The following is a 72,089-nucleotide window of genomic DNA, read 5'->3' as shown; positions in this document are numbered from 1 at the left end:
CGAAGTTGCTAGTGGCAAGTTTGTACCTGTTAGCCATCGTATGAAAAACATCTTAATTGATCTGAATGGAAATCAGTTCCACGAGGAGCTATTGCCTATCGAACTTAACGGTTTTGACATCGTTTTGGGAATGGATTGGCTTAGCGCCAATGATGCCGAAATTTTATGCAAGAAGAAAATAGTGAAAGTGAATCCACCTGGGAAGGAATCGTTTATGGTGTACGGAGATAAACGCAGAGTAAACTCTGGAATCATTTCTCTAATGAAAGCCAGAAAATGTTTGACCAAGGGGTGTACATCATACTTAGCATTTGTGATCGACGGCAAGAAGGAAAAGAAGGTGATGCAAAATATTCCTGTTGTGTGTGATTATCCGGAAGTATTTCCCGAAGATCTTCCTGGATTACCGCCCGATCGACAAGTAGAATTTCGTATCGACTTGTTGCTTGGAACAACGCCAATTGCAAAAGCACCTTATCGATTAGCACCGACGGAGATGAAGGAGCTAATGATGCAACTTCAGGAGTTATTGGACAAAGGTTTCATTAGACCTAGTTCATCACCCTGGGGAGCTCCGGTGTTATTCGTAAAGAAGAAAGATGGAAGCATGAGGATGTGCATTGATTACCGAGAGCTGAATAAGGCAACAATAAAGAATAGATATCCGTTGCCAAGGATTGATGACCTATTCGATCAACTACAAGGTTCAAGTTATTTTTCAAAGATCGACCTAAGGTCAGGATATCATCAGTTAAAGGTAAGAGAGCAGGATATAGAGAAGACCGCATTCAGAACGCGATATGGACACTATGAGTTCTTGGTTATGTCGTTTGGACTAACCAATGCTCCAGCAGCATTCATGGATTTGATGAATAGGGTCTGCAATCCTTTTCTTGATAAATCCGTGATAGTGTTCATAGATGACATTCTGATTTATTCGAAAAGCCAAGAGCAGCATGGCAGACACTTGCGAGAAGTGTTGGAAGTCTTGAAGAAGGAGAAGTTGTATGCGAAGTTCTCCAAATGTGATTTCTGGATTCGTGAAGTCCAATTCTTGGGTCACGTGGTCAACCAAGAAGGGATAATGGTTGATCCAGCAAAGATCGAAGCTGTGATGAAGTGGGAACAACCGAAAAGTCCCACGGAGATCCGAAGCTTTTTAGGATTAGCCGGATATTACCGAAGGTTTATCCAAGGCTTTTCTTCGATTGCTAGTCCATTAACATCTTTGACCCACAAAGGAGCTACTTATGCTTGGAGTGATAAGCATAAAGAAGCATTCGAAAAGCTAAAGAAGAAACTATGCGAGGCACCGATACTTTCTCTACCCGATGGGGTTGAAGACTTCGCTGTTTATAGCGATGCGTCTGGGGTTGGATTGGGTTGCGTTTTGACCCAAAGAGATAAGGTGATCGCATATGCGTCTCGACAGCTAAAAGAGCACGAAAAGAACTACCCGACTCATGATTTGGAGTTGGCAGCGGTAGTTTTCGCACTGAAAATATGGAGGCATTACCTCTATGGCACGAAGTGCAAACTTTTCACTGATCATAAGAGTCTCCAATATCTCTTTAGTCAGAAAGAATTGAATATGAGGCAACGACGCTGGCTGGAATTACTTAAGGACTACGACTGCGAGATACTTTACCACCCCGGTAAGGCCAATATTGTTGCTGATGCTCTCAGTCGGAAGGTCAATATTGAAAAGAAAAGGCCAAGAGCGTTGAGAATTGAAGTTGTCTCGACTATTTTGGAAAGTATAAAGAAAGCTCAAAGCGAAGCTTCTGAGAAGAATGACCGAAAGGAGGAACGTTTGGGCAAAACGTTGGTGTTCGGTGTAAACAGTCACGGACTGAAGGTGTTCCAAGATCGGATTTGGATACCTAAGACAGGAGGAGTCAGAGATCTTCTGATGGAAGAAGCTCACAAAACCATGTACTCGATTCATCCCGGTAGCACAAAAATGTATAAGGACCTGAAACCCTATTATTGGTGGCCGACGATGAAGCTCGACATTGCGAAGTATGTGGCCGAGTGTGTGACTTGTGCAAGAGTCAAGGCACAACATCAGAAACCATACGGGAGTTTAGAACCATTACCTGTGCCTATGGGTAAGTGGGAAGACATTGCTATGGATTTTGTCACTAAACTACCCAGAACAAAAAGTGGTCACGACATGATTTGGGTGGTCGTTGATCGATTCACTAAGAGTGCGCATTTCATAGCAGCCAACGAGAAATGGTCTATGGAAAAGCTTGCGAATTCTTATGTGAAGGAAATTGTGAGGCTTCACGGTGTTCCGTTAACGATTGTGTCGGATCGTGACAGTCGTTTCACCTCACGATTTTGGAAAAGTCTACAAGAGGAATTGGGTACCAAGTTGTGTTTAAGTACAGCTTACCATCCGCAGACTGATGGTCAGAGCGAACGGACGATACAAACACTGGAAGATATGCTGAGAGCGTGTACCTTGGAATTCCTAGGTAATTGGGATGAACATTTACCTATGGTAGAATTTTCCTATAATAATAGTTTTCACTCGAGCATAAAGATGGCACCTTATCAAGCATTGTATGGACAGAAGTGTCGTACGCCGTCTTGTTGGCTTGAGGCTGGGGAAAAGCAGTTTATGGGACTGGAGATAGTCCATCAAACGGCTGAAAAGTTGAAAATAATTAGGGAAAGAATGTTAGCAGCTCAGGACCGTCAAAAGAGCTATGCTGACAAAAAGCGAAGACCGATGACTTTTGAAGTTGGAGATTTGGTTTTGCTTAAAGTCTCGCCGTGGAAGGGACTTATAAGATTTGGTAAAAGGGGAAAGTTAAGTCCAAGGTTTATTGGACCGTTTAAAGTTCTTCAGAGGATTGGGAACCAAGCTTACAAGCTCGAACTACCAGAAGAACTGAATGGAATTCATAACACTTTTCATGTGTGTTACTTGAGGAAGTTCATGGGAGAAGTTCCCGACATAATTCCACTTTCGGAGTTGAGGATCGATGAGAACAAAAGGTTGATCGAGGAACCGGAGGCAATCGTTGACCGAAAGACTAAGAAGTTGCGACGTAAGATGGTTGAGTTAGTGCTTGTCCGATGGAAACACACGAATGGGCCGAATCTCACCTGGGAGACGGAGAGTGACATGATGAGTTGCTATCCGCATTTGTTTGCTGGTGTGTGATTCCGGGGACGGAATCATTCTAAGGTGGAGAGAATTGTAACGCCCGTGTTTCTAGGCTTTCCATTTTAGCAATGTAATAGTCTAGGTTAACCATTGTAACCCCAATTTGAAATAATAAGAATGTATTATTTGTGAATTATGTGAATTATGTGATTTATGTGTTTATTTTCTTAATTATTATAATTTAATGAATTAAGAATAAAATAAGCATCAAAAAAATTAAAGTATTAGATAAGCCCGATATCTTTGCATAATGATGTAGTGGTGGAAACAAGGATTCCGGCGATATAAGGAATGCCAAAATTCGAGTTATAACGAAGAAGTTATGACCTTTCGAAGTTTCGCGATGGAACCGGCACGACGTCGAGTGACGTAAAATATGAAATTAAGTTAGAGCGATATTTAGCCTTAGCGATCTAAACGAAAGTCGTAGATTTCGTTAAACCGAGAGCGTGCATAAAAGGAACGCCCAAATCTGACTTCGTATGATGAAGTTATGATTTTCTGAAGTTTCGACGAGGCAGTGTGCAGCCCGGATACTCGATTCGAGATCGAGCAATTTCTAGCCGAGACAATCTAAATGAGAATCGAAGATCTCGTTGTTAGTAGCGAAACGATGAAAGGATAGGCGAGAACGGACGTCGGACGAAGAAGTTATGATTTTATAACGAAGTTTTCCTGTCCGAGCCTTCTAAAAATAATTAATAAAAATAAAATTAAAAATTAGCCGACGGAGTCTAAATGAAAGTTGTAGAGCGTAGTCTCACCTTCGCGTGGATATAAAGAACGTCGAAAACGGAGTTCGTATGAAGGAGATATGAATTTTTGAAGTTTTAATAAATATTTAATATTTATTTTTATTTAACCTCCGATATTATCCGAAGAGAAGGAGAGGCGGTCTATCCGAAGTACGCAGCGCGTACTGCTGTACGCCCCGCATATAGAGTAGGGCACTCGAGTTCTGCGGAGCAGTGAGTCGTAAGCGATGACGAAGGTGGACCAGTGACGTAAGCGCTGACGATCTGCGAAGCACTACGCCCCGCGTACCCCCGAAGTTACGCCCCGCGTAACCCCGAGGATCAGGCTATAAAAGGAGGTCCGAAGCAGCTTCTTTTCTTTTGCAAATTCCCTCATCCTCTCTAGCCCTTTGCCTCGTTTTGCGTGCCGATTGTACCCCGAAGCCCCGGTATTATTCCCGAGCCCCGAAGCGAGATCCGAAGCCCCGAGAATCCCGAAGAGCGTTATTCCCGAGCCGAAGCCCTGCCCGCGAGGAGCCGGTTTTTGTGAAGATCTTTCAGATCTACAGAGAGACACTACTTCTGCAAGCCGTAGTGCTGCCCGATCATCTTCTGATCAAGTGAGTGTGTAGTTATTTTCTCTCCAACACAATATTATGAAGTATTTAATATAAAATACGTGCTACGTGTATATATTTTGTGGTTATATGTGTGAATGTATATTCTCTATGAAATACGTGTTATGTGTGTATGCCTCATCTGTTATGTGGAATGTGTATTGATTAAAGCATGCTATACAGGTTTTTAAACAATGTATAAAAATGAATATTTTTATCTACTAATATGTTGGGTAGAACATGGGTAGATAATTGGTGTGAAATAAACAGATGAGAGGCCTCGGTGTTATTGGTGTTATTCTAGTCATTCAGCAGAGTATGGATGACGACCACGGACTATTCTAGACTGTCCTGTGGAACACTAGCAGGCTCATTACCTGTAGGTGTTGTGAACGACGTGTTCACCGGTGTACTCTATCCCCCACATGGTTGCCTTTAGGACACTTATCGTTGAGGAAGCCCCTCTGCAGTAATGTCCGTCCCGATGAAAATCCTGAAATAAGTTCCTTATAATAGACGTTATTTTTAGGAACGTAAGGTGAGGATAACGGGAATGGGTAATCGGGTTTATTGTTGATGGTTGTAATTAAATATAATTATTGTGGGTTTGAAAACCCTATATGCTCACCAGGCTCCCAAGCCTGACCCACTCAGTTGAATTGTTTTACAGGAAGTGGCGCAAGAGCTTAAGATGGGCGAATCATCAAGTCATTTTTGTTTACAAGTCTGCATATGTATATATTTGTTGAACGACTTGTAATATCATCGTTTATGCTTTATGATCTATATCGGAACATGACATCCCGACTTTTGATTATGAAATGAAATCATATTTCTATATGAAACGTTTTGATAAATATCTATTTTATCATGTTTTGTTTTTGGGAACAAATTCCGCATCTCTTTTAAAATCAAACGGATTTACTCTGAAAATGTTTTAAAAAGCATAAATGAAATCGGTCTTTTCTGGCTGAGATTTTGGGGATGTCACAGTTTTCAAAAGTCGAATTCTGCATGTTTAACTCATTCGTATCAAAAGTTGAACCAAAGACAGTTAACACTGCTCTTGATCACTCCGATTGGGTTCAAGCTATGCAAGACGAACTGAATGAATTTGAAAGGAACAAAGTTTGGCGACTTATTCCAACTCCTCCACATGCCTCGGTTGTTGGTCTCAAATGGGTCTTCAGGAACAAAATGGACAAGGAAGGGAACGTTATAAGGAACAAAGCGCGTCTGGTAGTGAAAGGATACTGTCAAGAGGAAGGCATTGACTATGAAGAGACTTTCGCTCCTGTAGCCAGGCTGGAATCAGTCAGAATATTTCTAGCCTATGCTGCCCACAAAAACTTTGAAGTTTACCAAATGGACGTCAAGTGTGCATTTCTCAATGGAGAACTCGAAGAAACTGTGTATGTGGAGCAACCTCCTGGATTCATGAATGAAAAGTGTCCTAATCATTGTTACATTTTGGATAAAGCCGTGTATGGACTGAAACAAGCTCCGAGAGCCTGGTATGAAACGCTGACTAAATTTTTAAAGATGTCCAAATTCAAACAAGGTTCGGTTGACCCAACCTTCTTTCGTAAAAAGGAAGGTAACCACCTTATGATCGTTCAAATTTACGTCGATGATATCATCTTTGGCTCTACGAATCCCAGCTTAACAGCTGAATTCAGAAAGCTGATAGAGACTAAATTTGAGATGAGCTCAATGGGTCCAATTAACTTTTTCCTTGGTTTAAATATTAGACAGGTACCCGAAGGCATCTTTATCAATCAGGAAGCTTACACGAAGACACTTCTAGGAAAATTTGGCATGATGGGAGATTCAAAGGTCAAAGTTCCAATGGCGTTCGGCACCAAGCTCACTCCATCCTTGGATAAACCGGCAGTTGATATTACGCTGTATCGTCAGATGATAGGCTCACTGATGTATCTCACTGCTAGCAGGCCTAACATAATGTTTTATGTTTGTTACTGTGCTAGATTTCAGGCAAACCCACGCGAACCTCACATGCTTGCAGTGAAGAACATTCTACGATATCTTAAGCGAACTACCTCTTTAGGTCTATGGTATCCATCCAACTCAGGCTTCTTCGTTCAAGCCTACTCAGATGCAGACCTTGGAGGTTGTGGATTAGACAGAAAAAGCACCACCGGAGGCTGCCAATTCCTTGACGGGAAGTTGGTTAGCTGGCAATCAAAGAAACAAACATGTGTGTCTTTGTCTACAGCTGAAGCAGAATACATTGCAGTTGCATCCTATACCTCTCAAGTGATTTGGATCCAAAGTCAACTCCGAGACTATGGACTCAATATGAAAAAGATCCCACTATATTGTGACTCTGAAAGTGCTATTAGGATCTGTCATAACCCAGTGCAACACTCCAAGACCAAGCACATAGCACTGAGGTATCACTTCATCAAAGATCATGTGGAAGATGGAAACGTTGAAGTACACTTTGTTAGAACCACTGATCAATTGGCTGATGTCTTTACCAAAGCTCTTCCTGAAGCGTCATTCAACAAAATTCTACAAGGGCTAGGTATGCTCGAATCAGAGTCGGTACCACAAACTACCTCTCAACCTCAAACGTCAGGAGTGAAATAGACCGAATGTTCGGGTTCGGTTGAATCATCTGCACTCGCTCATCATTTCAAAGGTAGTTTTCTTGGTTGTAAATTTCATGTACAAAGTTGTTTATCTTATTGTCAAAAGTATTTCCATTTTGAAAGTCTAAATTCCTTGGTTTTCCAAAAATTTTCAAAACCGAATTCAACCGAAGGTTCGGGTTCGGTTTTCCAAAATTTTTTAAAATCGAAACCAACCAAACGCTCGGGTTTGGTTTTTCAAAATTTTTCAAAACCGAAACCATCCGAACGCTCGGGTTCGGTTTTTCAAAATTTTTCAAAACCGAAACCAACCGAACGCTCGGGTTCGGTTTTTCAAAATTTTTTTCAACCGAAACCAACCGAACGCTCGGGTTCGGTTCCAAAGTTTTTTTTTTAATGTTTTTCTTTTCTTTTCCAAAAATTTTTTTAATCTTTTATTTTCTTTCTTAGTCTTATTTTTCTTATTATTTATCATTTTTTTATATATATCAAAACTCCAAAAATATTTTGTTCTTCATTTGCTTTTTGTCTTTAATTTTTATATGTGTGTTCGTTCGTTTATGGGGAAATATTTGTTGGATTAGTTAAGTGTCCCTAGAAGCATGCTGTTGTATGTGCCCAAAGCCTCATCAGATTCTGAATAATAGCCTTAATGACTTGGTATTTACAAACCTTGTCTTCCCAATTAGGCTATCACATTTATTCTAATCGTGAGCTACCTAACTCTCCTCTCACATGAGATAAGAGTTTTCTGCTTGGTCCTACTTTTCATAGCAGAGGTACTTTTCTTTCTTACACCATCTTCATTACATTTCTCCATTAAATTCGTTTCATCAACGTAACCCTTGAGACTCTCAGAAATTACCACTGAGGTTTATGGTTACACAAAACTGTGTTTATGATCTTAGTTTCGGGCCACTACGAGCTGAGTGAAACCCAAAATTCAATACCAAATCTGAATTGACAGTGAACAATTAATTTGCTCAAGTTTTCACTAATGAATTGACGGACGTATCCTCATGAAATCTCAAGTTTTTCTTTTGTGTGATTCCTATGAAATTGTTAAACACCATAACATTTCTTCCCTTGGGATCCAGTTTTCAAATTTTTTTTGAGATTTTATATTTTCCAAGCCACTTTAAAATCATTTCCTACCTACTTGTTCAGCAGACTACACCGGTCTCACAAGTCCTTTGTTCACTTTCTATCTTATTTCAAGATTAGGACTATTGAATCAAAGCTAAATCCACCATAAGGAGCCTAATTAAAAGAAGCCTTTCAACACTTCTTAATAAGTGTTTGATCGTTATTCAACGGGAAACCATACTAACACTTTAAGGTCTCTCTTGACTTTGAAGGAAGAGATTCGTGCCCGGGATCATTTGTTTCGTGTCTTTATTGACATCACATTTATTCCTAAAAAGATTTGCTTTATTTCTTTTCTTTTTACACCCTTAGCACGAAAATCTTTGATTTTCCAACATTCTGGTACTAATAATTACAGGCTTTTTCATTGGATTGGTGGTTAATTATAAGATGTGGTCAATTTTCATCCACGTGGGCGTATTATTCAAAAGATGTCGTTACACATTAAAGGGGATAAGATGAAGAGTTGCTGACTCAGGCGGGAGATTAATTGCTTTGATTTCAAACGGCGGAACAGGAAAAGCGTGCGAATCTGAAGCGTCTAATCTTTAACTGACGTTGCAGACGCGTGTGCGAATTTGAAACGATTCCTCTCCGGCACAGAAAGGCGCGTGTGAATTTGAAACGGTTTATCAGAAACGGTGCTTGATGGGAGGCGTGTTCTTCGGAATCTGACACTCTTTCTCATGCGTGATCATCGGTTCCACAACAATCACGCATCAGTCACCTCCGGAAAACTCTTGGTATTTCGATAGAAGATTTGGGCAGATCTTTCTCTCTCCTTAAACCCCAGTATAAAAGGGCGTTAGCATCCACCATTTACCTCTTTACTGCAATCATAATTCCTAGAGCAAAAGAATTTCCTGAAACCTTACTGTTCATCATCTTCTTCCCATCTTCAACAATGGCAGATTCATCCTCCGTTCACGCTACCTCTCACATCCTTCCCATTCGCCCTCAACAGTGTCTCGTAATCGATTTAACCCCTCACGCATATGACTCCTACATGTTCCCAATCATCGAGTGCTTGAAGTATTCTCCAATAGCACCTGCACTTTCGAGGGTGGAATCAGTGCCCATGGAGCTCTTATCGCAGATTTATGCAACTGCACACTTTGATAAAGTGGTCGATAGGATCTTCTTCGAGGTTTCTGATTACAAAGCTTCTATTTCCAAGCAACGATTTGGCTCACTGCTAGGGTTTGAACCTGACCCTTCAAGGGTTAATCCGGAGACTATTCTGATGGGGTCAGCTTCAAAGTACAGTGAACAGTCCGCCACAGTGGAACGGACTGTTCACTGTACTTTTCAAGGGTCTCTCAGAAAGGAGCTCAGGTTCAGATGGCTCCACTCGACTATTCCTGTCCATTCTGTACGGAGTTTCCAACGGCGTCAACGTCGACTATGGGTTGGTTCTCAGGCAACAACTCATCCAGAGTTTATCTTCTTCTTCACGACATTCTGAGGTGTCGTATGCCAGGTTTTGGACCTTAATCACTAAGTGGGCGATGGATAAGAACAATGTCCCCACTGTTGCCGGCGCACCGATGTCTTCGATTGGTACATTCCATACCACGAAGATCATCGTCTCAGATGCATCGAAATTCCCTTTCAATGGTTCCATCCCGGAAACCATGTACGCTGATGTTCCAACTGACAGCAGGATCATCCGGACCTACAAGGAGTTCAAGAAGTCTGGTCCGAGGGATCTCACGCCGGAGATGCTCAAGTCAATTCAAGATGTTGATAAACCTGTTCATAGAGGCAAGAAGGCAGACAAAGGGAAACAGGTGGCCAAAGGGGCTAAAGGCCCTTCTCCTAGGAAGAGGAAACCCACTAAAGCTGCTCAGTCCCCGCAGCAGAAGAGGCGAAAGACCCAACCGAAGCGAAAGCTGATTATCGCTTCTTCTTCAAGTGAGTCGGAGGGTGAGAGTTCGGATTCAGACGACTCTCCAAGAGGCAACACACCTCCAAGGGGCAACACACCACCCAGATCACCTACCCCTAATATGCAAATCCATACTTCTCCACTTCCTTCTCCTACTCAAACAATTCCTACTTCCATTCCCACCATAAACCCCACTACCCATATTCCCAAAACCTCATTCCCTATACCACCACCCATTTTCACCGATGCAACAACAACATCTACTGCAAAGGTTACAACCAACGTATCTGATACGGGGGTTCATACCGATGCAACCGAACCACCGCCAGTAACCGAACCCATACACACAACCGAAACCCAACAACCACCCGAACCTACCCCCAATCAAACACAACCCGAACCTACCCCTGCTCAAACTCAACCTGAACCTACTCATACCACAACACCCCCAGCTTCACCACCACCACCATCTCCCGGTCATGCTTCTGACGGAGATAACCCTTTCCTTGGCGGGGAGAACATGACATTTGATTCGGTCTATTACAGTCCGTTTCAGGTGCAAAGCGACGATGATGAGGATGCTCCGGTCACAAAGAAGCATCTTAAGGAGCTTCATGAGAAAGTCGACTTACTCATTGCCTCATCCTCTAACTCTCAATCATCCCTCTCTGAAGCCGCTCTTCAGAAGATTTTTGATGCCTTCTCCAGGGCTCAGCAAGATTCGGTCACTTCTGCCACCGCCGCCATAGATGCCTCGACGAAAGCTTGTGAGGCTGCGACCGAAAAAGTCGATAAACTGTTCTCTGACGCCTCTACCCTGTTACATTCTTTGCAGGAGAGTGCCACTGTTACCAAGACAACGTTGGAACCAATTGTTCAACAGTTGGCCACGTTTGTCTCCACGGAGTTGAAGTCATTTGCCACACTTTGCCAATCGCTCAGTGACGACAACTCTGCCCTTTGTGCCTCTATCGACGAGCGCCTCTCTAAACTCCAAGAGGATCTGGCCGCTGAAAACTCGTTGATGGACGTTCTAGCAAGGAAGACCACTGCCCTCAAGGTCAAGAGTGCTCAGCTTTCAAACTCTCAGCAACAACTTGACGCTCTTCGATCCGAACGGGAGGTAATCAAGACGTGTGTTTCGGATGTCCACTCAGCAATATCTAACATCCTTGAAGTGCACGATCCAATCCTGAACCATTCTGTGAGGCGTACCCTTGCAGAGAAACTCGCTCCTGCCCTGGATCTGCTAAGTAAAATTGAAGGGCTACCCAGTTTCGTGTCCACTCCGAAACAAGGGGGAGAAAAGGAGTTCGGATCGCAACCACCTCATTCCTCAAAAGCAACTCACACAACCGAACCTCCTCCTACAGGCCAAGCCTCTAGTTCGGGTGTGAAGGACAAAGGCAAGAAACTTGTTGAGGATGAAGAGGAAGAAGACAACGAAACCATTGCCGACTTGCTGAAACGCAAAAGTCGACGCAATGCTGAAGATGACAATGTTCGTGTGGCAAGAGAAGCTGAAGAAGCTGAACGCAAAAAGAAAGAAGCCCACGACCTCCTTGAGAGTAGGAAAACTCTTTTCCTGCTTGGACTCGAGAGAGGATGATAAAGGAGGCAATCGATACTCCGAGTATCTTATGGCTTGAACCGGTAATCTCCTTTGACTGCTACAACTCTGTCGACTCTCAGTTCGACATGCCCTTAACCCGAAAGGCGTTCATCTTTCACGCCTTCGCCAACGTTGCTGAGTTTCCTCATCCTCATCCGGAGGTTGATCGGGAATTGATTGAGTTCTATCTGAAGGCCGCTCAACCCCAGTACCAAACCTGGAGCGCTCAGAAGATCATCAACGTTCATGTTCTGAAGCCATATACTGAAGGGAGATTTATCCACGTTCGGTTCAAAGTACTCAGAGGGTCTGCAAAAACCGAACATGCCATTTCTTTAGCAGATCTACCGAACCTCAACCCCCATGACTGGATCGTTCTGCACAACATCCTTCTGACTAATGAAGCTGAATATGGTCTGATCATTGACCATCTCAAAAGGATGTTGGTGTGCTACATCATGGAGGTCGCACTGATGGATCAGGAGATTGCAACTGTCTTCAAGAAGAAACCGAAGATCTCTCCTATTGGATCGGCCAGTGATGTAAACCAGATGAAGATGGGAAAAATTTACCCCAGGCGAAACTCGGTCATGTTCACTAGGAGTGAAGGACAGAAATGTCTCTTTGCCTTAGCGGATAAACATCTTTATACCACTGCTTGTCTTGAGCATGTGCTGGGGATCATCCACAGATGCAAAGAAAATACAGCGGATGATATCAAATACTTTGACGACATGATTCAGTGGTACATCCGATTTAGACAGACAATCCTCGCGCTTATTTCTCGTCTGTTTGAGACTGTAAAGAAGAAGGTTCCTGCTGCTGCTGGCCCAAGTAAGAAGACAAAGTGATCTCGCTCCAATTTGACGCAAAGGGGGAGATTGTTGGGTAGCAGATTTATTTTGTATTGCGTCTATTGGGCTCGGTTAATAGTCCATGTTTTGTACTCGGTTTGGGCCTGTCCAACCGTGAGCTGATAGGGTTTAGTATATAATAATGTGCTTGCATGCATATTAGGTTAACGATTTAGATAACGATTGATAGCATTTACGATAGCTTTACAGATTTTCTTCATCGTTCTTGTAAACCCTAAATCCTCTACAGTAGAAGTTCTTTATCGAGCTCTTCTGAGGATTGTTTATTAATCATTCGACATCTTTTGATCCATTCTTGTGTTCTTGCTGTTTATTCGTTTATTTCTTTACCTGTTTTATAGATCTAATCGATCTTCAAGTTAGTTTTAAATTATCATTTTATACAAAGGTTTTTCTTTACATATATTGTTTTATCAAGGTTATATTCAAAACTTGTTTATGAAAGGTTTTCAAGGATTTCTAAAGGTTTTCAAGGATTTCTAAAGGTTTTCAAACTTATTTTACAAAGGAATACCAAGTCAGGATTTTCTTAAGTGTAAAGGTTTTCCAAAGTTTTCTCCCATGTTTTTATACTCCTACTTTGTTAGATACTACTGCTTCGTGATACTTCTACTTAGTTAATACTTCTACTTAGTTAATGCTCGTACTTAGTTAAATGCTACTACTTTGATACGCTTTTACTTCTTTATACTTTGTTAACGCTTCTACTTCGTGAAACACTTCTACTTCGATAAACACTTCAACTTCGTTAAATGCTTCTACTTAGTTAAATGTATGTATGTACTTGTATAGTTATATAAATAATGTTTAAAGGACTTAGGAAGGCTAGTTCGCCCTATTTCCTTTTCCTCGTTTGGATGTGGTCTGGTGGGATCGGATATCCGTCCGAAGGTCGTTTGATCATTAATTATATATTATGTATACATGTATAGACATATAGGTTTACATCGATCAGTTATTTGTGAGTCTCTATCATTAGCCCAGTATTTACCTCAGAACTCACTATACGAGATGCGTCTTTAGGACACGGCCTTTTCCGTTGTCAAGTTGGTAACCAGAGTCTCCTGTAGGGAGAGCGGGCATTGTCTGTATAGATCTATAAGGGATTGACACCCCCACACCCTGACTGCTAGCTACAGTCCACGGCCTACCAAGCCAAGGGGGGACAAAGGTCACATTCTTTCCGACGCTTGCAGGGCGTCAAGTTCTCTATTGTCTATCAGTATGGTTAAGAGTATCTCGGGGTTACCTTATAATTCATGGCCTTAAGGTAACGGGAATTAACACTGTATTCATTGTTTTTAGACCTTGCTAGATGTATCATTCAATTGATACTGTTTGGGGTCTGTGTTCACTGTTTTTAGACCTTGCTAGAGGTATCATTCATTTGATACTATATGGGGTCTGTATTCTCTGTTTTTAGACCTTTCTAGACGTATCATTCATTTGATATTGTCTGGGGTCTGTGTCTCCTTTCGTTAGACTGAGCCAGGCGTGTTGATCATTCGATACTCTCCTGGAGTCTATGATTTCTTTTGCCTTAGTCAGCAGTATTTCCTGCTGAGGCATATGTTATTTTCCCTAATGTTTTTACTTGCGATATCCTTCTGCTTTCTTTAAAGTCAAATACTGTATTTTGGTAATGATAATATTTTAGGGAAATTCTCTTTAAAACATAACACTATCGGGTCTTGGTAGAAGACTACTTTTATTTAGAAAATATAGGATTTTCTGGAAAGGGACTCTAATACACCGTTGACTCTAAACTATTACTTTTTATTAAGTTATTTGAATAAAATGACACTAAATACTTATGAACTCACTAACATTTATAAAAATGCTCATACTCACTTTCAAATAACTTGTATTCTTAGGTCAGCAATAGACAGGTACATTCCAGGAGCTTTTGGTGAAGACAGTTTAGAACCAAGTTGCACCTATATTACCACTTGTATTACTTTGATGTTTCTATGTAATGTAAACCATGTAAAACTATTACTATTAATGCAATGGTTGTTGTACTTTGATTACTATACTGCATATGTTGTGATACTTGACATGACGTCATCCACCCCAGAACATTTTCGTCGTTCCGATTTTGGGGTGTGACTGTATTTTACTTTATGTTTTGTTCTAAAGACTCCTTTAAACCTAATATTTGGTAAGTTTTAGGTTTGTCGCCACAATACTATCATCCCCGAACACACGTTCACCATATCTCAAATAAATATAATTGATCAGGTTATATTCATTCCAGATATGATTACCTAACTGCCTAGTTTTGAGTGGTGTGCCCAACAATTAAATACTTTTGTTATGTTCTAGTATGATACTGTTCTATAGTAAGTATGTAGGTACATAGATATGTATACTTTTAGTTAAGTATTTTAGTACTTAAAGGTATAAACTCTTGGTCAGAGTATTTTAATCCCATTGTATTTATAGTCTATATATCTTTTATGGGTTGATATACTCAATTCACTATAAACAATGTTCAAATACCAATCTGTCATACCCCAAAACCAAGAACAGCGGAAACGTTCTGGGCGGAGGACGTCATGTAAAGTATCACAACAATGCAAAGTAGTAAACAAGCAACAACATCATTCATTGCATTAATAGAATAATTTTAAATACAAGTGTGTTCTTTCAAAGAATAAAACAATATGATGAATATTCAAAATAAAAGACGAGTCTTGACTGCTCCATCTTCACAAAACCTGGTCATCATACCTGTCTATTGGTGACCTGAGAATACAAGTTATTTTGAAAACGAGTATCAACATAAAGCTGGTGAATTCATAAGTATTTAATGTCATTATTTGTATAAGTATCAATAAAAATGTTTGTAAGTAATTGTAAACGTTTGAACTTCCTAGAAAATCCCATATTTTCTACTAGTAAGAAAGGAGTCTTCTACCGAGACTCAAATGAAAGTAAGTAAGTAGTCTTCTGACGAGACCCGCCGAAAGTACGTAATAATGTGATTGATAGTCCCCATACTAAAAGTTATCCATATAAGAGATTTTGGGAACTAAAGGTGACTTCCGCAACGAATTGCTAGGTCGAATAATCCACATTAATGTTATGAAATCATATATATACCCAAAACTATACTTATAATAGCTTACTAGGAATTTATATATATATATATATATATATATATATATATATATATATATATATATATATATATATATGAATATATGAACGTATACCTTTGCTACCCAAAGGTACTGAACTGACTGATTAGAACCATTATATCTACATATGTATACATGATATATATATCCAAGATTTAGACGAACTTCGGAAAACTAACCGATACCTTAAGTACACATCCAAACAAGGAAAAGGAAATAAAGCGAGCTAGAAGTCCTAAGTCCTTTAAATATTATTTATATAACTATACATATCTTGATATGCTTTTAACAATTGTAGTAGGAATAGTAAATAGTATCTCCTAACTATACCAATTATAGTTACGAGTAATGTATGTGAATAACCGAAAGTATGCCTTTGCTACCCAAAGGTACTGAATTGACTGATAGAACTTTTATGTCTATATATGTATACATAATATATAACTAATATTTAGAAGACATTCGGGCAAATAACCGATACCCTAAGGCCACTTCCAAACAAGGAAAATGAATTAAAGCGAGCTAGCAGTCCTAATTCCTTAAAACATTACTTATATAACTATACATATATAGGCATGCAGTTGACAATATAAAAGTATAAAAGAAGTTTCGGTAAAGCCTTTGAAAATTTTAATAAATAAGAATTGATGACTTCATGTCAGTTTATAAAATGATTTGAAAGTAGTTTGTTAGATAAGAACATTTTAAAGTATAAGAAATCCTTTGTTCGAAACACAATTGTAACAGAGTTTGAAAGGAAAGATACAATATGTAAGACAATTTGATAAAGAGTTTAACAAGTAAAAATGCTTGAGAAAACATTTTGAAGTAGATGCTTGGTAAAACAGCTAAAAGTGTAGTAAATCCATAGTTTGATAGTTATTAGTCACATGTGATTAATATAATAACTATCATGATTTAACTTGTATCCCCCCCCCCATAAAAGCATTTTAAAACATTTAAAAGGTTAATTAAGGGGTATGAACTCACCTATTGTGAGTGGATCGTACGGAAGTGTTGGACAAGGTGCTAGGTGTCAAGTGGAGACTTGAACACACGCAATGGTCCTAGTTAACATATAATGAAACATATATATATCCAATTAGTAATTTAACAACTAATTAACCAAGTTAAGACACCCTAGGACATGGAAACACTTTGATTCAAGTGCTATAGGTACCGAAGGGTTGCATCTAAAGGTTGCATGGCATGGCATTGGAGTTTATGGCCCAAGGACCACTCCTTATGGACTTTACGGCCTAAGGTCATCTCCCCCCATGAGTTTACGGTCATAAAATCATGGTAATAAGTTTCATTGGGTATTTTGAGGTCTTATAAAATCATGGTAATAAGTCCTAATTCCTTTAAACATTACTTATATAACTATACATATATAGGCATGCAATTGACAATATAAAAGTATAAAAGAAGTTTCGGTAAAACCTTTGAAAAGTTTAATAAATAAGAATTGATGACTTGAAGTCAGTTTATAAAATGATTTGAAAGCAGTTTGTTTGATAAGAACATTTTAAAGTATAAGAAATCCTTTGTTCGAAACACAATTGTAACAGAGTTTGAAAGGAAAGATACAGTATGTAAGACAGTTTGATAAAGAGTGTAACAAGTAAAAACATTTGAGAAAACATTTTGAAGTAGCATGCTTGGTAAAACAGCTAAAAGTGTAGTAAATCCATAGTTTGATACTTATTAATCACATGTGATTGATATAATACCTATCATGATTTAACTTGTATTCCCCCCCCCCATAAAAGCATTTTAAAACATTTTAAAACATTTAAAAGGTTAATTAAGGGGTATGAACTCACCTGTTGTGAGTGGATCGTACGGAAGTGTTGGACAAGGTGCTAGGTGTCAAGTGGAGACTTGAACACACGCAATGGTCCTAGTTAACATATAATGAAACATATATGTATCCAATTAGTAATTTAACAACTAATTAACCAAGTTAAGACACCCTAGGACACGAAAACAGTTTGATTCAAGTGCTATAGGTACCGAAGGGTTGCATCTAAAGGTTGCATGGCATGGCATTGGAGTTTATGGCCCAAGGACCAATCCTTATGGACTTTACGGCCTAAGGTCATTTCCCCCCATGAGTTTACGGTCATAAAATCATGGTAATAAGTTCCATTGGGTATTTTGAGGTCTTATAAGTCAAGATTGAGCATCCAATGATCAAGTCCAAGCCTTAGGAAGCATTAGGGGCACAATATCACCCCTTTATAGAGTTTACGGCCTAAGGACCTTTTCCTTATGAGTTTACGGCCGTAAACTCTTTGTGGACATGGTTTCTTTGATTTTTAAGGTCCTAAACACTTCAATGATGTGCTCTAGACTAGTGTCCAAGGCCAAAGAATGGATTAGGGTTCATTTAACCCCACTTATAAGGGTTTACGGCCCAAGAACATCACTTGGCCGTAAATACCTTTGATCTTATGATTTCTTGGTGTTTTCTAAGTGTAAATAAGATCATTCAAGTACACAACAAGCTAGGGCAAGTGTAATTACATGATAGAATCTTGATTGGGTGTTTAAGGTCCAAGAACACTAGTGTGTGTTCTTGGTGTTCTTGGTGAAACTATGAACACTTGAAGATCTACACACCTGGAATGATTTCATGGATGAAATCATGGAAGATCTCTAGATCAAGAAGATATCAACTAGTTAGGGCAAGAAACACTTACAAATTTGAAGATCAAGAAGGAAAATCGAATGATACTTGAGAGGATTTCGAGTTCTAGTTCTTGAAAGTGTGAAAAAGTGATAAATATGACTAAGTGTCATATTTATACCCCTTGGGGTTTACGGCCGTAAACACCATGTTTAGGCCGTAAACTCCAAACTCTTGGAGTTTTGAGACTTTATTGTTGCACAAGAAACCCTAGGTCATCCTCTCTCCTGTTATCTCTTGAAGTACTAGGCGTTAGAACACTCAAACTGACTCCAAAACTGTTAAAATTTAGCAAATGAAAGTTTGACTTTGATTGAATGTAGGGATTGTTATAAGATAAAAAATTCCGTGTTGTCACATCATCCCCCCGCTAGAGGGAATTTTGTCCCGAAATTCAGATTCGAAAGTGAATACTCCTGAATCATGAAAAGAATAGGTACTTCTGTTCCATCTGCATCTCATGTCCTGATTGATGGGAAGTTCTAAGTTTGGCTTCTAAGTTTACTTGTATGGTAGCATAATCACTCGTTGTCTGGAGACAGTCTCCGTCCTGAAATTCATTTTAGAACTCATACATGGTTCATCAATCACCGTCTCGGGTATACGAGTCGTACATAATTAAGATTGAAAAGGTAGTCGAATAAATGATTCTTCTCTAAGCTCACATCCAAACAAGGAAAAGAGTTAAAGCGGAATTATTGATTCTAAACCTGTAGAATCTTGATTATGTACCACCTTAGCGTGTATTTTCCTCCGTGATAGGTTAACCATATAGGCCTTTGGATTGAACTCGACGTACTATACGAGTAGTTTTCCAGAGAGGTTTACTGAAGTTACTTCGGGAAGGCTACGAATCATAAGGTACTCTGCGCATGAGCACCTCGGAGTTCTGGAACGACGGCTTCGCAAGAGAGTCGATTACGAGAAAAGAGTTTTCGCATGAAACTGGCACTGAGAGGATCAAATCGACTTAAGTCAAATGACGACGTCGAACTACTCGGAATTAAAGGTGTTAGACTGGATCAAAAGGTGTTACAAAATAATACAGTGCAATCTATGAAAGAGTTTTCAGTACTTTAGTTTCAGCTATCCTATTACAGTTGTGAACAAAGTATACTGCAAAAAGCCAGTACAGGCAGCACGAGATTCCCTAACACTGATAGGATCTCGCAAAAGATAAGACTCTACTATTTTTAAAAGTTTAGGAGTCTAACATAAACGCTACTGAACGTAATAGATTTTTAACGTGGGTCCGGAGTAGTCTTTCCTGCGGCGGTGATCGTTAGCATCCTTCCATCTGTGCTAGCATTCGCTGTCCTCGGGCAATCTCTTTTGTAGTGACCCACCTCACCACAACCGTAGCAAGCCTGGCCCACACCAGCGTTGGGTACTTGGTTGATCGGCCTTGCTGGAGTCTTGCAGTAACGGACGGTGTGTCCCTTTTTGTTGCACTTTAAGCACTGCATTTCCCGACAAGGTCCATGATGGTGATAGTTGAATTTGTTTCACTTTGGGAGATTACCAGCATAAGGCTTTGCTGGTAATGGGTTAACAGAGACTATTGTAGGTACTGTAGCGGCATTGAATGTAACTAGATGTTGTTTCCTTGAGGACTCTTGTGAGGACTCGTCTTTCCTCTTGTTCCAACCTTGATTTCTGTTGTTGTTGTTGTTTCCCTTTTGTTGATCTTGAACAGAAATCATTGAGTTCTGATAGTTTTCGTGGTCAATAACAGATTGTGCTAGTTCTTTGGCACTATCAAAAGTATCAGGCGTTGACGCTAATACGCTTGACTGAATTTCAGGCGCCAGTCCCCAAATATATCTTTCTATTTTCATTCTCTCAGGAGCAACCATATCTGGGAAAAGAATTGCCAGGTCGCAGAATTTGTTGGTATAGGTTGATATATCAGAACTAACCATTTCAAGATTCCAGAGTTCCTGCTCGAGTTTTTGAATTTCCCCTCGTGGACAGTACTCTCTCATCAGCATTATTTTTAAGTTCTCCCATCTTATCGAATTTGCCATTATTAGAGTCAGTGCCTTAACGTGGCCATTCCACCATGTTAAAGCTCTTTCTGAAAAGGTATAAGTAGCAAACTTGACCTTGTTGTTCTCTAGGCAGGCGCAGATCTCAAAGACTGCCTCTGTCTTTCCTATCCATCGTCTTAATATCATAACCCCTCCCGTTCCATTAAAATTTAGGGGTTTGGCATTCGCAAAATCTTTATAGGTGCACTCTCGTGAGTGCCCATGACTCTCGCCATGGTTCGAAGGAAATGCCCCAATTCCCAAACCAGTAGCGCCAGAAGTATTGGTATGTGTCATGGTAGCCGCTACAGCCTTCGTGACTACTGCTTGGAACATAGCAGCATCGAACTGAGGAGGTGGTGGTGGGGTGGTATCGGTGCTTCAGTACCATTGTTACGTCTTGGATTTCTTCTAGGAGGCATATTTCAACTATAAGTTGAAAATAATTCAGAAAATGATAAGAATCCAATAGTACAGAAAATGAATGTGTCCTATGAACTAACTTGTCATAGTTCAACAACAAGAGATAGTATGAATGGTATAGGGTTCTAATGATAGAAGAATGAAATTATTTGGACAAGGATTGTCAGGAACCAATCCAACTGTCAATATCATTGATATTCAAGATGTAATTATAAAGACTTTAAGCCTACCATAGAAGGTGAGTAGTGTATTCACCAACTCACTAGGTCGTATTGGGCTCTTAATTATTAATGCGACGCATATGGTTTTCTACCACCTCGCATGACTCACGAGTGGTATCCTTTGTTCTCTATCCTACTCCTGACGAAAGACATCTGATGTCCACTTATGTCCCTTTGGTGTCCTCTGGCATCCCACTAGCTTCGGACTCTTTGTTTGATCCCTTCTCGAAGTTCTCTGTTGACTATTTTAGTGCGGTGGTGTCTCTAGTCAAGTTGTCAGTGCGAGAATGGGAATGTCTAGAGAATCTATGAGAATACCTAATCTATTTCTAGTACTAATTTTAACTTGAGATCCTTATTGAATCCTTCTATAATCTCATAGGGTATACAAATTATATATAACTCGGATCTAATAGTCATTCAAATATGTGATACTACTCCAAATCCACGTCCAGACAAGGAAAAGGAAGTGAAGTGAAACCACACATTCTAAGTCTATGAGGTCTTTATTATATATAACTCTAGGATGTATACACTTTTCCATTATAGACCGATCAGTAAGGGTCTTTTAATTCTCATATAATTATTTAAAGTTATTGAAGATACTCCTATAGTGTCTCTGTTTTGGGTATGGTTCGTAGATTTCATTTTACTGTACACTTTTAGTATTGTTATTAGATAGTATCTCAAATGTGACAACCCGAAATTTCTAGTTTACATTCTTCATTTTTATCAAAGTTAGCTTCGTTTTGCCATTTTATAATGAAGTCTCGAGTCTAAAAGAGTGCTTAAGGTTTAGTATAATTGAAATACGCGTCGGAGGATGGGTTAGTTTGGGTGTAGCATTGGAAAAACGAGCCAAACACACCAAACCAGGTGTGTGCGGCCGAACACTAGTGTGTGCAGCCAGTCAGCTGCACACAGGCCAACCACATACACCTCCAACCGCACACACACTCCTATATATACTATCCTTGGTCATTTTGATCATTTCTGACACTCTTACAAAGCTAGGACTCGAAAATCCTCTCAAGTATCATCCGGAAAGGTAACATCTTTCACCAAGAACACCAAGAACACCATGTTTTCTGGCAGCACACCTGGCCGCACACATGGCCGCACACACGTGCTGGCAGCACACCTGGCCGCACACATGGCCGCACACACACATATAGTGTGTATTCAGGCCATACACTCTCTTGTATAGCCTTTTAACCCTTCGTACAATCATTTATGGTTGTAACACTTCGATATAAGTGTTTACTAGTCCCTAAAGTGGTCCCAATTCAATAGTTAGTTGCTCATAACACTAATTATATTCATATATGTACTCAAGTCACCACTTGATACTTAGCAACAGATCCAACATTGTCATCAGAACCACTCACTACAGGTGAGTTCATACCCCTGAATGAACCTTTTAAATGTTTTTACATGTTTTATTGGGGGGAATGCAAGTTAAACATGCCAGTTATCATATCAATCACATGTGATTGATAACCCGCATGCACAAGGATTTACCACACTGTTAACTGTTTTACCGAGTTTGACACTGTAAATGGTTTTCTAAAATGTTTCCACTTGTACAAATCTCTTACTTATATTGTTTTATCAAAACTTCATTTCAAACTAATTTATGAAAGGTTTCCAAAGAAATTCTAAAGGTTTTCAAACTTATTTTACAAAGGAATACCCAGTCGTGTTTTTCTTAAGTATAAAGTTTTCTTCCATGTTTTGAGACCCCACTCATTATATACCACTTCCTTGTGATACTTTCACTTAGTGGATACTTGTACTTAGTTAAATGATTATACTTGTTTACACTCTTACTTAGTGATACGCTTCTACTTCACTTATACTTGATATCGATTCTACTTCACTTATACTTGATATCGCTTCTACATCACTTATACTTGATATCGCTTCTACTTCACTTATACTTGATATCGCTTCTACTTCACTTATACTTGATATCGCTTCTACTTCACTTATACTTGATATCGCTTCTACTTCTCTTATACTCGATACGCTCCTACTTCACTTGTTGTCGCTTCTACTTCGTGATACACTTATATTTGGTGACACTTATACTTCACGATTCGGTTATTCCACACTGTACGATTACACACCACGATGATACGTTTCCACTTGTTACACACTCAGTCGTAGTTAGATGTATGTTTGTGCTTGTATGGATATATATAAATAATGATTTAAAGACTTAGGAAGGTTCGTCCGCCCTATTTCCTTTTCTTCATTGAGATGTGGTCTGGTGGGATCGGATGGCCATCCGAAGGTCGTTTGGTTCATTAGTTAAATATTATGTATACGAGTATATATGTATAGGTATGCTCTAGTCAATTCAGTCATGAGTCTCTACCTCTAGTTCAACACTTACATTAGAAACCCACTACCCACTAGAAACCCACTACCCACTGTTTGGAAGTCATTACCTACTATTTGGGATGCATCTTCGGGACACGGCCTTCTCCGTCGTCTAGTTGGTAACCAGAGTCTCCGGTAGGGAGGGCGGACATTGTGTGTATAGATCTATACAGGATTGACACCCCCGCACCCTGACTGCTAGCTACAGTCCACGGCCCACCAAGCCAAGGGGTGACAAACGTCATATTTTATAGACGCTTGTAGGGCATCTGGTACTCTAGTGTCGGTTAGTATGGTTACGAGTATCCCGGGTTACCTTATAATTCATGGCCTTAAGGTAACGGTATTTCACCAACAATTTACACTGTATGCTGGTAACTCATTCTCAGAGTCACACTGTTTTTGACCTTGCAATTTGTATCTTTCATTTGATATTGTCTGCGGTCTATACTCTCTGTTTTTGACCTTGCAAGATGTATCTTTCATTTGATACTGTATGTGGTTTGTATTCACTGTCTTAGACCTTACCAGTTGTACCTTTCATTTGGTACCTCCTGGGGTCTGTGTCTCCTTTTGGTAGACTGAGCCAGGCGTGTCGTTCATTCGATACTCTCCTGGAGTCTAGGATTCCTTTGCCTTAGTCAGCAGTCCTCACTGCTGAGGCATATGTTATTTACCTGATTCTTCTTGCTTTCTTTAATAATCAAATTTAGTATTTTGATAATGATAGCGATAAAGGGAAAACTACTTTTACCACACTAACTCCGTCCAATCTTTGTAGAAGACTGCTTTTATTAAAGAAAATATAGGATTTTCTGGAAAGAACTCTAATACACTGTAAATTCTTAAACTCCTACATTATAAAGTTATTTGAATAAAATGTCACTAAATACTTATGAACTCACCAGCATTTGTAAAAATGCTGATACTCGCTTTTCAAATAACTTGTATTCTCAGGTCAGCATTAGATAGGTACATCCCCGGAGCTGTTGATGAAGATGGCTTAGTACCATGTTGTATTTAGTATATTCGCTTGTATTACTTTGATCCCCTGTAATGTAAACCATGTAAAATTATTACTATTAATGCAATGTTTTGTTGTACTTTGATTACTATAATACATGTGTTGTGATACTTGACATGACGTCATCCACCCCAGAACGTTTCCGACGTTCCGGTTTTGGGGTGTGACATCAAAATACTCAGATAGTATTTTACTTTATGTTTTGTTCTAAAGACTCCTTTGGACCTAATATTTGGTAAGTTTTAGGTATGTTGCCACACCACTATCATCCCCGAACACACGTTCACCATATCTCAAATAAATATAGTTGATCAGGCTATATTCATTCCAGATATGATTACCTAACTGCCCAGTTTTGACTGTTGTGCCTAACAATTAAATACTTTTGTTATGTTCTAGTATGATACTATTCTATAGTAAGTATGTAGGTATGTAGATATGTATACTTTTATTTAAGTATTTTAGTACTTAAAGGTATAAACTCTTGGTCAGAGTATTTTAATCCCATTGTATTTATAGTTTGTATATCTTTTATGGGTTGATATACTCAATTCACTATAAACAATGCTCTGATACCAATCTGTCACACCCCAAAACCAAGAACAGCGGAAACGTTCTGGGGCGGAGGACATCATGTAAAGTATCACAACAATGCAAAGTAGTAAACAAGCAACAACATCATCCATTGCATTAATAGTATAATTTTAAATACAAGTGTGTTCTTTCAAAGAATAAAACAACATAATGAATACTCAAAATAAAAGACGAGCCTTGACTGCTCCGTCTTCACAAAACTTGGTCATCATCCCTGTCTATTGGTGACCTGAGAATACAAGTTATTTTGAAAGCGAGTATCAGCATAAAGCTGGTGAATTCATAAGTATTTAATGTCATTATTTGTATAAGTATCGATGAAAATGTTTGTAAGTAATTGTAAACATTTGAACTTCCTAGAAAATCCCATATTTTCTACTAGTATGAAAGGATTCTTCTACCGAGACCCGAATGAAAGTAAGTAAGTAGTTGTCTAACGAGACCCGCTGAAAGTAAGTAATAATGTGATTGATAGTCCCCATACTAAAAGTTCTCCATATAAGAGATTATGGGAACTAAAGGTGACTTCCGCAACGAATTGCTAGGTCGAATAATCCACATTAATGTTATGAAATCATATATATACCCAAAACTATACTTATAATAGCTTACTAGGAATTTATATATATATATATATATATATATATATATATATATATATATATATATATGAATATATGAATGTATACCTTTGCTACCCAAAGGTACTGAACTGACTGATTAGAACCATTATATCTACATATTTATACATAATATATATCCAAGATTTAGACGACCTTCGGACAACTAACCGATACCTTAAGTACACATCCAAACAAAGAAAAGGAAATAAAGCGAGCTAGAAGTCCTAAGTCCTTTAAATATTATTTATATAACTATACATATCTAGACATGCTTTTAACAATTGTAGTAGGAATAGTAAATAGTATCTCCTAACTATACCTATTATAGTTATGAGTAATGTATGTGAATAACCGAAAGTATGCCTTTGCTACCCAAAGGTACTGAATTGAATGATAGAACTTTTATGTCTATATATGTATACATAATATATAACTAATATTTAGACGACATTCGGACAAATAACCGATACCCTAAGGCCACATCCAAACAAGGAAAATGAATTAAAGCGAGCTAGCAGTCCTAATTCCTTTAAACATTACTTATATAACTATACATATATAGGCATGCAATTGACAATATAAAAGTATAAAGAAGTTTCGGTAAAACCTTTGAAAAGTTTAATAAATAAGAATTGATGGCTTGATGTTAGTTTATAAAATGATTTTAAAGCAGTTTGTTTGATAAGAACATTTTAAAGTATAAGAAATCGTTTGTTCGAAACACAATTGTAACAGAGTTTGAAAGGAAAGATGCAGTATGTAAGACAGTTTGATAAAGAGTGTAACAAGTAAAAACGTTTGAGAAAACATTTTGAAATAGCATGCACAGCTAAAAGTGTAGTAAATCCTTAGTTTGATACTTATTAATCACATGTGATTGATATAATAACTATCATGATTTAACTTGTATCCCCCCCCCCCCATAAAAGCATTTTAAAACATTTAAAAGGTTAATTAAAGGGTATGAACTTACCTGTTGTGAGTGGATTGTACGGAAGTGTTGGACAAGGTGCTAGGTGTCAAGTGGAGACTGGAACACATGCAATGGTCCTAGTTAACATATAATGAAACATATATGTATCCAGTTAGTCATTTAACAACTAATTAACCAAGTTAAGACACCCTAGGACATGGAAACACTTTGATTCAAGTGCTATAGGTACCGAAGGGTTGCATCTAAAGGTTGCATGGCATGGCATTGGAGTTTATGGCCCAAGGACCACTCCTTATGGATTTTACGGCCTAAGGTCATTTCTTCCCATGAGTTTACGGTCGTAAACTCATGGTAATAAGTGCCATTGGGTGTTTTGAGGTCTTATAAGTCAAGATTGAGCATCCAATGATCAAGTCCAAGCCTTAGGAAGCATTAGGGGCACAATATCACCCCTTTATAGAGTTTACGGCCTAAGGACCTTTTTCTTATGAGTTTACGGCCGTAAACTCTTTGTGGACATGGTTTCTTTGATGTTTAAGGTCCTAAACACTTCAATGATGTGCTCTAGACTAGTGTCCAAGGCCAAAGAATGGACTAGGGTTCATTTAACCCCACTTATTAGGGTTTACGGCCCAAGAACATCCCTTGGCCGTAAACACCTTTGATATTATGATTTCTTGGTGTTTTATAAGTGTAAACAAGATCACTCAAGTACACAAAAAGTTAGGGCAAGTGTAATTACATGATAGAATATTGATTGGGTGTTTAAGGTCCAAGAACACTAGTGTGTGTTCTTGGTGTTCTTGGTGAAACTATGAACACTTGAAGATCTACACAACTGGAATGATTTCACGGATGAAATCATGGAAGATCTCTAGATCAAGAAGATATCAACTAGTTAGGGCAAGAAACACTTACAAATTTGAAGATCAAGAAGGAAATTTGGATGATACTTGAGAGGATTTCGAGTTCTAGTTCTTGAAAGTGTGAAAAAGTGATAAATATGACTAAGTGTCATATTTATACCCCTTGGGGTTTATGGCCGTAAACACCATGTTTAGGCCGTAAACTCCAAACTCTTGGAGTTTTGAGACTTTATTGTTGCACAAGAAACCCTAGGGCATCCTCTCTCCTGTTATGTCTTGAAGTAATAGGCTTTAGAACACTCAAAGTGACTCCAAAGCTATTAAAATTTAGCAAATGAAAGTTTGGCTTTGATTGAATGTAGGGATTGTTATATGATAGAAATTTCGAGATATCACAGATAGATTGCTCGGAAATATGTAATAACATAGTTTTCATTTGTAATTGCATTGTAAGGAAAAAAAATTTCCGCTTTTATAAATAAATAAAATTTTGTTTTATTTTATATCTCTTTACAATGGCATTTGTGAAAATTGATATTTGCATGTTTCTATGTTAGCAATATGGAGTTGATTCTTTCGTTTGTGGTAGTGTCAAAATTTAAATAAGTAAAGATTCTCACCATCCAAGTTTCGATTGGATAGAAACTTGGAATCATGCAAGTTGTATTGTATGATGAATGAGAATTTTCATCTTTGGTAAATGAAGATTGATTCCTTGTTCACATGTATATTTGAGTCAAGTGAAGGACTAGGGGATCGGGTACACTGGGTGTGTGCTGGTCAAGATCCACCACAAGGATTGATAAGACTATTCGTCGTGATTTACTAAAGTTTAGTAAACATGGTTATGCTTACAAGTTTAAGTATAATTCTGAAACATTGGAAAAGGTTCAATGTATGGAAGAACGAATGAGATGAATCTAATTAGGAAAAAGATAAAGGTTTCTCCAATATGGAAGGATGGGAGAGTACTTTAGTATCATTTTTTATGATCATCTTAGTGTTGGATAAGGTGTCTAAGTCCATAACTATTTATGGTATGTACTTGATCCGACCCGGCATGGTCCATTTGGGTTGCATGGCATCATGCATTTGGATAGACTAAGTGAGAGAAATAACACTTGTGGTTTATTAATATATTATAAGTTCTAATATATTTATAGTATTATTTAACTATTATTGATCAAGAATTAATTTGGAATTAATTAAGTGATCAAAAGATAACTAATTAAATATATGGGTTGATTATGTAAATCATGCATAACTTGTACAGTGGGCTAAGAGGCTCCATGGATTATAAAGTTGGGTTAAACCCATAGGATGCTCCATGGATGCTCCATGGGAGTCACAAACCCATGGGTCATGAAAATGAAGAGTCATGACACATTAGGGTTTACATGGTGTAACCCTAGATGTGTCACACTATATAAGGATTATCTCCTCCACCAAAATCGGCTACACAAAGAGATGTGAGGGCTAGGCCGATTTTTAGAGTGTGTGCATTCTCTCTAAAGTCGTTCCAAAGCATTTGGTGTTGTGTGAAGCATTTGAGGCATCACACTTGGGGTGCTAGGCTCACAAAGGTTTCAAGGAATCAAAATCAACTACAAGGTATGTAATTCTAGCCATCCTTTTAGGATAAAAGTTCCCCATGTATGCTAGATAGGATTATGAACCTTAGAAAACAAATTTTGCTTGTATTTAGACAAACATAGATCCAAGGTTATTAGGATTGCATGTACACTTAGGAAGTGTTAGAATGCTCAAAACCCTTCAGTGGTATCTGAGCCTAGGCTTGTTTGTGAATACTTGATGCAAAATAGTCTTGAAAATCGATTTTTTGCTATCTGCTCAGGGGACTCGACGAGTCCATGGAGAGGACTCGACGAGTCCAATTGAAAATGCAACCAACTCGGCGAGTCTGTTCGTGCACTCGACGATTTGGTCATGCAGAATGCAAAAATTCGATTTGTGCTGCTGGAAATGGACTAGAAACATTACCCTAAACTGTTTTGGTGTTATAAAACTTGTTTTAGATGGGTTAATGGTTGTTCTAATCCATTTACGAAGGCTAATATCAATTTTTCATGATTATATGTGTTCATATGTTCTTGAAATGTTGATATGAATATTCATGTTCTTATGAGTTCTTGATAGATCATACGAGTTACTTGTTTATATGACTAATTCATGATCTTTATGTGTTTTAATGGAGTCCATAACTTGTCCTCAAGTTATGGATAACCAAAATTCTCTTTGTGTTAAAAGCCATTAAAAGAACACATAAGTTATAAAATGAAGAGTCTTCATTTTAATGACTCATAAGTTATGAATATGAAAGGTTTTGTAAAGTTACAAAACTTGCTCTCAAGTTTTGGAACAAGTAAAGTCATGATTAAAAACTTTTGTTCCAACCCTTAGATTTTTAAAAGTTAAAAATCAACCCTTATACTTTATAATATTATAAATTAATATATATATATATATATATATATATATATATATATATATATATATATATATATCAGTGTTCTAAAAGGCACGCCATAGCGTGAGGCGTGGCTCCGCCGTTACGAAAAGCCTCATAACGTTGCTGTTAGGCGTGTCGCGTGACAAGGCGTGATATGGCGCACCATGGCACGTTATGGCATGTTATGGCGCGTGTTTTTTCATTTGAGACACGGTTTTTTGCTCTTTGTTATGTATTTTCTAATCAAAGATATAGGTATTGTGGTTTTCATCAAATTTTTGTTACTAGTTATTGATCTAACACTTCTAAAAACTAGTTATATTTAATAAAAAATTATATTTATGTGGTAATATAATTTTAAATTAATACAAAATCGCCGCCTTACATCACGCCTTGAAAAACGTCATGGCTCGCCATGGCTCGTTAAGTTTGAGGCTTGACCTTGCTGCCACGCCACGCCTCATGCCATTTAGAACCTTGATATATATATATATATATATATATATATATATATATATATATATATATATATATATATATATATATAAGATCAAGTCGTCTTACCGCTAGTACGCCTCATTCACGAAGTCAGTCTATAAGGGGGGTATAAGGTTGTTGCCTATAAAATGGCAACTTAATGGGTGTCCACTCTCACCCACCACTTCCTTGATCGGTGGAGGGTCGTTAGCTGTCACACCCCCGAACCGTCAGGAAAACAAAGGCGAAAACGTCCGGGGGCGGGAACGTCATGCGTAGTATCACAACCATTGTACATAGTATGCATAGTAAACACAACCATTACATTACAAAAAGAATATTTACATTTGTTTAAAAGCATTTAAAACATAGTTATATACATCAGTATAATCAAAAGTAAAGATGAGACTTCTATATGCTCCGCCTTCTCCAAAAGTGATCGAAGTACCTGTCTAACATGGACCTGAGAATACAAGCAGTTTTAGAAATATCAGCATAAAGCTGGTGAGTTCATAAGCGGTTGATTTCTGGTGAAAGGAAATGTTCCTTTGATTTTATGAAAAGTTGTTTCCCAAGAAAATCCCATATTTTCTTATAAAAGAAGTTTGGTTATCCGATTGTTGAACAGCCTGCTTATGAAAAGTTAAGTTATCCCAGGAAAAACCTATATTTTCCTTAAAAGTCAATGGTTTGTTATCGATCCAGAAATGAAGTGTACAAGTATCTACCATACTTGTATCGTTAGGTGAAGTTTCCTTGAAAACTCGGTTACCCTCGATGAGATACATTAGTTTTAATACACACATAAAACTAATAAGTAGGTAGTGAACTAATTCCTAAGGGTATTGCTGAAACCCTCTAGTAATCAAAATAATTACTTTGAGGTTAGTTCACTAGGTTCATTATTACTTAAAGTAAATCTCCATTATCTAAGTTGCGAGTTCCATAACCATACAATAAATTGGATATGGCATGTAACGGGGCCAGTATCATTTTATGACTTTGTCACCCATAGACCTGTCGTTCCCACTGTAGCTAGCAGCAAGGTGCGGGATAGTCAGTCCCGTATAGATCTATACATAAAAGTCACGTTCTCCCTCCAGTAGATTTTGGTTACAGGGTTAGTCCTACACTCGCGTATTCGGGTGGAGTGTTACCAAGGACGTGTCTCCAATCTTAAGAATAACGAATTTACAAGTAATAATATGGAAAATCCTGTTTTATGATTAGCATGAACCCTTTGTAATTTATAAAATATAACATTTTATGATGAGATTCACAAGTTTCCTTGTTTTAGTTTTGAAAACTAACTCTACAAGTTAATTTCTTAATCGGTTGGTAAAACAGTTTTCTGTGTTAAAAGCATACTGAACATGTAAGCATTTCATACGAAATAATAGGTTTTGAGTACAAGTTTCCTTGTACTTTTGCTTGTATTCCCCCCTAAAAACATGAAAAACTCGGAAAAAGGTGTAGGGGTATGAACTCACCTGCAGTGAATGGATGGAAGTGTCGGGTAGAATGTTAGGTGTTAAGTGAGGACTTGAACACACGCGAGGATCCTATGTAACATGAAGTGATACATAATTTTATCTAATTGGTTATTTAATCACTAATTAACTAAGTAAATACACTCTAATGCATGAAAACACTTTATTTCGAGTGTTAGGGGTGATACGGGTTGCATCTAAGGAGTGTATGGCCTCACTATGGAGTTTACTCTTCAAGTGGTGGCCTTAAGGGTGTTTACGGTTGAGGGACCATATCCCCCATGATTTTACAACCGTAAACTCATGGGAATGATGGGTTTGGGTGCTCAAAGGTCTTAAACTACTCAAGGACTTATGCTAAACTCGAATCAAGGGCTATGGAAGTGATTGGAGCTTGAAATGGCCCTTATTTGGAGTTTACGGTTTCTGGGTCCCTCCTTGGGGAGTTTACGGTCGTAAACACATGATTTTACGGTCGTAAATTCATGTTTGTCACTTTCTTTCATGGTTTGGTGCTTCTAGGGTAAGCATACAAGGTTCTAGCCACTCATTCCAGTCATAGAAGGTGTTAAGGGCATTTTAACACCCTTAGAAGGTGTTTACGGTTTTGGGATATTCCCCAACAGTAAACTCATGTTTACCCCCTTTATTTCATGTTTTGGGGTTCTTAGATCATTCATGCAAGTTTCTAGGTCATTAGCCAAGCATTGGAAGGGTTTTGGGGCATCAAAACCCCCTTTTAGGGTGTTTACGGTTTTGGGATGTTCCCAAACCATAAACTCATGTTCTTGGGGTTTTTGAGAGTTTAAACCATAGATTTGCATGTATGCTAAGCTAAACAACAAGCTAGGAAGGTTTACTTACTGTTGTGAAGCTTGAAAATGGCGATTCTTTTTCAAAACCCGATTTCTAGAGAGAGAGTAGAGAGAGAAAGTTCCTAGAGTGTTTAAAAGGGTGAAATGAAGACCACTCAGCCCTTATATAGGATTGAGTTTACGGCCAGGGTGGGGGTCCACCCAACACCAACCGCAAACGGGGGTTTTTCGCGTGATTTATCGTTTTCCCAACACGTATGAAATTACGACCATAATCCTAATTGATTTAGTTAACTTAAGATGTTAACGGAAATCTTTAATAATAAAAATAAATTTTATTAACGGAAGTGGTTATAGTGACGGAATAAATTTCAGGTTGTCACATTAGCCGAATGGGTAGGACAAGGACTTATAAATTCTCACTAAAAGTATGATGAATATTATAAAGTAACTAAATGCTTTTATTAAATTCCCAATCGTAGTTACTTTAGGAAAAATGTGAATAAGGTGCTAATCCATGAAATTACACTTTACACTTTGTTTAAGTCGTTGATGGAGCATGTGCGATTAACCGGAACACTAACTTGGACTTAACAAGGTAGGTAATGGGTGACTTAAGGTTTATCATAGTATCGGTGGAGCATGTGCGGTTTATCGGCACATCAATTGAGTGATAAACTTTAAGGGTACCAAGTGATTTGCATGGTTACTTCACACCTTCTTTTGTGATCCTCGGTATCCCAGTCACAAAACTTGGAGGGCACACTCGAGATTGAAACATGCCTTTGAAAAATTCATTGAATCTCAAAAGAATCTAGGAATTTCTAAGAACCAATTAAAAACCTAATATTCATATTTCGTTTTTCATGGTGGAAATTGGTAAATCGTCGTTCAGCTACCTTTCAAATATGGTATAGCTAGGATTACGGCATGCCTCTTCTAAGTTATAATATATTGTGATTGGATCCTAACCTTAATATTACATTTGGGTGTTTTATTAAGGGCTCTCTTAATATCTAAGCTAATCTTTTTCTCTTAATTCAGATGTATTCAAACAATGTTTCTTTTGGCTCTAATCCTAATGGCTCCTTTACCTTTATGAACTTGTGTGGGAAAGTCACTTTTGATGGATCCAACTTCAATGAATGGATCAGAAACATCAGGATGATTACCCGCTACGAGGACAAAGAATATGTCCTCGACAAGGAGCTTAAGGAGATTGATGAGACCACTGCAACTCCCCAGGAGATCGTTGACTTCCAGGCACATGAAAGGGACGCTACCAAAGTGGCATGCATCATGTTGGCCACCATGACAGTGGAACTCCAAAAGTCCTATGAGGACTTCTACCCTTTTGAAATGCACCAGGATCTGAAGGAAAGATACCATCAAAGTGCACGACAAGAGAGGTATGAAATCATTTGCTCCATGATAACAACCATGATGAAGGACGGAGAATCCGTCACGAGCCACATGCAGAAAATGCAAAGGTATGTGGATCGTTTACTGAAGCTTAATGTGAACTTCCCTGAGGAGCTTGCAATAGATATCATTTTGCACTCCTTACCCTCGTGCTATGATCAATTCCGCATGACATACCACATGAATAAGGAAGAGGTCACACTCAGAAAACTTCAGGGACTCCTAAAGACCACAGAAACAGGTCTTAAAGGTAAGTCGGTTGTTAACACTCCTACTCCAAACTCTGCCCCTATCTTGGCAATCAGGAAAGGTTGACGGAAGAAGAGGGAAGATCTCTTCGAAGGGTACCAAGGCTAGGACCCTTGTTGGCTCTTCTTCAAGTGGAACCAAGAAAGGTTTCGTCACTCCTTCTTCTGAACCAAAAGTGGCTGAATACTTCTATTGTCATGAAAAGTCACATTGGAAGCGGAACTGCCCAAAGTACCAGCAAGATGTGAAGGATGGGAAAGTTAAACCCAACCATGCAGGTATTTACACTATCTTATCTAATAACTCACCGCATTCTAACTCTTGGGTCCTTGATACCGGTTGTGGTATTCATATATGTTTTGATTTGCAGGGACTAAGAAGAAGTGAGAACATGGAGCATGGAAGAATAAACTTAATCATGGGGAATAGGAAAGCTTTACCTGTCACCAAGATTAGAGTTTATACTTTATCGCTAAGTAGTGGGTTTAGTTTAGATTTGAATAAATGTTATTATTCTCCAGAAATGGCAAGAAATATTATTTCCTTTCATGCATTGTATAAACAAGGTTTCACCTTTTCATTTGATAATGAAGTTGGTTTGATTAATGCTTTCTTTAATAATGTTATTTATTTTAAGGCATTACCTTGTGAGGGTGTGTATGAAACTGTATTTGTGGTTGATAACTTAGGAAATAATGTATTGTGTATTGATTATGTTAATGATAATAAGTTGGATAAAGCATCATTATGGCATTGTCGTCTTGGACATATAAGCAAGAAACGCATAGGCCAACTCCAAAAGGATGGATTCTTGGAGTCATTTGACCTAAAGTCAGATGATAGTTGTGAATCATGCTTACTTAGAAAAATGACAAAGTCACCCTTCACAGGTTCTTGTGAGAGGGGTGAAGGTTTGTTGGATCTTATACACACGGATGTGTGTGGACCCTTCAAACATGCCACAAAGGATGCTAATCGTTATTATTTGACTTTTACTAATGATTATAGTAGATATGGATATGTCTACTTAATCAAGCATAAGTCAGAGACTTTTGAAAGGTTTAAAGAATTTAAACAGGAAGTCGAGACTCAATTGGGCAGTAACATTAAGATGATTCGATCCGATCGAGGTGGTGAGTATCTTAGTTCAGAGTTCCTCGACTATCTTAGGGAATGTGGGATTGTCTCACAATTGACACCTCCCAGGACACCACAGTTGAATGGTGTAGCTAAGAGGCGTAATAAAACCTTGTTGGATATGGTTCGTTCCATGATGAGTCGAGCTTCTCTACCAATCTCATTTTGGGGGTATGCCTTAGAGACTGCCGCTCATATCCTTAATCTGGTCCCTACAAAGAAAGTTTCCAAAACTCCTCATGAGATGTGGACTGGTAAAGTACCCAAACTAGACCACATCAAGATTTGGGGTTGCAAGGATTTCATGAGACGCGAGACTCATGATAAGCTCGAACCTCGAAGTGAGAGGTGTATTTTCATCGGCTACCCACAGCAATTCTTTGGTTACCTCTTCTACAGACCTAGTGAAAATGTGGCCTTTGTAGCAAGAAGGTTGTCTTGAGAGAGAGAGAGAGAGAGAGAGAGAGAGTTCATAAGCCAAGAAGACAGTGGGAGGCAAGTTGACCTTGAAGAAATTCAAGATTCAATTGGTGAAGGAACTTCAAACCCCAGCACTCAACTGGAGGAGGAAACTCCTGTTGAGCCAATTGACAAGTCTGTACCTCTGAGGCGTTCCACAAGGGTTAGGAATGCACCTGAACATTACTATAGATTCCATATCACTGCGGAAGGTGGTACACTTATCAGTGATGTGACACTGATAGGTCTGGATGAACCTAACCGTTACGCGGAAGCCACGACAAGCCCTGAGTCTGCCAAGTGGAGAGAGGCAATGGACAACGAGATACAATCCATGTATGACAATCAAGTTTGGAACTTGGTTGAGAATGTACCAGGTCGTAAGACTATAGGGTGCAAATGGATATTCAAGAAGAAGACCGACATGGATGGTAATGTACACACTTATAAGGCACGATTGGTTGCAAAGGGTTTCTCACAAACTCCGGGAGTTGATTATGAAGAGACCTTTTCTCCAATGGCCAAGATTAAGTCTATTAGGGTTCTGTTAGCCATAGCTGCATTTCATGACTATGAAATATGGCAAATGGATGTCAAAACCGCTTTTCTTAATGGAAAGTTGGCTGAGGAAGTTTACATGAGTCAGCCAGAGGGTTTTGTCAATACAGAGTACTGTAACGTCCTAAAATTTAAGACTAAAAATTTCATTTAATAAAACATTACGTTAAGCAAATTCGTCGTTTTCAAACATAAACAAAGTATTAGTTTCCAAAATACATATTCGTTATTAGAGTAAACATTCCCAGGCTGTCTAAGCTATGGTGTGGGCCATGCGATCATCCCGAGCTCCATCATCCGCTACCGGAAGTACTTGAAACCAAAACTGAAAACCGTAAGCACGAAGCTTAGTGAGTTCCCCACCCTACCACATACCATGTATAACCACATATTGCACATACTGGGCCGTGCCCGCTATCCTGGGCCTCGCCCCCTACCTCGGGCCTCGCCTGCTACAACGGCCCCGCCGCTCCAGGCCCCACCTGGCTTCGAGCCCCGCTCGGATATAGATCTGTTTCACGTAGGCCTCGCCTGTCACAGGGCCTCGCCCACTAACATATAATAGCACATAAACATCTCACATAAGCTAAACGCATACTAACGGATCTTGTCCTAAGGCCTCGCCTATCTCTGGGCCCCGCCCCTGACCTGCTACTGATGAGTCACGGAACCCCGTCCATGCTCCTACTGGTAGTGAGATACGGGCCCAGCCCACACTCACTCCTTTCCTGACTTGGGCCTCGCCCCTGCTTTGCTGCTACTGAGATGTGGAACACCATCCACACTCTGCTATTGGTGAGATACGGGACCTCGCCCACACTCACCTCCCTACCAGGCACATACAAGTATCACGCAGACAACAAGTATAAACTATCACATAAACCATTCCTTGGGCACCCGCCCGCTAACATTGGACCTTGTCCTGAACAACATACTAGCATACGATGCCTAGGGCTAACCCCCGGGTCTTCTACTCATGTCTACATGGGCCGGAATTATGGCCGTAGACCCATTCACACAAAGGGAAACTCACCTGATACTGCTGAACTGCTGCTGCTAATCCCTTTGACCGCTACCTGACCACTGACTCCGAACTGCTGCTCCACTAGCTCCCCGAGCTACCAATATCAACATAACACTTAGTCTAACTGACCTTCAAAGGTCAACCAAGTCAACTCTTGCCCAAGTTAAAGTCCTGGTCAAAGTCAACCTTCCAGGTCAACCCTACTCGTCGAGTCCCTATGCTCAAAGTCCTTCCAATCACGACTTGACTCGCCGAGTCAGTCCTTGACTCGCCGGGTCTACTGATTCCCGAATCCTGTCATGTCCAACTCACTGAGTCCTTGCTCGACTCGCTGACTCGAGTCTTAACTCGAAGGGTTTGGGACTACGCGACCTGACTCGCCGAGTCTAAGAACAGACTCGCCGAGCACAAGGCAATCTTCATCCAACTCGCCGAGTTGTTCATCCAACTCGCCGAGTTCATGCCCATCTTCATCCGACTCGACGAGCTGTTCATCCCACTCGTCGAGTTCCTCCTTATCTTCATGCTACTCGTCGAGTCCACTCGAAGGACTCGCCGAGTCCATTCGGATCTACTTACATGCAGAGGACTTTCTAGTCATGCATGGACTCCAAACTGTAGATCTACCCTTCCCAAGCCTATTCCCCACATAAAGTTGCCAACTTTACGTGTAGAGAAGGAGATCTAGGCACAATCCACCATAAACTAGGGTTTAAGGCCAAAGGGGCTCCAAAATCGACTCAAGGGCTGATACTTTATGCTTCCCCAGCTCATAACACACTTGGATCTGAAGTAGCAACTCCAGATCCGGCTTCTAGCTCACTTGGGTGGCAAACCATGGCTTAAAAGCCCCAAATCTCACAACCATAGAAGGTCTAAAAGAGAGAAACAACTTATTACCTTCAGATACTCAGAAATGTTCCCCAAATCATCAGATCCAAGACCACTTCTTGAAGCCTCAATGATTTCCCCTTCTTCTTCTTCCCTCAAATCACTCAATATGGCTTGGGAGCTTGAATGGGCAACAATGGGGTTTGGGGTTCGATGCTCTGGGTGCAAGAGGCAATAAAGGGGCCCTAGGCAGGAGGTTAAGGCATTTATAAAGGCTCCAAGTCCCGAATTTAGGGTTTTCCTCGCACAGACCAGACTCGCCGAGTCACCTTGGCCGACTCGCCAAGTCGGTCACTTACTCCTCGACCCGGATCCCGCTCGGACTCGCCGAGTTCCTCCTTGGACTCGCCGAGTCGCCCCTTAATATTAAGGTTTTCTTTCCTTTCTTGGCCTTCAAAACTTTGGGTGTTACAAGTACCCTAATAGGGTGTGTAAGCTTGAGAAATCCATCTATAGATTAAAGCAAGCACCTCGCAGATGGAATCTTTGCTTTGATGAGAAGGTCAAAGAATTTGGATTTTCTAGGAGTGAAAATGAATCTTGTGTATATGTCAAGGCTAGTGGGACTATAGTTAGCTTTTTGGTATTGTATGTGGATGACATACTACTCATAGGAAATGACATCCCAACTCTGCAGGAAGTTAATAACTGGCTTGGGAAGAGTTTCTCTATGAAGGACCTAGGGGAAGCGGCCTATATTCTAGGGATAAGGATCTTGAGAGACCGAAGTAAAAGACTAATTGGACTTAGTCAGAGTACCAACTTGGATAAGGTGCTGATGAGATTCAGCATGAAGGACTCCAAGAAAGGAGAGTTACCCATCCAGAGTAACGCCGGATTGAGTAAGACTAAAAGCCCAAGTACTGAGGCTGAGATAGCTGAAATGAGTCGAATACCTTATGCTTCGGCTGTAGGATCGATCATGTATGATATGAAGTGTACTCGACATGAGGTAGCCATTGCTTTGAGCATGGTTAGCAGGTATCAGGGGAACCCTGGCAAGGCATACTGGACTGCGGTAAAGAATATCCTCAAGTACCTACGGAGGACTAAGGACTAGGTCCTTACCCTCGGTAGGAGTGATGACTTGAGAGTTGTAGGGTATAGTGATGCTAGCTTTCAGACTGATAGGGATAATTTCCACTCTCAATCAGGTTGGGTCTTTACCTTAAACGGGGGAGAAATTTCTTGGAAGATTTCCAAGCAAGAAACAGTGGCTGATTCAACTTGTGAATCAGAGTATATAGCAGCTAGCGAGGCAGCAAAGGAGGCGATATGGCTGAAGAACTTCATTGGAGACCTTCGAGTTGTACCAGCTATTAAGAAGCCAATGGAAATTTTCTGTGATAGTGAAAGTGTAGTTGCCTTAGCCGAGGAACCAAGGGATCATGGGAGATCCAAACACATCGACAGAAAATACCATTTCATCAGACATCGAATAGAAGAAGGACTCCTCGTGGCAAAGAGGGTATCATCGGATGAGAATACATCAGATCCCCTCACGAAGGGACTGACTCGGGTTAAGCATCTCCAGCATGCTCGGAGCATAGGGCTGAAGGATGATATTAGAGTTAGTAGTTAGATAATTTTGAAATGTGTAAAGTGTAATTGACATTAGATGATGAATAAAAGGTGTTTTATTTATGAGTAAAGTGTTGCTATCTCTTGTCAATCGTTTACTATATTTCTTTTGCATGTTTTGACTTCCAGAATAGCTATGTTTGGTATATCATATTATTCGAACCTCCACAGTCGGTCATATGTCGGAAGTAGGTATGAATCAAGACTGACATGATTGGTTGCAGAGGCCTAAGTTGTTGGACATGGCTACAACACTCATGAGTGCTCATAAGTTCTGAGCATTGGACTCAACCCACGCTCACTGGTGTCACTTCATGGAATTTATCTCGAGTGATCGTGATACGGTAATATCATATAAGTCTTCAAACCTAGAGATATGGTTTGTTACTTATGATTTGGTTCTGCATTGATTGTACGAAAACGCATTGGTAACTCGATGTTATAAAATGTGCTCTTGTGTATAATTCAATGAGTAGTAGAACAAACATATGAGTCGAAGTTTATCTATTCCTTCTTGGATTAGAAACTAATATCTGGGCCCCTCGATGATTTTGTTTTGACCTATGTATCGGGCCCGGTCAGAACTAAGTTGATGTGTTCAATTAAGTTCTCTGTCAAACAAATCGGAAATCGGGAAACAAACTGTTGGACAATAAGTAAGACATTGTTCCATGTATTTGTTCGGCTGATATCTAGAACAGAGGATTATATGATCACTTATCTTAAATAGCGTATCATCATCTTCTCAGTTCCGAGAGACCTTGAAAGAGCTACGATTGTCGATCGGTTCCTGAAGTCATACTTGCAGTTATAGTTATTAGACTTATCCAAGTGGGAGACTGTTGGATAAGGTGTCTAAGTCCATAACTATTTCTGGTATGTACATGACCCGACCCGGCATGGTCCATTTGGGTTGCATGGCATCATGCATTTGGATAGACTAAATCAGAGAAATAACACTTGTGGTTTATTAATATATTATAAGTTCTAATATATTTATAGTATTATTTAATTAGTATTGATCAAGAATGAATTTGGAATTAATTAAGTGATCAAAAGATAACTAATTAAATATATGGGTTGATTATGTAAATCATGCATAACTTGTATAGTGGGCTAAGAGGCTCCATGGATTATAAAGTTGGGTTAAACCCATAGGATGCTCCATGGATGCTCCATGGGAGTCACAAACCCATGGGTCATGAAAATGAAGAGTCATGACACATTAGGGTTTACATGGTGTAACCCTAGATGTGTCACACTATATAAGGATTATCTCCTCCACCAAAATCGGCTACACAAAGAGATGTGAGGGCTAGGCCGATTTTTAGAGTGTGTGCATTCTCTCTAAAGTCGTTCCAAAGCATTTGGTGTTGTGTGAAGCATTTGAGGCATCACACTTGGGGTGCTAGGCTCACAAAGGTTTCAAGGAATCAAAATCAACTACAAGGTATGTAATTCTAGCCATCCTTTTAGGATAAAAGTTCCCCATGTATGCTAGATAGGATTATAAACCTTGGAAACCAAATTTTGCATGTATTTAGACAAACATAGATCCAATGTTATTAGGGTTGCATGTACACTTAGGAAGTGTTAGAATTCTCAAAACCCTTCACTTATTGGTTATGGAAAAACCATATCACAATTGATCCTATAAAGATATCTTAGTGCATTTGTCTAAGAAGAGGAATTGTGAATTGTTGAAATGGTTAATTCAGGAAGATGAATCATACTTCGTTCCCAAAACAAGTCTTAGAGTCATACTCCAAGATTGTAACCTTGAGTGGCATAGTCTTAAGAAAGGTTTAAAACACTTATCAAATGTAGAGTAAAAGTTTTCTACTCATGTACATTTGAAATTGGTGAGTTGTGATGTTTTGGATAACACAAATACCAACTAAGGCCAATTGTGTGAAGTGTTTGTCGTGATAAGAATCTGTACTAACTCTTGAATATTTATTTTTTCAAGAAATGATTCATGACAAGAGAATCTTATATGTCAAGAGGGTAGTGGGAGTCTTAAAGATCTTGGAAAAGCTTCAAGAACTAATCAAGAATAAAACCTATTGTTTGTCACTAGCACACGACTTGAGATTTATAACCTATCGTGTTGACATATTCTTTTTTCTGTGCCCATTCCAGTTAAAGTTGACTATGCATGTGAGTTATATGAGTTCTCAGTTGTTTGCATAACTACTTGGAAGCAACGGTAGGCCCTTGAGCTGCCAAGTGGCAAGAAATTAAGATTGAACAAGTTCAGTCCATATGAGTTTGGATTTGTCACTAACCTTGTCTTATGATTATGGTTATGACAAATTCACATGGATAGGAACACATACACCATAAAATCTAAGTGTCATAAGGTTTCCCTTCGATTCATGAAAATGATGGTGAGGAAAAGCTTTCACTAAGTAGATTTTAAGGAGATAGCAGTTGTGATATTTGCATTCTCAAATTTGATTATGATTACGGCATCCCTTTTCATAATTCGAATTGTGAAGAATGGAAAAAGTCTAAACATTAGAGACTTATTGCTATAAGTCCTTAAATTGTTTAGACACACATGTGAGCAATCTAAGGAAAGATGTATGATTTTGAGAAACCTAGATAAAGTCTTATCAAAGTATCTCGTATCAGAAATTTGAACTTTGGTAATGAAAGTCAATAAGCTTGATTTCTAGAAGTCCAATTGATTTCTGAATACATGTCAAAGCTAGTGGGAGCATAAGTGTTACTCTAATAAAGATAATAATTATTATGATAGTGGGAGCATAATTATTATGGAAAGTGTTGCAGGTTGGTAATGTTAATTATAGAAAACATAAGTTTCAAATCGCAAAGTTGAGGGTTTGAAAAGTTGTTTTGCTATAATTAATGGAGAGGAATTTATACTTCATTTCAATTCTAAAAGCTTAGATTGTGAGATTTTAATCAAATTTAGTCATATATATATATATATATATATATATATATATATATATATATATATATGAATGTTATGTTGGAATGGTTCAACATAAGGAAATTATGTATCTGGAAATGTTAATTGTGTTCTCAAAATTTGATTATGATTATGGCATCCCTTTTCATAATCAAAATTATGAGAACATGGCAAGTAGAAATATTATAGCAAAAGACTGATCAAGTATCATGTCTTTATGTTAGACATTATGAATCGTATCCCGTATGCTTCGTGTATAGGATCGACTACATATGCTATAATATTCTCGTGTTTTAATTTTCCGAATGCCTAGGGAATTTAGAAGGGAAAAGGAATAGAACCAGATATGACTAAAGTGGTTAAACAACTATTAAGGAAAATCTAAGGTTCTCCAAAGATTGGTCGCTTAAGGACAGTTGGAAGTATAGTAATGGAAGGATCATATTGACATTATTATGAATAGACAGGAGTCTATTAATAATGAGTTGTCATATGGAAAATATGGAATGTTTCCATATTAGGAGTTGAAGAATAGATAAGAAAGTTAGAAACTTTTATGCAAGAAGGATGTTCAAAGGAATGTACTTTGAATTTGAGACTTCATTTCCATGGAATTGTCTTGTAACAATCTCCAAAGGAATATTTTGTAATATCATTGGTCAAGTCTCTGTGACTTTTGGCACCTAGACATTACAAAAGAATCATTGCATGATAGTTTAGAATCTAACACTTTCTAGTAGTCACAAGAATTTGGAATTCTTACACTTGCAATAATGATTTGGAATTTTGAAATGAGCATCATTGAAATGTTATTAAATTGATCTATTTCACAAATTAAGGACCATACACAAACATAGTGTGCATGCTTGGTGCATGGCATAACTATCATTTAGACAAACATAGTGTGCATGCTTGGAGCATGGCATAACTATTCTTTTAATTCAAGTATTAAGTTGATTATTCGAAACATTATACAATGAATGATGAGTAATCAATATGGCTCAAAAGTTTTGGGGCCATATAGGATTAGTATTATTCTTGTGTTTCATTTTGCATGTTTTGACTTCCCGAATAACTAGGTTATTCAAACCATCCACAGTTGATCATACTTTGGAAAGTAGGTATTGAGGCAAGACTGTCATGAATGCGTCTGTAGTTTGTCTAGGACAAGGTGGCTGCAGTGTTCATGAGTACTCCAGGAATAAGATTTGAGTATTGGGTTCAACCCACGCTCATTTGAATCACTTCATGGATTTTATCACAAGTGATCATGAGACAATAATATCTTATATTCTTGAAATGGAGACATGTGAGTTGTAGTTGCGAGTCGGTTGCACATTGACATATGCAAACGCACCAGTAACTTGGATGTTATAAAACATATTGTTGTGTGTAATTTGATGAGTAAGTACAAGAAAGCATTTGGGTGGGTCGAATTTATCCATTCCTTTTACCCCATGTGGATAAAAAGCGATATATGTGGGCCCTTTGATGATTTAGTGATGACATCAGGCCTGAACTGATTTGATTTGTTCAATTAGTCGGTCGTCATAAATCAGAAATCGAGAAACAACAGATTGACAGAGACAATGATTATAATCCATGTCTCGGTCCATATGATATCTAGAATGGAGGAATGTATGATCCCTTATCTAATGGACGCGTCATAGACTAGGTACGAGTTCGACAGCGGCTTTTAAGAGCTATGATTGCTACTTAGGTTGGAGTCATGCTTGAAATGATAGTTATCCCAGTGGGAGACTGTTGGGTTAGTGTCTAATTCCATAACTATTATTGGTATATACTTGACCCGAGAGTAGCATGGTCCATTTGGGTTACATATCATGAAGACAATTTGATAGGATGGACTTTTGAGAAGAAGTTATTTATGGTTTATTAATATATTATAAGTTCTAATATATTTATATGAAATCATATTGTTTAATTAGTATTGATCAAGAATTAAGTTGGAATTAATTTTGTGATCAAAAGGAGACTAATTAAATATAAGGGGTTGATTTGGTTAATCATTCATTCTTATAAAGTGGGCTTATGATCCATAGTTCTTCATGTTCGGCTAAACCCATGTGGTAACCCATGGATACTCCATGGAGGTTTTAACCTATAGAGCATGAAGTATGGAAAGTTATTAGGGTTTACATGGTGTAACCCTAGTTTGTCACTCGATATAAGAATCCCTCTAGCTCATGAAATTGGCACTTAAGTGGAATACTAGAGGGCTAGCCGATTTGTGTGTGCAAGGAATCTCTTCTCAAGTTATCATTTGTTTTAGATGTGTTGTGATTCCATTTGAGGCATTCATACTATTAGTGCTAAGCTCTTAAAGGCTAAAGGTTTAAGTGTAACATCCCAAAATTTAAGACCAAAAATTTCGTTTTAATTAAGTTATTATATAAAACCAACACAATAAAAACAATCATATTAATATCTCATGTCAAAGCCAAAGTGGAAATAATCCAAAACATGTCAATATAAAACAATATCATAGTGTAATCCCAAAGATCTCATGTGCGGAAAACGTAGTGTGATGCGCTGCGATCGAGCCGGCTCCTTTCCTTGAAAACAAAGTATCGAAACCAAAACTGAAAACCATAAGCATGAAGCTGTGACAACCCAAAATTTCCATTATGTACAACATATCAAGTCAATAGAAGTCGGAACAGTTATTGTTAATTTATAGACGATTTGGGATAAGTTTGAACATTTTATGCTTAACGCTTTAGGAGATGCCAGGAGAGGGGATGCTCTTAGGGTTATTATGCAACAATAAACTTTCATACTACAAGAAATTGGAAATTTACGACCCAAACATGGAGTTTGCGGTCCAAAACCCTAGGGGTATATATATGGTCCTTAACAATATTTATTCATTTGTTCCATTTCCAACTAGAGAAAAGCCAAATTCTCTCTCACGGATCTTCGGCCTTTCGTCCCAAATTGTGAGTACTTCTATCTAAGTGTATTATAGGGCTTGATATGTGTCTAGTAACCATGAAATCATAAGAAACCAACAAGATCAAAGAGTTTATGGCCCAAGAACACCTTGGACCGTAAACCCTTCTTTAAGGGCCAAAAGTGTGCCCTAGTCCCTTCCTTTCATTTTGAAACTAGCCTAGACTCGTACCCTAATGTGTGTAGGAGTTGAAAGCACAAAAATACCATTTCCATGAGAGATTAAGGCCGTAATCTCTAAGGGATTTGGTTCTAGGGCCGTGAACTCCTCAAAGGAGTTGAAAGGTGCCCTAATCTCTTCCAAGGACTAAACCATCAAGTAGAAATACTTCTAAGGGACATGTAAGGCTTCAAAATAGAAAATGAGCAAAGTCTTATGAGATTACGGCCATAAACTCAAGGGTTTACGACCGTAAACTCCTTGTGTGATGGTTCTTGGATAGTAAACTCAAGAATGGGGTCCTTTGTAACCCTAAACCCACTAGCCTTGTCCTACAACAACTTAGATGCAATCCTTAGGGCTTATAACACTTATATAAGGTGTTTAGCATGTTCTAGGATGTCTTAACATTTTCAATTAGTAGTTTAAGACTAATTGGGAACATATATGTGTGATTATATGTTAACTAGGATCTTTGGGTGTGTACAAGTTTTCACTTGACACTTAGCAATCCTACATCGTTCAGTTCATCCAAACCGCCCTCTAAAGGTGAGTTCATACCCCTTAATCAATGTTTTAAATGATTTTAAATGCTTTAATGGGGGGAATACAAGTAGAAAACAGCATGTATTGAATCAATCATATGTGATTTATAACTATGTTTTCATCTAACAGATTTCACATACTTCAAAATGTGATGCATGAAATGGTTTTCTATCTTAAAAATACTTTGTTATCAAATGTATTACTTCTGAAATGTTTATTAAAATGACATCAAGTCATTGTTAGTTATTGTTCAAAACTCTTAAATGTCTTACAAAAACATTTTCATCTTCTTGATCAAAACTATATCTATACACTTATGTTCTTATATATGTATTGATATGATAGCTTTCATCCTTCATTCAATTCCCACACTCTTTTGTAGCAAGGGTGTATAAACCTTCTTGGACAATCAATTACCCTCCAGTTAACTATTATAGGGATAGTTAGGAGATACAAAACATTATTCCTATTACAAGGAATTACACCAAAGTCAGTTCATTCATGAGTCTATATTATACATTACATGTTACATGAATACGTCTACATTGATATGCTTACATGAATACATTTACGTAGATACATTTACTTGTATACACTTACATGGATACTTGTACCTAGATTCTATATGATGAATTACTAGTACATACCATACGTGTAAATTTGTTCTGCCTATCCTAGTGCTAAAGGATAACTAGACGGGACTAACCATTCCGGCACCTACCTGTTAGCAACAGAGGTAATGAACATCTACGGATGCCTACGGTTGATACTTTTATTAGGGGTACCTTTACGGGACTAACCATTCCTTAAACCTGCTGCCAGCTACAGAGGAAAATGAACAATCTACGGATGTTCAAGGTTATACATTTCTGCAGCCGCGATGTCGAGTTGATCCTAATACAAAAGGATAACACTTACATGGCTATATTTTTCCTATTACTTTATTTTGTGATACATTCACATAAATGATGAGGTATACTAGGTACTGTTAGTAGTAGTCAAAAAGAGGAAAAACTATCTTTGCATAGCAAAACATACAGGTCTTGGTAGAAGATTACTTTCAAACATTCGGGTCTTGGTAGAAGACTAGTCTTATGCTAGTAGGAAATATGGGATTTTCTAGGGTTTTCATACTTATATCAAATGTTTCACTCAAATATTTACATGGCATTCATAACAGCTTTCCAAAACAAGGCAATGACACTTAAATACTTATGAATTCACCAACTTTATGCTGATACTCGCTTTCAAAATAACTTGTATTCTCAGGTCACCAGTAGACAGGTATGATGGCCAGGTTTTGAGAAGACAGAGCACAGACAAGACTCGTCTTTTATTTTGATTACATATTTCGGTGTCTTATTACAATGAAAGAACACACATGTATTAAAACTTTACTTTTAATGCAATGGATGATGTTGTTGCTTGTTTACTACTTTACACTATTATGATACTTCACATGACGTCCTCCACCCCGGAACGTTTCCGCCGTTCTTGGTTTTTGGGGTGTGACAGATTGGTATCAGAGCATTGTTTATAGTGAATATAGTATATCAACCCATAAAATATATACTAACTATAAATACATTGGGATTAAAACACTCTGTCTAAGAGTTTATACTTTTAAATACTAAAATATTTAAGTAAGTATACGTGCCTGCATTCATACTAAAATCGGTGTCACAACGACAAGAACAAAAGTATTACGATTGTTGAATATCACAAGTAAACCTGGGGATATATGGTCAGTCTTGGGAATGGCATAGCCTGATCAACTATGATGGTCCAAGGAGTGATTAGCATATGCCCAAGAATGGTTGTGATGCGGCAACAAGTCTAAAAACTTACCAACACAACCACAAAGAAATACCATAGGGGTATTTGGTCTTACTGTAATTATCTTAGTTAGTTCGTCTATTTAGTTATTTCTTATATCCCTTTTCTCGCATAGATTTTAATGGTTGGATTTCACCACGGCAACCCGTACTTCCCAAACTAAGGCAACGCTGGATGGCTAGAGGAAGAACCAGAAGATGATCACCCAATCCCTTTGGATGATCACCATGCTGAGGGTTTTTCTGATAGTTCTGACTCGGAGCCGGAAGTCAGCAACCTACCTCCAGCTACTCAAAACCCAAACCTGAACCCCCGTCCTGCATTTCAAGGACCCACACCTCTGTGGGCCATAAACTTGAATAGATGGAGTCAGGAACAGGGTCAAACTATCCCCTACAACGGAGACAGAAGCTTCTACAACCTCACTGAGGGAGGTTCTGCGGACAGGGTCCTACCCATCATAGTTCGTAGGATTTCTCGGAACACGATACTGGGTCAATCAACTATCAATCGAGTCTTGGAGATTGACGCCAACTCTGGCGTTAACACAGTCTGCATTCGCCAACTAGAGTCTACTCATGAAAGGACTCTGGTCCGCAATGCAGCTCTGCAGAAGAACTTGTTGAAACCCAAGCTGAGGTCAGGGAACTTCGAGCTCAACAAGTGAGAGCTGACAGGCGTATGAGGGACATAGAACGCCTAATATCGGGATCAAGAACTCATGCTAGCAGTTCTCATCGCCGATAGAATCTCAACGACACATCTTTTGGATATAACCTAGTTTATGTAAAGACTTTGGTCTAATTTCCTATCTTTGTAAATCTTAGACCGTTAGGTCTTGATCTAGTCATAGTTCTCTCAAAAATTTTCCCATCTTGGTTGATGTAAGGCCTACTTCTAGGCCATTTTTCCCAAACTTGATACATCTATAATCCCAGTATTATTGACAAATATCTAATCATATGGAATTATTATCCAAATGCTTTCATATTCACTAAAATCATACAATTCATTATGTTGTTGGACTATGGAGAGTTAGTCCATGAATCACACTCATTATTTATTTATCCTTATCCATGTCGTCATCTTTTAAACGTATAGTTAAATATGCCGCCACGCAGGAATCTCAGGCGTAACCCAAGTAACGAAACGCCGATACCACCACCTCCTCAACCACCTCCTCCTTTTGATGCCACTATGTTCCAGGCAGCCTTCACAGCAGCCATAGCAGCTGTTGTGTCAGCCATCAATGCTCCTGTCCCTAGTGGATCGGGAACAGGTGCACTTCCCTCCAACCACGGCGAAAGCCATGGTCATCCTCGGGAATGCAATATATTGTCAGACAATTCTAGGGCACCTGACTTACCCAAGTCAAACCATTCTGGGGTGTTTGACGTACCCATGTCAAGCCATTCTGGGGTGCTTGACGTACCCGTCGGTCTATTTCACCCGACTACCGGGGACTATTTCACCCCCTACTACTACCACATAAACACATAGCATAACATAATGTACTGTCAGACAATTCTGGGGTGTATGAATTACCCAGGTCAAGCCATTCTGGGGTGCTTGACGTACCCGTTCGTCTATTTCACCCGACTACCGGGGACTATTTCACCCCCTACTACTACCACATAAACACATAGCATAAGATAATGTACTGTCAGACAATTCTGGGGTGTCTGACTTACCCAGGTCAAGCCATTCTGGGGTGCTTGACGTACCCGTCGGTCTATTTCACCCGACTACCGGGTCCTATTTCACCCTTTATTACTACCACATAAACACATATCATGCTAGCATATAAACATATCAGGTAATAATAATCCTAGGTGGATATCACAAAGACAATCACCTAACATACGACTCCTACTGGTGGGCTGGCATTGTGGCCTTAGACCCACCGCTACTGGAAGGTAACTCGCCTCACACTGCTGAAGTCTCGTAGACACAATCTCACGCTGCTGAAGTCCCGCAGACTCAACCCCAACTGCTGGATGACAGATTCCCGAATTGTCAACACCAAAATAATACCCAATAAATAATTGGGTCACAACACATATCCATAAATACATACTTGGATAATTACTACATTACCCCAAGGTTGGCTTTATGCAAGCCCAAGGCCCAATCTAAGACCCAAAGGTCCAACTATGGCTCAAAGCCCAACATATGGTCCAATTTTCCAAATTGGGCCAAGGCCTAAACATGGTCTTACTCTAAGGCCCAACATCATATAATCATTAAGGTCCAAACGATGGCCCAATTTTCCAAATTGGGTCCAAACCCCTTACATGGGCCTTACCCCAAAGCATATTAATTATTCTAGTCCATTTGCTTGATCTTGGATGGTCCATTTAACAACCCAATCACCAGGCCCAATAGAAAGGCCCAATAATAAACCCAAGTGAAATTAGGGTTTCACATAAAATCACGATTAGAGTTAAGTTTCCTAGTTCACCCATTAAGGACTTAATCCATTAAGTCCACTACCACTTAGATTAATCTTGCCAATGATTATTATTTAATATCCCTAGTTATTAAATAATTTCCGTGTGTCCCGATTAATTTCCCAAAATTAGGGTTTTGATTGCATTAGGGTTTTCCAAACCCTAATTAGGGTTTCCAACCCAAATACTAGCCCATTTATTAGTTTGTTGGACTTTTAGGTTATTTAGGGCTTTATTGAGCCTATCAAGCCTACTAAAATGTCATCAAGCCCATTAGGGTTTTATTGGGTCAATTAGAGTCTATTAGACTCATTAGGGTTTTCACTAAGCCCATTTGGCTTCATTTGGCACATTAGGCTAACAAGGCCCATTAGGGTTTCAAGCATCCCCAATCGAGTCAACTCACAAGACAAGCACACCGCCACCCGACACGGCGGCCGGTGGCGGCAACAACCACCCTACGGTGGTGGTTTGATTTACCTTTCATTATTCCAAAATTTACAATTACAATGAACTCACGAAATAAAAACATACACATACTATACTAAAATAAACACACACACACAGGAGGCACATGGCGGCAGCCACCACCTCACGGTGGTGGCAGATGTTCTTAGTTTTCCAGCCATACAACGCTATACAAAGAGTACTCCAATAGAAACGTACCCATCAACGCTTCTATTTGCAAGCATCCCGCCCGAAATGGCGGCAGCAGCGGTCAAAAAAGTGATTTGCGATGACAGCCACCACCTCATGGTGGTGGCGGTGGTCTCTCTTGTTCTTCAGCCAAGCAGCACGTCGACATCGAAGGAACACGACACGAAACAGCAGCCTTCAACGGCAAGGCGACATGGTCACGGTGGTTCGATGGAGGAGACGGTAGCGTCGGGATGGAAGAGGTAAGATGGTGCGGCGCCGGAACCCTAAGAGGTGGGAATGGCGGTGGTCATGGCTTGGTGGTGAAACCGTGAGCGACAGGAGCAGCGATGGCACTCCACTTTGCACTCCACCCATGTGTCCGTGTACAAAGCTCCAACTCCGTCGGTTCTTGTTTTCTCGGATGATCACGACGTCCGGTGGTGAAATCTCGACGGTGGTGCCAGAAATGGAAGGGAGGTATAAGGTTGGAGGGTGGCTGTTGGCACTTCCTTTAGGGTTAGGGTTATGTAACGGGGAAGAAGCATCCATCGGGTTTAAATCCCGCTTCTAACAAACCTTTGCCCATTTCTACAAGTTCGGTCCCTCCCCTTGGGATCTTTTCAAACCAGCCCCAATAATTACAATTCCGCCCCTCCTCCACAAATTGTTCTCAATAAAGTCCCAATAATTCACAAGTTAGTCCCTTAGCCTCCAGAATCTCTTCAATGAAGTCCCAGAAGTTACCATATAGCCCCTACCTTCAAAATATATATACAAAACTAATCTAGAACTTACACTTTTAACCCCCAACATCTAAAATTGTGACAATTAACTCTTCGAGACCATCCTTTTATACATAATTATTTATTTTGGGGCTACGAGTCCTTCATTTATTTATTTATTTATTTAATAAATAAGCGGGTGTTACATTAAGGTTTCCAACAAGCTACAAGAAAAGGTATGTTATCTAACTTGTTTTATTACCCAACTATCAAGTTTTGTATGCTAGTTAGGGTAATACCTTGGAAAGTTCAAGTTTGCATGTATAATAGAGAAAACGTAGATCCAAGGTATTTAGGGTTGCGTGTACACCTTTGGAGTGTTATAATTCTCAAAACCCTTCAAAACTACCCACACATGAATTGGAGTTGGGGGTCGTGGTGTTTGCCCTCAAGATCTGAAGACATTATCCGCATGGGGTTCGGTGTATGACCTACACTGACTACAAGAGTTTGAGGTATTTAATAGACCAACCGAACCTGAATATGTGACAGAAGAGATGGTTAGATATGGTAAAGGATTATGATTTCATGATCCTGTACAACCCTGGGAAGGCCAATGTGGTGGCTGATGCTTTGAGCCGCAAGGTCGTGTGTTCGTCTATCCAAAATATATGTTTGAGGATGTTGTTACTTCGCCTTTGATGGATTTGATCAAGAAGGGTTAGGTGGAGGGATTGAAAAAGGAAAATTGGAAGACTGAGCGAATCAGAGGATAGATTCCCTTATTTGTTAGAGATACTTGGGGGTTGCTGACTCAATGTGGTAGATTGTAGGTTTCGGCATCGGGTGGGGTGAGGCAAACGTTCTAGAGGAGGCGCATAAGTCAAAGTTTTCTATTCATCCAGAATCCACAAAGATGTACAAGGATTTGAGGTTGAGCTATTGGTGGTCCTGTATGAAGAGGGTGTAACGCCTGATGGTTCTAAGGTATCATTTATTCAACTATTTATTTTATTATCTAATTATGTAAGTTGTGTTAGGCTTAGTGAGGTTAGGCCTTTATGAGTGGGGTTGGTCAAGGTCGTACGCGTGGGGTGTAAATAGAACAAAAAGGATCATGGAGGCATGCACGTACGCGCAGCATATGTGGTCAGACTGAAAACCCAATTTTTTAGGGTTCAAGCCCTATATAATGTCATTAAGTCCCAAGTGTCAGACTCCCTATCATCCTCTACTTTCCAGAAACCCTAAAATCAAGTCTTAGCTTCCATTTTTGAGTGTGTGAGCTTTTGGTGTTCATTTTGTGCATTTTGAAAGAGTTGAAGAAGTTAGATGTTGCTTATCCTAAAGAGGAGGTCTTGGATCCAGAACCACCACCTTATTTGCCAAGCTTTTGAGGTATCAAGTTCTCATCTTGCTTTCTAGATGCTTAGATCTCTTTTGGGTTAGATTATTATGTTTTTAGCCATGGTTTGGGTGGATGTTGGGATTAGGGCGTCCCAAATGCTTATTCCTTTATATCTAAGGTCTTCATGGACTTTTTTGGCATAAAGGTGACAACTTTATGGAGTTTAGGAGTCTCATGATTTCATTAAGTCCTTTTTGAGCTTTAGAGCTTCTTATGGTCATGCATAGACATAAAGTTAGCAACTTTACGTGGTATTTCAGTTTAAAGGGGTCAGATATGCATCCTGGAACAAAGTCTTAATGGGTTAGGATCTTAATCTTGAAGTTGGCTGAATTGGAAGAGTACGTTGGGCATACAAACCTATACGCACTGCGTATAAGCCTTCGAGCCAGTACGCTTGGTGTACCAGCTGAGTACGCGCAGCGTACTCAGCCTGATGGCATCTCGATGTTGGGCTTTAGGTTTGGACTTTGTTTTGGGCTTAGAAGGTTAGGGCTTAGTTGGGCCATCTGATTTTGAGAGTTTTGAGCTATGGAGATCTATTGGGCCTTAGGCTAAGGCCCATGTGAATGAATTGGGCCCAATTGGTAATTAGGCCATATTTTGGGACCAGTGGATTGTAGTTATGGGCTCCATTCTTAGACCAAGCTAGGTTAGGTGTAAAATGGTCTTTTTACCCCAAGTAGGGATTTTGGTTATGATGTAGAGCCCAAATGTTAATTAGTCTTTATTTGGCAATAGATAACTTGGGGAGCCACAGGACCAGCAAACAGGGATCATTCATTTCTTTCAGCTTTTCGAGGTGAGTCTTCCTCAATGGGTTTAGCGGGTTGAAGACACCAATGTCGACCCATGTTTATGCTATGTTAGTATGCTAGCTGTCTTCATGACTCTTGCATGTGTTATGTGTTTATATGTTTACCGAGCTAGGGCCCGATCACCATCTGTATGATATGTATCTTTTTGATTATTGCATGTGTGTGATTAATTGATATATGTTATATGTATGTTGGGGGGGGCGATTTATTACCGAGCGGGGCCTGATGCCGGACGGGGTTCGATGTCAGGTTGGGCCCGAAGACAAGGTGGCGGCCATTATATGTTATTGTATGTATGGTATGTGGTATTTTGAGGAACTCACTAAGCTTTATGCTTACGATTTTTAGTTTATGTTTCAAGTACTTTTGGTTCCAAGGGGAAGAGCTCGGGTTGACTACATCGCACACACCAAATGTATTCTGTTTATGGGACATACTCTGATTTTGATGATATTTGACATATTTACTCTATTGGGATGTATGAACAATGTTTTGTGATGAGAATAAATCTTAGATCGATTAGATCTTTCACAGGTAAGAATATGAAAATCAAACAAGACAAACACAATAATGATATGAACACAGAATGGAATCAAAGATGTGCTTATGATTCAAATAAAGTCACGCCTCAGCAGAGCTCAATAAAGAACTTCCAATGTAGAAGCGAGCTAGGGTTTACAAAAACTCAATGAGAAAATAATTAAAGCGTTAACTACAAAGAGTGCATGCACGCAGCTTATATACTAAACCCTAGAACAAAACATGCACGGTTGGACAGGCCCAATACCGGCAATCAAAACTGGGCTAAGGACCGAGCCCATGACGCAACATAATAATCCCACCCCCTTTACGTCAAATGAGGCAAGAGATTATTTCTTCTGTGTTGGCTTTGTAGGGTTTTTGTGCATTCTAACACTCCTAAGTGTACATGCAACCCTAAATACCTTGGATCTATGTTTTCTCTATTATACATGCAAATAAGAACTTCCAAGGTATTATCCTAATCTAGCATACAAAACAATAATGTAACAAGATAGAATACATACCTCTTGATGTAGAAAGTCTTCATGAAGCTTGAGTGCTTAGTGCCCCAAGTGTGACACCTCAAATGGAATCACAATCATCAAAACACTTAGAATGACTTGAGAGAATTCTACACTCACCAAAATCGGCTAGCCCTTTCTTAAATACTACTAGTAGCCGATTTTTCCTCAATAATAAGATGCTTATATAGTTACACAATTAGGGTAAACTCTTAATTGTCATGGCTTTCCATTTCCTTGGATCCATGGGTACAAATACACCATGGAGCATCCATGGACCATCCTATGGGTTTTAGCCCAACTTGATTATCCATGGAGCATTAGCCCACTATACAAGTATGGATGATTTACACAATCAACCCATATATTTAATTAGTCTTCTTTTGATCACTTAATTAATCCTAGATTAATTCTTGATCAATACTAATTAAATAATCTTATTATTCTTATTATTAATATACTAGAACTTATAATATATTAATAACCATAAGTGTCTTATTTCTCTCATTCAAGTGCATGATGGTATGCAACCCAAATGGACCATGCCGGGTCGGGTCAAGTCTTACCAAATATAGTTATGGACTTAGACATTAATCCAACAGTCTCCCACTTGGATAAGTCTAAAACTATTATTGCGTATGACTTCAGGAACCAACCGGCAATCGTAGCTCTCAAAAGCTTCTGTCGAACTCTGACCTTGTCGATGAACTCTGACCTTTGTCAATGACTTGTCCATTAGATAAGGGATCATATATTCCTCCATTCTAGATATCATATGGACTGAGACATGGATTATAATCATTCTCTCTGTCCATTTGTTGTTTCCCGATTTCCGATTTATGACGACTGACTAATTGAACAAATCAAATCAGTCCTGGCCCGGCCGAGCACTTCCATTTGTCATCATCAAATCATCGAGGGGCCCATAGATATCGCTTTTATCCCGAAGGTAAAAGGAACGGATAAACTTCGACTCATATGGCTTGTTCTACTACTTGTTGAATCATACACAAAGGCACGTTTTATAGCACCGAGTTACCAAATGCGTTTTCGTGCTATCAATGTACTATCAACTCATAGTAACAACTCATATCTCTAGGTTTGAAGAATATATGATATTATCGTCTCATGATCACTCGTGATAAAATCCATGAAGTGATTCCAATGAGCGTGGGTTGAATCCAATACTCAAAACTTATGAGCACTCATGATTGTTGTAGCCTTGTCCAACACCTTAGACCTCTACAACCCATCATGACAGTCTTAATTCATATCTACTTCCAAAATATGACTGACTGTGGATGGTTTGAATAACATAGTCATTCCGGAAGAATAACCCAGTTTATTCGGGAAGTCAAAACATGCAAAGTGAAACACAATAATAATTGAATCCAATATGGTATCAACCCTTTGAACATAAATAAAACACCTTTTATTTATCACCATATGATTACACATTATTCATTGTACACTGTTTCAGCTATCAACTTTATTCTTGAATTTAAAACAATAGTTGTCCCATGCTCCAAGCATGTACACTATGTTTTTTTTCAAAACACTAGTCATGCCACACACCAAGTATGCATACTATGTTTTCTATGATCTTTACTTTGTGAACTAGATCAATTGAACATAACTTCAATGATTCTCTTTTCACACCCCCAAATCCTTACTACAAATGCAAGAATTCCAAATTCATGCCATTTACTGAAATCTGTTAGATTCTAAACTTATATGCATTGATCCTCTTGTAATGATTATGCACAAAGTCAGAAAGACTTGACAACAATCATTACAGAGTATTCCAAAGGAGATCAGCTCCTTGGAAACATCCTTCTTGCATTAAGTTTCCTAATCTTAAACAGATTGAAAATTCTAACTTTGAAACATTTCCAGATTCCATTTTGACTATCACTTCTGAACAAGAGTTGCCTCCTTACAGACTATGTCAATATGGTCCTTCCAGAATTATCACTATACTTCCAATTGTCCTTGAGCAACCAATCTTTGGTAAACCTTAGATTGTCCTCGACAATTGTTTAATCCTTTTAGTCATATCCAGTTCTAAACCTTTTCCCTTCTTAATGCCCCAGGCATTTGGAAAATTTTAGAACGGATGAATATAGCACATGTAATCGATCCTATATCCGAAGCATATGGGACACGATTCATGATGTCTTACATAAAGACTAAACCAGTCTTTTGCTATAATATTTCCATTCCAATTTGCCAAGTTCTCATAATTCAGATTATGAAAAGGGATGCCGTAATCATAATCGAATTTTAGAACGCAAATAATGGACCCATATACAAAATTTCCTTATGTTGAGCCATTCCAACATGAAATTCATATATATCCTTGACTAAATGATTAAAACCTCACGATCTAAGCTTATAGATTTGAGATGAAGCATAATTTCCTCTCCCTTAATTATAGCAAAACAACTTTTTCCCAATTGAAACTTTTGTTTTCTATAATTAACATTGCTAACTTGCAATACTTATCATAATTATCATGCTCCCACTAACATGATGATTATTAGCATAACACTTATGCTCCCACTAGCTTTGACATGTACTCAGAAATCAGCTAGACAGTCTGAAATTTAGATTCATACACCCTTTCCGTAGATAGCTCACCTGTGTGTCTAAGCAATTTCAAGAACCATGAAAAGGGATACCGTAATCATGGTCTCAATTGCTTAGGCATTTGCCATTTCTCACAAGTCCATGTTAGTGTGCCGGTTAACCACACGCGCTCCACTAACGACTTTTGAAAATGCAAATAACACAATTGATATCTTCGTAAAATCTACTTAGTGAAAGCGTTTCCTCACCATCATTTTCATGAATCGGAGAGAAACCTTATGACACTTAGATTTATATGGTGTATGAGTTCCTACCCATATGAATTTGTCAAACCATAATCACAAGACAAAGATAATGACAAATCCAAAACCATATGGATTGAACTCAATCTTAACTTCTTGCCACCTGGCAGCTCAAGGGCCTGCCATTGCTTCCAAGTTGTTATGCAACAAACTGAGAACTCTAAGAACTCATATGCAAATCCAACTTTAACTGGAATGGGCACAGATATGTCAACACGATAGGTTATAAACCTCAAGTCGTGCGCTAGTGAAGAACTTCAGGTTTTACTCTTGATTAGTTCTTGAGACTTTCAAGACCTTTAAGACTCCCACTGTCCTCTTGACCTATAAGACTCCCTTGTCAAATATCCAAGAGATAGTGCGGATTCTAATCAAGACAAACACTTCACACAATTGGCCTAAGTTGGTCTTTGTTTTATCCAAAACATCACAACTTACCAATTTCAAATGTACAAGAGTAGAAAACTTTTACTCTTACATTTGACAAGTGTTTTAAACCTTCTTTAAGACATGTCACTCAAATGACAATCTTGGAGTATGACTCTAAGACTTGTATTGGAACGAAGTATGACTCATCTTCTTGATTTAACCACTTCAACAATTCAAGATCCCTCTTCTTAGTCATAAGAATGCACTAAGATTTCCTTAGAGAACTAATTGTGCTATGGTTTCTTAATCATTAAGATGATCACAAAAACTGATACTAAAGTACTCTCCCATCTTTTCAGATTTGAGAAACTTTTATCCTTCTGCCTAAATTGATTCTTCTTATTCGCTCTGCCTTACATTGGAACCTTTTCCAATGTCTCAGAGTTACACTTAAGCTTGTAAGTATAATCATATTTACTGAACTTAAGTAAATCATGACGAATAGTCTTATCAAACTTTTTGTGGTGGACTTGACCAGTGCACAAGAATGTGTACTCGATCCCTTAGTCCTTTACTTGATTCACACATCCATGTGAACAAGTAATTAGTCTTAATTTTCCAAAACTTGAAAGTTCTCATTCATCATGCTATACAACTTGCATGATTCCAAGTTCCGGTCCAATTGAACCTTGGATGATGAGAATCTTTCCTTATTTGGTAAATTTAGACATTACCACAAATGAAAGAATCAATTTCATATTTCCACTCTTGCTCTTAACGGAATTATATAAGCAACAATTTTTCCTCAAATGCCATTGTAAGGATATTTTAAAATAAATAAAATCAAAAAATTTTCTTTTATTTTAAAACTTTGCGGAAAAACTATCCTTACAATCCATATGAAAACTTGTTTTTATCTATTCCTAAGCAATATCTCATAACTCCTAAGAAGTAGCTCAAGAATCCGATTTTTCAAACTATGCGATAGAAATCCATCTATGCGATCAGATTCAGCATATTCTTCCTTTAAGTTTCTTCACTTTCCTTTGATTCTTAAACCATCACCATGCGACCCGGTCACATCATGTATCAAGAATCTCAGAATAGAAACTTAACAGAGTTAGATAGTGGATTTTACCTGAAGTAGAGTCAAACTTATTGACTTTAACATCCTTAGGTAAATTTGGTAGCTTCGCAACCAATGCCCTTTCTTTGGCAATACAAACATATGGACCCTTTGATAATGGTACACAGGACTATCACAGACTTAGCTTTTCTCTTTACCATTTGGTCAACCGAGTTGACTATAGCCGATCCCTTTCCATTGGGAAGAGAATGCTTTACTGGATATCCAATGTCATCATTGTCAATGTCCATAAAGTTTTAGGAAGTTGATCTTAGCAAATAGATAAGATCATTAAGGGTCTTGTCATAGTCTTTTTCATAGGTGTTCCAAAAGAACTCACTATGTGACTTAGAAAGAAGTTGAACCACCAACTTTCTCAAGACTTTGACACCCAACTCTCCCGGCTTGTCAATATGTGACTACATCTCCAAGATGTGACCACACCTAGACCTTGCCTTGCCTAATAGGGCCTGAGTGACCTTAAACTTTTCAAGAACTTGTGGGTTAGGGAGAATAATTTGAAGAGGTGAAGAAGTATGATATCCATGGGACATCATCTTCATTAGGAAACCTTGTTTCAAGAGATTTGGGAAGATCATAGGTGTCTAAACCAGACATCTTTTGGGAGATATTCAAGATAGTTGATTTAAAGTCCTTAATATGACACCCAATATGAAATATTAAGGCTAGGACCCAACAAACTATTTTATAACTTAGAAGAGGTATGCCGTAATCCAAGCTATAAAATATTTGAAGGTAGGTGAATGACGATTCACCAATTTCCACCAAGATAAACGAAATGTATTATTAGGTTTTAATTGGTTTTGAAACTCCTAGATCTTTGAGATTCATTGAACTTTTCAAAGGCATGTTTCAATCTCGAGTGTGCCCTTCAGGTTTTGTGACTGGGATGCCGAGGATCACAAAACAAGGTGTGAAGTAACCATGCAAATCACTTGGTACCCTTAATAAATTACCCCTCAATCGATGTGCCGGTTAACCACACACGCTCCATCGATACTATGATAAATATTAAGTCACCCTTTACCTACCTTGTTAAGTCCAAGTTAGTGTGCCGGTTAACCACACACGCTCCACTAACGACTTAGACAAAGTGTAAAGTGTAATTTCATGGGTTAGCACCTTATTCACATTTTTCCTAAGTAACTAAGATTGGGTATTATTAAGAGTTTAGTTACTTAGTATTATCATTAATACTTTTAATGAAGGGAGAATTCGAGTCCTGTCAAACCCGTTCGGCTAACGACCCTCCACCAGTCAAGCAAGCGGTGGGTGAGAGTGGACACCCATTAAGTTGCCATTTTATAGGCAACAACCTTATACCCACCTTATAGACCGGCTTCGTGAATGAGGCGTACTAGCGGTAAGACTGACTTTACTCTTATACATATATATATTATTAACTTATAATATTATAAAGTATAAGGGTTGAATTTTAACTTTTAAAATTCTAAGGGCTAACTTGGAATTAAAGTATTCATAAGTGAAAACTTTACAAATTCCAAAACTTGAGGGCAAGTTTTGAAACTATTCAAAACTAATTAATTCCATAACTTATGTGTTTAAAGTAGTTTTAATCCAAAAACTCTTCAAGTTCCATAACTTGAGGACAAGTTATGGAAGACTTTAAACTAATAAAAGAATTAACTTTTCTTTATTTTATAACTTATGGAATTAATTAAGGTTACACTTTTTTTTATTTTATTTTATTTTATTAAATGAAGAGACTCTTGGTCCTCCATAACTTGAGGACAAGTTATGGAGTCATAAAACCATTTAATTAGAACTAGACTCTTCATTTTTTGTAACCTTTGCCAACTTTTATGAGTTTTAAGATTCATAAATGTGACTTATAAGTTACATAAACACATTTTATGAACTTCTTTTTAGATTAATTTGGATTAAAACCAACTATCACATAATTTTATTCATTAATCTAAATTCACTCATAAAATAAAGTAACACAAAAAAACTTTTGGTGATCCATAACTTATTCTTAAGTTACGGAATCCTTTAAGACATTAACACCAAATTTTTGTAACTCCATAAAACTTTGAATCAATTTTTTTAAAAAACCTTTTCATATCCATAACTTATGGAGGTTTCAAAAAATAAAACTCTTTAGATCAAACTTTTAAAACTAATAAAATAATCATATTATTTTATCTTTTATTAAATTTGACCTAATTCAACTCATAAAGCAAATTATTCAAATTTTACAAATAATTAGTTTTTCACAAGAACAAGTAATTATCTTAAAATTTGACAAACTTCATGTTTTTTTTTCCAACTTTGAAAATAAAATATTTGCATCAATATAACAGAAAACAACCCGTGGCTCTGATACCACTGTAGGGTTTTTGTGCATTCTAACACTCCTAAGTGTACATGCAACCCTAAATACCTTGGATCTATGTTTTCTCTATTATACATGCAAATAAGAACTTCCAAGGTATTATCCTAATCTAGCATACAAAACAATAATGTAACAAGATAGAATACATACCTCTTGATGTAGAAAGTCTTCATGAAGCTTGAGTGCTTAGTGCCCCAAGTGTGACACCTCAAATGGAATCACAATCATCAAAACACTTAGAATGACTTGAGAGAATTCTACACTCACCAAAATCGGCTAGCCCTTTCTTGAATACTACTAGTGGCCGATTTTTCCTCAATAATAAGATGCTTATATAGTTACACAATTAGGGTAAACTCTTAATTGTCATGGCTTTCCATTTCCTTGGATCCATGGGTACAAATACACCATGGAGCATCCATGGACCATCCTATGGGTTTTAGCCCAACTTGATTATCCATGGAGCATTAGCCCACTATACAAGTATGGATGATTTACACAATCAACCCATATATTTAATTAGTCTTCTTTTGATCACTTAATTAATCCTAGATTAATTCTTGATCAATACTAATTAAATAATCTTATTATTCTTATTATTAATATACTAGAACTTATAATATATTAATAACCATAAGTGTCTTATTTCTCTCATTCAAGTGCATGATGGTATGCAACCCAAATGGACCATGCCGGGTCGGGTCAAGTCTTACCAAATATAGTTATGGACTTAGACATTAATCCAACAGGCTTCACTATCTTTATCACCTTGAACGGCCGAGGAATTATTGCAAGAAGTGTCTGGCGAAACTGGATATACCACCTCAGCATTTCAGTGAACAACTTCTTGTCAGCTGCAGTGTTCTGATCACACCTCTGAATGATCTCCAAAATATGCTCCAAGCAAGCAGTTTGAGAAGAGGTGTTTGTCAACAAGAGCAAACAGGCATTTTTGACCTTTGCCCCTGACGAACATTACAGTGTGGTACTTCGAATCAATATTCCCCTTGACCATTGAGTTAACATTGCCTGCTTTGCCCATAGTTTTAATCGTAGTTCGCTTGTGAATGGCAGAAGCAATCTCTTGGTCCATCTTCGCTACCTCGTGAATGTAGCACACAAGCATTTGCTTGACATGGTCAATAATTGGCTGATACTCCTGTGGATTTGACAATAAAATATTGTTGAGGAGTATCCAGTCGTGGGGATTGAGGTTCGGTAGATCAGCAAGGGTGAAGTTATGAACTGAGCCTTTAGTGCCTTGAGTCACTTTGAATTTAACATTAATAAACTTCCCTGCTGAGTAGGGATTCAAAACCTTGACAATTGTAATTTTCTTCGAACTCCAGGTCAAGTACTGGGGTTGAGCGAACTCTAAGTAGAACTCCAACAGATCCCTATCCACCTTCGGGTCTGGAGAAGGGATGGCAACAGTTGAATTAAAGCAGCGAAAAATGAATGCCTTTTGCGTGATCAGCATATCAAACTGTGCATCCTTGGAGTTATCAAGCCCAAATGGCATCACAGGCTCAAGCCAAAGTGTGCTTGGCTCATCAATAGCACACCTTTGAAGCGAATCTAGAGTCCAGTCAGGAAAAATGGACTTCTTCTTTTCTAGGAGCTCTGTCTCCTTTTGCTTTTGCTCAAGTTCAGCCTGTTGTTTCTTGAACTTTTCTACTAGCTCTTTATCAAAGGATTTTGTCTTCTGAAAAGCCTTTTCGGGATTCTCAGCATAGACATCATCTTCATTATCAGTGTCATCCTCCCCAATCTTCTTCTTCTTCTTCTTGTCTTTATTATTGACCGAAGCTTCATTACCCTTCGGTTCAGTAGATGGTTTCGGTGTAGGAGGAGGTTGATTTGTTTCCTTCTCTCCCCCTTGTTTCGGCTGGAGACCAGTCACCGGAACACCCTCAATACGACTAAGGATATCCAATTCTGGCCTGAGCCTGTCAGCCAAGTGTTGTTTGATAGTAATGGTGATGATGGGATCATGCACTTCAAGGAGATGAAGGAGGATAGAGTGAACGTCAGCAGCAGAGCTTCGAATAACCCCCCTTTCAGACTTCAAGTCATTGAGCTCAGCAGTGGCAGTACGAAGCTTGAGATTCTGCATCTTCAGCTGAGAGGTTCTTTTGTCAAGCTCATCCATGATACGATTCTCTACAGCTAACTCAGCCTCCAATTGGGTCAATAGATCATTAACATTAGCATGCAAAGTTTCTTTAGCAGCTTCGATCGCTTGGCGTGCAGCTTCAAGGTTGGATCGTTCAGATTGAAGAGAACGTTCAAGGTTATCCACGAAGCATTGACAGTTTGAAAATTCTTCTTAGCAGCTGCCTGCAACGAATCTAGAAATAAGTGAGCCTCAGAAACTAGTTTATCGACTTTTGCGGTCGCTTCCTTGCACTCCTTGGTGGAAGCCTCAACAGCGAGGGAGGCTTGCTGACATTGAGAAGTGGAGGCTTCTATAGCCTTAGCTGTAGCAGAGAGCAAAGCACTGTGTTCTTGAACGAAAGATGAGAACAAAGCCTTTAAAGCAGCTTCAGAGTAAGCCCCAGAGGAAGAGGAGGAGAGCAGTTGATCGAGTTTGTCGTTTACTGCTTTGAGATGACGCTTGGTAATAGGCTCATCATCATCTTCATCACTCTATACACGGTAAGGACTAAAATAAGTAGAATCAAATTCCAAGTCCTAACTGCCTAGAATTGGGGTGCTTTCTGTAGATGGAGTAGGAGATAAGGGTTTGGTAGTGGTTGGAGGTTCGGTTGTAACGGGTGGAGTGGGAGCTATAGAATGATCCCCTGTGCTAGTAGTGGTAGTAGTGTATGTGAATATGGGAGTAGGGATAGGAATAGTGGTGAAGGGTTGAGTAGTGGGGATGGGGAAAACTGGAGGGATGGATACTGGGATTGTAACAGGTGCAGGAGAAAGAGGTGGAGAACGAACCGAAACTTTTGGGGTAGGGCACCGAGGCGGTGTATCACCACGACCCGAAGCCTCATCTTCAGAGCTTTCGCTTTCAGAGTCTGATGGAGGAGCAGACTTATGTTTTGGAGGAACATACTCGGAGTCAGAATCACTGGAAGATTGGAGTATAAGCTTCCTAGCAGGCTTCTTCTGCTTCTTTAGTTGAGGTTGTGATGGAGCAGCCTTGTCAGACTTTTTCTTCTTAGGGGTTTGCCCCTTGGTTGGTTTGGAAACCTGTGCCTCCTTCTGGGTTTCAGTTTTCTTGCCCCTTTTCACTGGCTTGTCAGCCTCTTCAATGGAGCGAACCATGGCTGGCGTAAGCTCCCTTGGACCCCAAGACAGAATCTTCCTGTATTGTTGCAAAACATTACTCGCTGCAGAGACATGAGTAAGCATGGTTGCACGAACAGATCCAATGAAGGATTACTTGGTGGGATCTGTGGCGATTATCTTGGTTGTGTGAAAAGTAGCGATGGAGGAGAGAAAAGAATCCGCCATGATTGGAACATGAAGACGACCCATTGCCCAGTTAGTGATTATTGACCAATATCGCCCACAGGAGATCTCTGAGTTCCTGGATGAAGAGACCAAGCTTTGAACCAGTTGTTGCCAAATAATGGTTCCATAATCCAAATCGATCCCATGGTACAGTCCATATAGCACAGTCATAAAAGACTTGCTCACCCCATCTGAGCCGGCGCTGCTTTCAGAGAGTCCTTTGAACAGCAAAGTGAAAAGTCCATTCCATTGAGGAGGAAGGCAGGACTTCTTGAACTTGGTTATTGTGGTGAGGGTTTCAGTATACCCCATCTGATAAAACATAGAAAATAGTTGACCGGTAGTGATGGATTCAGGGTTTACCAGAGTTTGTTCTTGAGAAAGACCAATTAGGGCACAGAAGCGGTGCTTGGAGGTGGAGGTCTTCTCATTGTGGATTTCAAAGTGAATTCTTTCATGAACCTTGTCATAGTAAGCAGTGGAGTAGACAAGTGAAAGGCAGGACATGGGAACAACCTCGACTTTAGACAGAGCATCGACCAAAGGTGAGTATTTGAGACACTCGACTACATACAACATGTTGGGTTCATAGAAAAAAGGGGTGAGATCGATGATCAGGTTTCGTTGAGGTTTGATAGTGAGGAGTGTTTGGCGAACAGAAGTGTCATGAACTGAGGAAGAGTCTGCCATTGTTGAAGCTTGGAGAAGATGATGAACAGTGAGAGAAACCCCCTTTGTTCTTTGAGAGAGTTTTGTAAGTGATAAAAGGGTAAAGATTACCATGAAAAATCCTTTTATACGTACAAGGAGGAGAGAGAAAAATCCGGCCGAGATCTTGGATTATGTCAAAAAGAGCGCCTGACTTGACGGATGAACAGTTGGCATATCGATGATGGCGCAGGAAAGAGAAAGGACGTTTCCTTTTTGCACGCCATTCCATAAAATTCACTTTTTCAAATCGCCAAAACGATTAGATAACCGTTGAGTCAGCCTTCAGTGTATCCCAATCGTCACCCCAAAATCCATGTGAATCGCCCTTGCTGGTTGTGCTGAATCAAAAAACAATAACAGAGCCAGATTGTGGAAAATTAAAAAATTTCGTGCATAGGGTGTAAAAGATAAAGAAATAAAGCAAACTTTTTGTGATAATTTGTGATGTCTTAAAGAGACATAAAACGACTGATTCTGGGCAGGAATCGCTTCCTTCAAAGTCAAGAGAGACATTAAAGTGCTTGTTTGGTTTCCCATTAAATAACGATCAATGACTTGTTAAGAAGTATTGAAAGGCATCTTTTTAAAGGTTATAAAGGGAGGCTTTCGCTTCAATTCATAAATTCGATACTTGACATAAGACCGAAACTGAATAAAGTACTTGTAAGATCAATGTGATCTATTGAACAAGTAGGTAGGATATATTTTAAAATGGCAAAAGAAATTATAGAAATCTCAAAAACAAAAATAAATTGAATCTTTATGGGAAGAAAAGCCTTGGTTTTAGACAAATTCATAAAAGATCACTCAAAAATAAAACGAGATTTTATTAGGTAACAAGTAAGATCTTGAATATGATAATTCACCGTCAATTCATTATTGGTGTTGGATTGTGGGTTTCACTTAGTTCATAGTGGCACGAAACTAAGATCATTAACACAGATTTTGTATAACCATAAACCTCAGTGATATATACTGAGAGTCTTAAGGGTTATATTGGTGAAACAAAGTATAATGGAGAAAAATGATGGAGATGGTATAAGAAGCGAGTGTACCTCTGCTATAAAAAAAGGACCAAGCAGAAAACTCTAAACTCAATATGAGTAGAGTAAGGTAGCTCATGATTAGAGTGAATACTGCAGCCTGCTTTGGGAAAACATGATTTGTATATATCATGTTATTAAGGCTTCACTCAAAATCTTTTGAGGCTTTAGTCAACATACAGCAGCATGCTTCTAGGGACGTGTGAACAGTGTGTAGAAAAGACATCATACCTTATGGATCTTCATCATTGAGAATAACACTTAAAAAAAACTTTATTAAAATGAAAAATATTTTTGTATTTTGGGAAAAAGAATTAATTGAACAAAAAGGAGAATATTTTTGAGTTTTATAAATATAAAAAGAAGTATTGAAAAGAATGTACATAGTAATACCATCAAAATGCCCTGAGAAGAAAAAGAAGCGAACGAGTTCAGAAGGACCGAACCCTAAATAGACCGAACGTTCGGTTCATTTCGGTTCTTGGTCGAACTTCACCCAAAATAGACCGAACGTTCGATTCATTTCGGTTCACTCTATTTCGCTTGTTACCTTTATTGAAGAGAATGCAATTTTGGTACGGATTCTGCTTCCATCATTCCTAGGCCTTGTAAAATCTTGTTGAAGCTCGCTTCAGGTAAAGCCTTAGTGAATATATCTGCCAGTTGGTCGGTCATTCTTACGAAGTGAATTTCTACATTGCCATCTTCGACGTGATCTTTAATAAAGTGATACCTCAGTGCTATATGTTTAGTCTTTGAGTGTTGCATTGGGTTGTGAAAAATCCTAATTGCGCTTTCAGAGTCGCAATATAGTGGGATTTTCTTCATGTTTAGCCCGTAATCCCTAAGCTGACTTTGTATCCATACCACTTGAGATGTGCATGATGTGGCAGCAATGTATTCAGCTTCTGCAGTGGAGAGAGAGACACAAGTTTGTTTCTTCAATTGCTAGCTAACCAATTTACCATCTAAAAATTGGCATCCTCCAGTGGTGCTTTTATGATCTAAACCACAGCCACCTAAGCCAGCGTCTGAGAACGCTTGAACAAAGAGTCCTGAGTTGGCTGGATACCACAGACCGAGAGAAGAGGTTTGCTTCAAATAGCGAAAGATATTTTTCACGACTTGCAGATGAGGTTCACGGGGGTTAGCTTGGAATCTGGAACAGTAACAGACGGAAAACATGATGTCAAGTCTACTGGTTGTGAGATACATCAGAGACCCAATCATTTGACGATAAAGCGTCATATTAGCAGCTGGCTTTTCCAATGAGGGTGTAATCTTTGTACCAAAGGCCATTGTCACTTTCACTTTGGAGTCTCCCATCATACCAAACTTAGCCAATAGTGTCTTGGTGTATGCCTCCTGATTAATAAAAAATGCCTTCGAGTCCCTGTCTAATGTTTAAGCCAAGGAAAAAGTTAATTGGACCCATTGAGCTCATCTCAAATTTAGTTTCCATCAACTTCCTGAATTTAGTTGTTAAGTTGGGATTCGTGGAGCCAAAGATGATGTCATCAACATAAATTTGGACTATCATAAGGTGGTTACCTTCTCTCTTACGAAAGAAGGTTGGGTCAACTGAACCTTGTTTGAATTTAGACATTTTTAAGAATCGAGTTAGAGTTTCATACCATGCTCTGGGAGCCTATTTTAGGCCATATACCGCTTTTTCAAGGACGTAACAATGATCTAGATACTTCTCGTTCACGAACCCTGGCGGTTGCTCAACATATACAGTCTCTTCAAGTTCTTCGTTGAGAAAGGCACATTTGACGTCCATCTGATAGACTTCAAAGTTCTTGTGTGCTGCATAGGCAAGAAAGATACGAACAAACTCTAATCTTGCAACAGGAGCAAAGGTCTCTTCATAATCGATGCCTTCTTCCTGACAGTAGCCTTTGACAACCAGCCGAGCTTTGCTACAAATGACATTCCCCTCCTTATACATCATGTTTCTGAATACCCATTCGATAACGACAACCGAATCATCCTTTGGAGTTAGAATAAGTCTCCATACTTTGTTTCTTTCAAACTCATTTAACTCATCTTGCATGGCTTGAACCCAGTCTGAATGATCAAGTGCAAAATTAACGGTCTTCGGTTCAACTTTGGAAACAAAGGAATTGAACATGAAAAACTCTACTTGTGAAAAGAGTGCACCTTGTTTCGCTTTGATTTGAGATCGAGTTAACACCTTTTCTGAAGATTCCCCAATAATCTGACTTTGAGGGTGATCTTTGGTCCATTTGATAAGCGGCGGGTAATTTGGATCACAAGTAGGATCCAATTCTGCATTGATTTCTTCTACCAATTCTGACAGAATGTCATCATTATTGACGTTGGTGTTCTCCCCCTCGAAGGATGACGCCTGTTCAGAATCTGGATTGGTATCACTTCCTTCGATTGGATTTTCAGAAAAGCTTGAAGAATGTGACGACAGACTCTCCCCCTGGAACGATGAACCTTGATCATGATGAAGAGATGGACCCTCCCCCTGGACATTAGGACGGTCATTCGATGGTTCGCTTGCTTCTGGCCTTTCGGTTTCTTTGGGTTGATCGTCAGCCATCTTTTGAGCAGCATCGTCAATGATTTCTTTTAGATTATCAACTTTGTTGTCTTTTGCCGTTGATTCAAAATCAATCACCTTTTGAGGCTCATCAAATAGAAATAAATATTGCTCGAAAAGATTTGAAATAGAGGTAGTAACTTGACCATTCTTTGGAAAGATTTCTTGCGTTGCACCTTCTGTTGACTTCATCTTCTTAACATAGCTATCGTCAAAACTGACATAGTATGTTTCTTCAATATTCTTAGAGCGTTTATTTAGAGCTCTATATGCCTTAGAGGTTCAAGGAATAACCTAAGAATATTCCTTCATCTGCCTTAGCATCAAACTTGTTTCGATTCTCTCTGGAGTTAAAGACGAAGCATCTTGAACCGAACACATGAAAGAATTTCACATTTGATTTACGATTGTTCAAGATCTCGTAAGGAATGATGGAGAACCGTTTGTTTAGATAAGTTCTGTTCTGAGTATAACAAGCAGTAGCAATTGCATCAGCCCAAAAATACAAAGGCAAGGATGCGAAGCCTAGCATTGTGCGAGCTGCTTCACACAGAGATCGTTTTCGTCTTTCAACGATACCATTCTGCTGTGGAGTGTATAGGGCTGAGAAATTATGAGTCGTTCCCTTCTCAGCAAGAAAATCTTCAAAATCTTTGTTCTTGAATTCCAAGCCATTATCGCTTCTTACGTTACAAACAACTCTCCTTAGTTGAGTTTCTACCTGTTTTATGAAGAGCTTAAGCTTTGGAGTAGCTTCAGATTTTTGCTTCAAGAAGAACACCCACGTGAATCGAGAGAAATCGTCCACTATAACCAGAATATACTTGTTTCCACCTATGTTTTCAATGGACAAGGGACCACACAGGTCAATATGTAACAGCTCCAATGGTTCTATCACCTTTGTATCGATAATAGAAGGATGACTTTGCCTACTTTTCTTTCCCATTTCACAGGCAGCACAGAGATGTTCTTTGTCAAATTTTAGAACTGGAAGACCTCGAACATGATCTCCTAAAACTAGCTTGTTGATATCCTTGAAATTCATATGATAGAGTCTTCGATTCCATAACGAACTTTCATATGAGTGAGCCTTTGTGAGTAAGCAAACTGCTGGTTTACCACGAATTGGGTTGAGGTTCAAAGGATACATTTCCCCCTGTCGCTTTGATTTCAGCAGAACGTTATTAGATTTCTTCTCGACAATCTCTGAGCCTTCATCATCAAATGATACCTTCAATCCAGTGCCAACTTCCAACTGTGATACGTTGATAAGGTTGTGTTGGAGCCCTTCAACATAAGCCACTTTTCTTATAGAGAAATCACCATTAGTGATCATTCCATAGCCTTTGATAGTGCCAAATGAGTTGTTTCCATACGTCACAATACCACCATCTTTGAGAGACCGAAACTCCCTCAGTTCTTCCTTCCTCCCTGTCATGTGACGCGAGCAGCCACTATCAATGTACCATTCTTCGTCAAACTACTCGTCACGTATAACCTACAAAATATTAAGCAGATTTAGGAACCCAAAGTTTCTTGGGTCCTTGTGAGCCTTTTTATAGGACAGGGAATAGTAAGAGAAATATCAACCAAGTACGTACGTTTAATCAAAGTTGTTTCATCTTTTCTTTTTATGGTGAAAACTTTGATTTTGGTTGGTTTAGATTTAGTAGGATTGGGATTTGTGGTTTTGACGTCAGCATTCTTTTGGATCTCTTTTGGACGTTTGTTATCTTCTGGAAAGAGCTTTCCTTTTCCCTTTAAATCTGTTGAAGAAAGAGAATTAGAATGTGAAGTGTTGGGTTCAGAAGTGGCATTGG

The sequence above is a fragment of the Lactuca sativa genome, chromosome 5, assembly GCF_002870075.4.
Source record: "Lactuca sativa cultivar Salinas chromosome 5, Lsat_Salinas_v11, whole genome shotgun sequence".
Taxonomy (NCBI): Eukaryota; Viridiplantae; Streptophyta; class Magnoliopsida; order Asterales; family Asteraceae; genus Lactuca; species Lactuca sativa.
Note: the sequence above shows the minus strand (reverse complement) of the source record.